The 72,089-nt window shown below is 40.5% G+C and overlaps 1 protein-coding gene across 2 annotated transcripts; it reads left to right on the top strand.

The window, feature by feature from the left end:
* Positions 1–26,040: 26,040 nt before the first annotated feature.
* Positions 26,041–71,186, top strand: CLRN1 (clarin 1). 2 transcript variants are annotated; one of them, XM_054480269.1, is made up of 4 exons: positions 54,163–54,578; positions 56,629–56,808; positions 69,119–69,255; positions 70,478–71,186. In XM_054480269.1, exons 1-4 carry the CDS (start codon positions 54,554–54,556, stop codon positions 70,496–70,498), a joined length of 363 nt encoding a protein of 120 aa, XP_054336244.1. In that variant the 5' UTR covers positions 54,163–54,553; the 3' UTR covers positions 70,499–71,186. The 2 variants fall into 2 exon arrangements, with proteins under 2 accessions (XP_054336243.1, XP_054336244.1); XM_054480268.1 differs by lacking the exons at positions 54,163–54,578; positions 70,478–71,186 and adding an exon at positions 26,041–26,471 and having other exon boundaries at positions 69,119–69,746.
* Positions 71,187–72,089: the final 903 nt, after the last annotated feature.

Raw genomic sequence — 72,089 nt, 5'->3', positions numbered from 1 at the left:
AACTGGAGCAGAGAAAATCAGGAAGACACCTTAGGCCCCAAAGTGAAAGCTATGAAGGTAGGCTTCAATAGAATGCTTTTACTAGACCTGGTCATCGTCTCAAACCATTGGACCTAGAGCATACAAGAAAGTTTCTGATACTGGTGACTAAGTGTTCATTGATTCTCGACAGGGCTGGAGAGGATAAACTTGAGCATCAGGGGTTAACTCTTTTGATAGCTGCAGTTGGTGAGGGTATGGAAACATCAAGGGTGGGTTTTCAGAATCAAAAAGACAAAAATACTAGAAGAGGTAGTGGACCAAAAAAAAAAAAAAAAAATACTCCCCAGCATTCATTCTACTTCTAATAACCAGCTCTGGTTCCTGTTTGTAGAGCTAATCTTTCCTCATCTGCTGCCCAAGTAGCTCTGATGGAATCGCCTCCAGCCTCTGTACCGAGGGTGGCATGAGACTGAGGAATGGCTCATCAGAGCTTGTGTTTCCCTTGGCCACAGTAATTTCTTCAGAGGTAGGCACATGGCTCCTTCAGAGCCACTGGGACACGAGGGAGCTTTTTCTTCAGATATCTGAAGCAAAGGCAGACTCTCTCTGAGCCTTGAACCTGAGGGGGTGAAGAGTCTGAAGCTACTGTCACCATCAAGCCATGAAGTTTGAGGTAGAGATGAACACAGTGAAAGGCTGAGAAAAGGTGGAGTAATACTGAACCTGGATGACTTCTTTTGAACCCTGACACCAGCACTACCCCTGATCTTTTCAGTTATATAAGCGTGAACAATTCCCTTCATGCCTAAGTCAGTTTAGGTTGGCGTTTCTGTTACTTGCAACCAAAAATCCTAGCTGACTGAGAAAATACGACAGATATAAAAAGAAAATAAGAGTAAATGGTCAGACAGCCAGAACCCAGGCCAGCAGTCCTGGGCATGAGCTTTCAGCAACCAGAGCATGGCCCCTTGATATTGCAGCAATGCTGCCCTTGAACAGAACCTAATCCCTGGCTGGGGTCAGCCAGCAACTGAAAAAGTTGGCCCACTCTGCTGACCTTGCAAGAATTGCTGCAGTCCCCACACCCTTCACACCTGACAGTCTTGCAGATTACTCTTCCTTGCTTTTCCACCACCCCTCAGGCTCTTAGCACCAACTCTTTTCCTCTCATCAACACCGCTTTGAGGAAAAGAACTAGTTAATTCGTTCACTCTGAGGTTTATATGACTCATATGTTTCTATTTGTTAAAATATCTACATTTCCAAAGGGCGCAAAGTATCCTTTAAATTGCCTTCGTTCATTGCACAGTCTTTGAAGTCTAATTCATTGCAAACAAATGAATTTGTCCATGCCTATATAGCTCTATATGACACAATGATACAGTACTTTATTAATCATTAGAGAATACAGGAAGCCTCAGAGTTTACTTTCCTCCTATGCAGAAAAGTGCCCTAAAAAACATCAAGGAAACATCATCACCATCATCAATATTTATTAAACATTTATTATGTGTTTAGTATCGTAGGCATTGTTCTAAGCACTTTACATACATTATCTGATCGAATCCTCACTGCTACTCTATGAAGTAGCCACATCATGAATCTCATGTTGCAGCTGAAGAAATTAAGGTGTAGAGAAGTTAAGCAACTTGTTCAAGGTGACACAGATGCTAAGTTGAAGAAAACGATGGAGCAAAAAAAACTATTAGAGGAACCAAGGTGAAGCTGGCCTCTAGGGCTCTTCATAGGTCTTCAGGAGTTACAGCCAGGTATCTAATGAAATCATTGGCTGAAAATTTATTATATTTAAGTCATATAATTTAAGAGCCAACTGGAATGTCCAGTGTTCAATTAAGATGAGAGAAAAAAGAGAACCAGTCAGAGTATCAGAAATAAAACTAGATCACATATCTGCTACTTTCCAGTCTGAGCTCTTTGCATTCATTTATTAATTCATTCTATCATTCATTTGTCATAAGCATTCATGAACATAGAGAATGTTCTTTTACTACATATGGAAAATGTTGGGGCTGCCTACATTAAAAAAAAGTACAGGCGTGCCTCATTTTATTGTGCTTTGCTTTGTTGTGCTTCACTGATATTTCGTTGTTTACAAATTGAAGGTTTGTGGCAACCTTGCCTTGAGAAAGCCTGTTGGTGCCATTTTTCCAACAACATATGCTCACACACAAATGATAAGAAAGTGAAACAGTCTTATTGCTGTTTAGTGGTCTGGATAGAAGATCAAACCAGCCACAACATTCCCTTTAAGCCAAAACCTAATCCAGAGCAAAATCCTAACTCTATTTAATTCTATAAAAGCTGAGAGAAGTAAGGAAGTTGCAGAAGAAAAGCTGAAAGCTAGCAGAGGCTGGTTCATGAGGTTTAAGGAAAGAAGCCATTTCCAGAACATAAAAGTGCAATGTGAAGCAGGAAGTGCTAATGTGGAAGCTACAGCAAGTTATCCAGAAGATCTAGCTACAATCATTGATGAAGGTAACTACACTAAATAACAGATTTTTAGTGAAAATGAAGCAGCCTTCTGTTGGAAAAAAAAAAAAATGCCGTGTAGGGCTTTCATAGCTAGAGAGGAGAAATCAAGGCCTGCCTTCAAAGCTTCAAAGGGCAGGCCAGGGATGGTAGCTCACACCTGTAATCCCAACACTTTGGGAGGCTAAGGCAGGTGGACCACTTGAGGTCAGGAGCTTGAGACAAGCCTGGCCAATGTGGTGAAACCCCATCTCTCCTAAAAATACAAAAAATTAGCTGGGCATGGTGGCATGCACCTGTAATCCCAGCTACTTGGGGAGGGTGAGGCAGGAGAATCACTTGAACCTGGAAGGCAGAGGTTGCAGTGAAATGAGATCACAACACTGCACTCCAGCCTGAGCAAGAGTGAGACTCCATCCAAAAAAAAAAAAAAAGCTTCTCTTCAAAGGGCAGGCCGACTCTTTTGTAAAGGGCTAATGTAGCTGGTGACTTTAAGTTGAAGCTTGTGCTCATTTACCATTTTGAAAATCCTAAGGCCCTTAAGAATTATGCAAAATCCAGTCTGCCTGTGCTCTATAAATGGAACAACAAAGCCAGGATGACAGCACATCTGCTTACTGCATGGTTTACTGAATATTTTAAGCCCACTGTTCAGACCTACTGCTCAGAAAAAAAGCTTTCAAAATACTACTGCTCATTTGTAATGGACCTAGTCATCCAAGAGCTCTGATAGAGATGTAGAGGAGATGAATGTTCTCATGCCTGCTAACACAGTATCCATTCTGCCACCCATAGATCAAGGAGTAATTTTGACTTTCAAGTCATACTACTTAAGAAAAATATTTCATAAGGCTATAGCTGCCACAGTGATTTCCCTGATGGATGTGGGCAAAGAAAATTGAAACCCTTCTGGAAAGGAATTGCCATTCTAGATTCCATTAAAAACATTCATGATTCATGGGAGGGGGTCAAAATATTAATATAGAAGTTTGGAAGAAGTTGATTCCCAACCTCATGGATGACTTTGAGAGGTTCAAGACTTTCATGGAGGCAATAACTGCAGATGTGATGAAAACAGCAAGAAAGCTAGAATTAGAAGTAGAGCCTGAAGATGCAGCTGAATTGCTGCAATCTCCTGATAAAACTTTAAGGATGGGATGAGTAGTTGCTTCTTATGAATGGGCAAGGAAAGTGGTTTCTTGAGGTGGAATCTACTCCTCGTGAAGATGCTGCAAACATTGTTGAAATGACAACAAAGGATTTAGAATATTCCGTAACCTTAGTTCATAAAGCAGTGGCAGGATTTGAGAGGACTGATGGCAGTTTTGAAGGAGAGTAAAATGCTGTCATACAACATTGCATGCTACAGAGAAATCTTTTGTAAAAGGAAGAGTCAATGGATGTGGCAAATTTCATTACTGTCTTATTTTAAGAAATTGCCGCAGCCACCCCACTTTCAGCAACACCACCCTGATCAATCAGCAGCCACCAACATTGAAGAAAGCCCCGCTACCAGCAAAAAGATTATGACTTGCTGAAGGCTGTAATGATTGTTACCATTTTTTTTTTAGCAATAAAGTGTTTTTATTTATGGTTTGAACTTTTTTTAGACATAATGCTATTGCATACTTTATAGACTACAATATAGTATAAACATAACTGTTATATGCACTGGGAAGCCAAAAAATTTGTATGACCTGCTGTATTGTGATATTTGCTTTATTGTGGTGTTCTGGAATCAAATTTGCAATATCTCCAAGGTATGCCTCTATAAATATATAGGCAAAATAAATAAAGCTCTTTGTTCTCGAAAAACAATAGTGTAGGAAGAAAGGAGTTAAATCATTACCATAATGCATGATAATGGGCTAATCAGCCATTTAGAAAGGGTGGAACCATCTCTGTCTAGAGGTGCCAGGAAGACTTCAAAGAGAAGAAAGAGCAAAAGCTTTCAAAGGAAACCAAAGCAGGGAGGGGTAAATCCGGGAAGAAGAAACCACACAGGTGAGGACACAGGGGTATGAGAAGGTGAAGCTAGGAAGACGGGCAGTTTTGATCATGAGGATTTTTTATGCCAGGCTGAGGAATGATTCTTTCTATGGGTCTTGGGTATTCTTGGTCAGATTTGCAATTATAAACAAATCAAAATTTTTAAAGTCTGTAGAGAAGAGGTTAGAGCTGGGTAGGAGTGCTAGGTGGGGTATTTTTCTTAATAGACTTTATTTTTTAAGAGCAATTTTAGGTTCACAGCAAAACTCAGAGGAAGGTACAGAGATTCCCCACCTACCCTCCTTCCCAACACATGTATAGCCTCCCCAATTATCAGTATCTGGGTGGGGGATTTTCAGCATGGCAGTGACCAGGTCAGGTTTGCTCTGGGTCAGAGTAGGAGTTGCAGTGGGTAAGGTGCGGGAGTGAGGGGAGGTGGTGGTGGTGGTGCCTCTCAGAAGCTAAGGGGAGATGGGTGGAGTTGCAGGGAGTCAGGTTCAGAGGCTCTTTTTGTTAGTCAGAGGAGTGCTCCTGAGTGCCTGAGCTGAGGCACAGCTGTGAAGATGGGGAACAGGGATGCATTTCAGAGATATTTAGGAAGAAAACTCACAGAGCTCAATTACTGATCAGGCATGAGGAGTGAAGGAAAAAGAAATGGCGTGTCTACTTTCCTGGTTTCTGAGCTGGGAGACCAGGTGGCTGGTAAAGGCTGCTGCCTTTTTTCTGCAATTAATACATTCAGGTTATAAACAGTTCAATAATACAGAAGCAGATGAAATAATAAGCAAAAGTTCCCTTCTGGTTTTTCTCCTTCACATTCAATGCCATTCCCCAAGGCATAGCCACTGTTAATATTTTGGCATATTCCTCCAAATGTCTTTCCATGCCTATACTGAACTCAATTAGTTTCTCAAACTCAAAGAGTACTTCTACTGCAAAGACATCCTGCCAAATCTTTGAAATTTCTAAAGAAGGTGTTTGCACTTGACCATGTGTATTACAATGTTGGGCAAAGTTTCGGGCAAGGGAATAGTTTCAGCAATGAGACTTCTTCCAGGAACCACACCTCTGAGAGTTCATTGTGGGCTACATCATAGATTCATCCCTGTTCAGTACAGTTATTCGTAGGACCAAAAAATTGCTGCACGGTGCCCAAGTGTAACACACCAGTAATTAAATTGATAAATCTTCTTTATTACCAATTCTCCTATAATATAGGTACATTCATGTCCCAAAGATAATCATAAGATGTATTTTCTTTGGTATTCAATGCCCTGGAAATGCCAACAGAATTGTGTCTGTATGTACAACAGCTTTTAGTTGGAAAATTAGCTATGGAAAATTTACTCTCTCCTCTGACCTGGAAATATTACTCCTACAAATTAAAAATAAGGCAAATGTCATAAGGATGTGAGGAGATAACTTTGATGAGATAAGAAACTACAGTTGAATGAGATCCTACATGCATACTCACAATACATTAAAGCCGCTCAAATTTTCAAAGAAAAAATGTCTGCCTTTTTCCTGGAGCTAAAATTAATCATATTGCGTACACTAAATTGTGAGTATTCCTACAGGGAATTCATTGGTTGGAAGTTACTACCAAGGACTAAAATGGAATAAAATAGCCCCACTTAAGAACTATAAATCTTTCTAAAGTTAAGTATTTCAGAGAGAACCTGTGTGAAAAGATATATTAGAATGGTAACTAAGCATACTAGGATATTGAGCAAGAAGTTGTCAAAAATTTAAGTCTTCTGTTTAATGTTTTAAAATTTGGTATAAAAATAGGAACCAATATGTAGCAAGTGTTAATTCTTGGTCCAGCAGTTTTCTTAAAACATCCTTGATATTTTAACTGTTTCTGGTGAGGCATCTCCCCAGTTCAGAAAGTAATTATAATTTAAATAAAAATTATTATAATAAAGAATAGCTAACATTTATTAAGCATTTATTATATGCTAAGCACTATTTCAAGGTATTTATATTATTCCATTTCATCCTCACAGCATATTATTATCACTCATTTTAAACATATGACTAGTCCTGACTTTTAGAATTATTGGAGACTAAAGATCTGCTTATTTAGGGTGTTGTTTGGAGGTGACAAAAGATTCAATGGTTTCAAAAACTTTTGTGCAAGGAGGGAATTCTGGGAAGATGACAAAGTAGGAAGCAACAGCAATTTGTCTGCCCACCTAGAAACAATTTCACTGGCAAAATCTGTCGGATGTAGCTATTTAGGAACTCCAGAGTCTGTTGAAAATTTGCAATGTCTAGGGAAGGCTTAGTAAATTGTGGTTAACTGTGGTCAATTTCAGCTCTTAGTGCAGTAGCAGCTATCCATCCTTTACCCCCAGCCCCATGGTATGCAGGTATGTACTTGTTCCCGAAGCAGCTTTTACACAGTTTGTGGGAGCCGGGGGACCCTGACCTCCAAATGCTGGGGATTTGTGCATTTGTGCTCTGCTCACTGATTGCAGCTTCTTCTTCTGTTTTTTTGTTTGTTTTGTTTTGTTTTGAATAACCTGTGTGTGGATTTTTTTTTTTTAAACCAGGTCTTGCTCCATCACCCAGGCTGGAGTGCACTCGTGTGATCATAACTCACTGCAGCCTGGAACTTGTGGGCTCAGGAAATTCTCCCACTTCAGCCTCCCAAGTAGCTAGGACTACAAGCATGTACCAACACACCCAGCTAATTTTTAAAATTCTTTTAGAGACAAGGTCTCACTATGTTGCCTAGGCTGGTCTTGAACTACTGGCCCCAGTGGATCCTCCCATCTCAGCTTCCCAAAGTACTCAGATTACAGGTATGAGCCACTGTGCCCAGCCATCACTGATTGCAGCTTCTGATCACAGAGGTGCAGACAAATACATAATTGGCCATTGTTGCTGCACCTCTCCCACTGTGGCAAGCCCCTCCCTGTCCGGTTGAAGTGACTTCCAAAGGAGTAAATGGCTGGCACCACTCTCCGCATCCTTAGTTTTCTCTTTTTTCCCTTTTGGGAGGCAGACATTGAAGACTAGGACATTCAAAAGCAACTGCATATACATTAGCAATTAGAACAACTGTTCATGCCCAGAGAAAGACAGGCTCAGAAAAGACCTGAGAAGACCTTAATTTTACACCTCAGACATATCCTTGGCACAGAAACAACCTACCTAAAACAATTTTTTAAAAAATAAAAAAAAAATGAAAATAGTATAACCTGGGAAAGGGAAAGAATATGATTTCCAGAGTTACTGCATTATTAGATTCAAATGTCTGGTTTTTGATTAAAAAAAAATTATAAGGCATACACAAAGAAACAGGAAAATATAGTCCATTCAAAGGAAAAAATAAATAAACAAAACAGCCCCTGAAAAAGATCTGATGGTGTCTGGGCACAGTGCCTCATGCCTGCAATCCCAGCACTCTGGGAGGCCGAGGCAGGCAGATCACTTGAGGCCAGGAGTTCGAGATCAGCCTGGTCAACATGGTGAAACCCCATGTCTACTAAAAATACAAAACAGCCAGGTGCGCTGGTGCACACCTCTAGTCCCAGCTACTTGGGAGGCTGAAACACGAGAATCCCTTGAACCCAGGAGGTGGAGGTTGCAGTGAGCCAAGATCATGCCACTGTACTCCAGCCTGGGTGACAGAGTGAGACTCTGTCTCTAAATAAATAAATAAATAAATAAATAAACCTGATGGTAGATCTAGTTGACAAAAACCTTTAAAATTACTGTCTTAAAGATGCCCAAATAACTAAAGGGAGATATGGAGAAAGTCAAGAAGACAATATTTGAACAAAGTGGAAATAGCCATAAAGAAATAGAAAACCTACAAAGAAACCAGTAAGAAATTCTGGAGCTGAAATGTACAATAAGTGAAATAAAAAATTCACTAGAAGGATTCAAAGGCAGATTTGAGCACGTTAAAGAAAGAGTCTATGAACCTGAACATAGAACAATGGAAATGATCATGTCTGAGAAACAGAAAGAAAAAAGATTAACAAAAAGTGAGCAGAGCCTAAGGGGCCTGTTGAACACCACCAACATACATACTGTGAGAAAAGGAGAAGGGGGTAGAGGAAACAGTTAAATAAATAATGGTGGAAACTTCACAAATATGATGAAGAATATAAATATAAATGCCAAGGAGTTCAAATAACTCCAAGTAAAATAAACTGAAAGAGACTCACACAGAGACAGATTATAATCAAACTTTCAAAAGACAAAGAGGGACTCATGAAAGCAGAAAGAGAGAAATAATTCATCATATGCAAGAAATCTTCAATAAGATTATCAGCAGATTTCTCATCAAAAGCTTTGGAGGCTAAAAGGCTGATATATCCAAAGTTCTAAAAGAAAAGAAAAAAAAATTGTCAACCAAGATTCCTATATCTGGCAAAACTGTCCTTCAAAGTGAAGGAGAAATTAAGATATTCCCAGATAAAACAAAAGCTGAGGGAGTTTGTCATCACTAGCCCTGCCCTGTAGGACATGTTCAAGGGAGTAAGTCACGGTAAAATAAAAGGACACTAGACAGTAACTCACAATCTTATAAATAAATAAGAATCTCAATAAAGGTACACACACATGCAATTATAAAAGTCAATATTATCATAACAACAGTTTGTAACACTACCTTTTGTTTTCTACATGGTTTAAGAGACTAACACCTTGAAAAAAAACAATTAGTTTAAAAGCGAGGATTTTTGTAACTTTTGTTTGTAACTCCACATTCTATTTTCTATGTAATTTAAGAAACTAATGTATTTAAAATGTTACTAGCATATATTTTGGCATATGCAATAGAAAAAGATGTAATTTTTTGACATCAGCAGCTAAAAGAGGTAGGGATGAGGCTGTAAAAAAGTAGATTTTTTCTTTATTATTCAAGTTAAGCTGGTATAAGTTCAAATTAGAGTATTATAACTTTACTGTGTTAAATGTAATTCCTATAGTAACTACAAAGAATATCGTTATAGAATATACACAAAAGAAAATGAGAAAATAATTTAAACATATAACTACAAAAAAAAACAATGAAACATAACAGAAGACAATAATGCAGGAAATGAGGGACAAAAATCTTACAAGGTATGTTGAAAACAAACAGTCAAATGACACAACTAAGTTCTTTCTTAGCAGTGATTAATATAAATATAAATAAACTCTCCAATCAAAAGAAAGATTGGCAGACTAGATTAAAAAACACATAATTAAACTATATGCTGTTTACAAGAGACTCACTTTAGATCAAATAGATTGAAAAAGACATGGATTGAAAGTGAACAGATGGAAAAAGATATTTCATGCAAATAGTAACCAAAAGAAAGCAGAAGCAGTGATAGTAATATCAGACAGAATAGGCTTTAAATACAAAAACGTTACAAGGGTCAAAGAAGGACATAACATTTTAATAAAAGGTTCAATACAGCAAGGAAAGATAACAATTATAAACCTTTATACATATCTAATAATAGACTGTCAAAATATATGAAGCAAAAACTAACCCAACTGAATGGAGAAATAGACAGTTCTACAATAATAGTCAGAGACTTCAATATCCCACTCTCAGTAATGGATAGAACAACCAGGCAGAAAATAAGTAAGGAAGTAGAGGACTTAAACAACACAATACACCAACTAGATGAAACAGACATATATAGAACACTTTACCCCCAAATACGAGCATACATATTCTTCTCAAGTGCACATGTGACATTTTCCAGGATAGAATATAGAATGCGCCACAAGTTAAGTCTCGAGTCTCAATAGAATTAAACAGGTAGATGTCATGCAAAGTATCTTCATTGACTACAAGGGATAAAGTTAGAAATCAATAATTTAAAAAAGGTGGAAACTTCAAATATTTGTGGAAATTAAACACAATACTCTTAATCAATAGATCAAAGATGAAATCACAAGGGAAATTAGAAAGTACTTAGAGACAAATGAAAATAAAATACAACATATCAAAACTTACGGGACACATTGAAAAGAGGAAAATTTATAGCTAAAAATTAGTCTCCGCTTATTCATGGAGGGTACATCCCAAGGTCCCCAGTGAATGCCTGAAACCTCAGCTAGTATCCTATATACATAACATTTTTTCCTATACATATATAGCTATGATACTTTAATTTGTAAATTAGGCATAGTAAGAGATAAACAATAATAATATAGAACAATTAAGCAATATATTGCAATAAAAGTTATGCAAATGTGTCTGTCTCTCAAAATATCTTATTGTACTATACTCACCTATTTTTAGACCACAGTTGACTGTGGGTAATTGAAATTAAAGAAAGTAAAACCACAGATGAGAGGGCACTACCATAAATGCTTATATTAAAAACAAAAAACAATCTCAAATCAGCAATCTCACTTTACAAGTTAAGGAACTAGTAAAAGAGGAAGGAACTAAACCCAAAGCTAGCAGAAGGATGGTAATAATAAAGATTAGAGCAGAGATAAATGAAAAAGAATAGAAAACAATAGAGAAAATCAGTAAAACCTATGTTGGTTCTTTGAAGAGATCAACAAAATTGACAAATCTTTAGTCAGATGAACTAAGAAAAAAATGAGAAGACTTAAATTACTAAAATCAGAAATGAAAATGGGGACATTACTACCGATTCTACAGAAATAAAAAGGATTATGAATATAGTGCTATGAATTAGTGTGTGCCAACAAATTAGATAACCTAGAAGAAAGAAATAGATAAGCTCCTAGAAACACAAAAACCTACTGTATTTGTCAAGATTATCTAGAGGGACAGGACTAATAGAATAGATGTATATATAAAGGGGAGTTTATTTTTTATTTTTATTTATTTATTTTTTAAACATATTTGATGCATTTTATTTATTTTATTTTTTATCATAATTTAAGTTCTAGGGACATGTGCACAACTGCAGGTTTGTTACATAGCTATACATGTGCCATGTTGGTTTGCTGCACCCATCAGTTTGTCATTTACATTAGGTATTTCTCCTAACGCTATCCCTCCCCCAGCCCCCCACCCCCCAACAGGCCCAGTGTGTGATATTGCCCTCCCTGTGTCCATGTGTTCTCATTGTTCAACTCCCACTTATGACTGAGAACATGCAGTGTTTGGTTTTCTGTCATAAAGGGGAGTTTATTAAGGATCATTGACTCACACAATCACAAGGTGAAGTCCCACAATAGGCCGCCTGCAAGCTGAGGAGCAAGGAAGCCAGTCTGAGAACTAAAACCTCAAAACCAGGGAAGGTGACAGTGCAGCCTTCAGTTTGTGGCTGAAGGCTTGACAGCTCCTGGCAAACTACTGGTGTAAGTCCAAGAATCTAAAAGCTGAAGAACTTGGAGTCTGATGTTTGAGGGCAGGAAGCATCCAGCAAGGGAGAAAGATAAAAGCTGGAAGACTTAGCCAGTCTAGTTCTTCCATGTTCCTCTGCCTGCTTTTATCCCAGTCGTGGTGGCAGCTGATTAGATGGTGCCCATCCACATTGAGAGTGGGTCTGCCACTCCCAGTCCACTGACTCAAGTGTTAATCTCCTTTGGCAACATCCTCACAGACACACCCAGGAATAGTACTTTGCATCCTTCAATCCAATCAAGTTGATACTCAATATTAACCATCATGCCTACCAAGACTAAATCATAAAAAAATAGGGAAAATTTGAATAGACTTATGACCAGTAAGGAGATTAAATCGGTAATCAAAAATCTCCTGACAAAGAAAAGTCCTGGACCTGATGGTTTCACTGCTAAATTCTACCAAACATTTAGAGAACTAGTATTCTTCTCAAACTTTTTCCAAAAAATGGAGAGGAAGGAACACATCCTAACTCATTCTATGAAGCCAGCAAGTACCCTGTTACAAAAGCCAGGCAAAGACACTGCAAGAAATTACAGACCAATATCCCTTATGAATACTGATGCAAAATTTCTTAACAAATAGTAGAAGACTGAATTCAGCAGCATATTAAAAGGATTATACATCATGACCAAATGAGATTTATTCCTGGAATGCAAGGATGATTCAATGTATGAAAATTACCAAATGCAATACACCCTATTAACATAATGAAAGAAAAACCTACATGATCATCTCAATTGATGCAGAAAAAGCATTTGACAAAATTCAACATCCTTTCATAAAAAAAAAAACCTCAATAAACTAGGAAGAAAAAGCAACCACTTCAACATAATAAAAGCCATATTTTAAAATCACAGCAAACATCATATTCAATGGTGAAAATTTGAAAGTCTTTCCTTTAATGAAGCAGGATGCCAGCTTTCACCACTTACATTTAACATAGTACTGCAAGTTCTAGCAAGAGCAATTAGGCAAGAAAAAGAAATAAAAGGCATCCATATTGGGAAGAAAGAAGAAAAAAAGTATGTATAAGGAGACCCTGTCCAAATCAAATATTTGGAACTGTTCCCTGGCTGAGAGTAAATTGCCCAGGTTGGGTACCGTATAAAATCGAACTTTAGCATTTGGTTCCACCCCTGACACACAGAGAATCTAAACTCAGAAACATTACCCTGGCACATCTTGGACTAGTCATTTCTAGCATAGGGTGGGAAATGTGGATGCCGCTGAGAATTGCTTCCAGATCTCAAATTAAGGAAAGGGTGTGTATTAATATTTCCCGGGGAGTTGCAGTGAGTGGCTGTGGATGCATGCATGAGCAACAGCACATGTATCTTCAGTGACCTCCTACCCAATAGTTATTAAAAGTTGAATTTGTTGCTGTCAAAACAATCAGACAGACTAAACAACCAAAACAACCATGTATGTGTATCCATTGGAATCCTCACAAAGACATTTTATTAAGTGAAAAATCCTAGATGCAGAAGGGTTTGCATGGCATATTGCCGTTGGCTTAGAATGCAAGTGGTAGAAGGAGGATGTATTTACATCTATGCTAAAATGATCAGAGAATATAACAGGAAAGTTTCATAAGAAATTATCTTGGCAGAAGAGTGCCTGGGAGACTGAAGTTCAGAGATAAAAGAAGAATTTGTTTTCACTGTTTACTCTTTTACAATTTTTGAATTTCTAAAACCATGTGTATGTATTAACTATTTCAGATAGATAGGTGACAGATAGATGGATAAATAGCAATAGCTAGTAGGATTTCTTACATCTGCCCCCTCCATATCTATTTTGTTAACCTTGCTTATGCCTTGAGAGGCTGACCTTTGGTTTCCTGTTGGGTTTGGTCAATGGGAGCACCAGCGGCAGATCAGAGGAGAGGAAAGGAAAAGAGTCAGGTCGAGCTGTCTATTCTGTCATCTTCCTCCCTGTGGGGTTATGGTGCACTCCAGAAGTCAACAGAAGGGCATAGTTCTTATCAGGTGGCCCTCTCCACACAGGCTTCTCTATCTATAGGTTCAAGGACTATGCCCTCCCCAGCCCCCTTCAGTTCTGATAGGGACCCTATCATCCCTTGTAGTTTCCCTAAACCCCTCCCACATCTTTGTAAATTGTCCCTTTATTAAACTGTCCTTTTCAGATTATATTTGAGTGAGCCAAAGGTTCCTACTGGGATCCTAAGAGACAAACAAACAGAGAAATGAGAGAGATGAGGGGTGGGGAAGTGGGAAAGAGGTAACAAAAAGAAAAGAAACTTGAAGGGGATAGTGTAGAAGTGTTGCTTGACCAGAGGCACCACATTCCAGAGTCGAGCCCTCAGCATTACAAGTTCATTGACTTGTTTTTGCTAGGGCTCTGAAAATGGGTCTCTTCCTGCTAAGGTCACAAGAGACTGAAGAATTATGATGATGATGATGATGATGATTATAATTATTATTTTAGAGATGAGGTCACACTATGTTGCCCAAACCTCAAATTATCCTCCTGCCTCAGCCTCTTATGTTGCTGGGATACCAGGCAAGAGCCACCGTGCCCGACTGAAGAATTAATCAGAATACCAGTTTACTTATTTAAAGCAAAAACTAGCACTTCCAAAGGGAGTATTATTAGAGTGTCTTCTGAATCATCACAAAAATAAAAACTTACGTGTGGCATGAAATTAGTAGTAGGTAGACATTGCCTTATACATGTTATGACCTCGGCAGAACCCCGGAATGCACCAAGTTGCCTTGTGGACATTATTTAATCTAATAATTTTTCAAACAAGTAGGGGATAACTCCCCCCAAGAATTTCAGACATGTGAAGGCTTTAAAAATATCTCTACATCCCCGAAAGATATTAAAATAATCCCTTAGGAGTTATTTCCTCCCTTGGCTGCTTTCCTTAACCCACTGAAAATCACCGTCCGTGATAAGAACTGTTCCTGGTGACAGTGTTCCTTATCTGTACCTGTATAGGCAGAGAAAAGGTCCAGAAGCACAAATCATGTCAACCTACTCATCTGAAGAACGAAAAAAATGAAAGCCAAGGAGGAAAGTTAACTTGAATGTGGTCATAGTAAGTTAGCACTAGGAAGTACCTCTATTGAACCCAGGTATCTTGAAGAAGCTGCTTCTTCCAAAACATATTGAATGTTTACAATAGAACAATTTTTGAAGGAAGCATTTCTTAAATTATAATTCTTTTACAAACAATGCTCCCTGTACATAATAGTATATATAACAACTATGTTAAACAAAATATTAAATTGAATATCCTGTTTTTCTATTCTAAGAAAGAGGTTAATTCATATTGAAAGAGGTTATTCATTTGCATGAGAAAATAACTAGAGAGTTATATGCTGAGTGGTGACATTTAAAGATATTCTAATTGTTTTATTTAGATATAAGTCACATATAGTAAAATTCTCCTTTTTTAGGTGTATAGTTCCAGAATTTTTGACAAATGTTTTCAGGTACATAATCCTGCCACAGTCATCGCTGAACAAAATTTCCTCCTGCCCCTTGGTAGGCAATACCCTCCCCCAACTTTCAGCCCTTGCCAACCTTTGATCTAATTTTTGTCCTTGATCTAAGCTTTGCCTTTTTCAGATGTCATATAAATGAAATCACTTATGAACTTCTGAGTCTGGCTTATTCCACTTGGCAAAAGCCATTTAAGATTTATTCATTTTGGAGCATGTGTTAGTTTGTTCCTTTTTTCTCCTGAATAGTGTGCCATTGTATAGATGTACCACTGTTTGTTTATCCATTCACCAGTTGATGAACATTTGGGTTGTTTGCATTTTGGGGTATTTATGAATAAAACCACTATAAACATTTATGTACAAATATTTATGTGGACTTTGCTTTCATTTCTCTTGGATAAATATCTGGAGTAGGATTACTAGGTCATATTTAAGTATGTGTTTAACTTTTATTTATTTATTTATTTATTTATTTTTTATTAAGTATTTATTGATCATTCTTGGGTGTTTCTCGGAGAGGGGGATATGGCAGGGTCATAGGATAATAGTGGAGAGAAGGTCAGCAGATAAACACATGAACAAAGGTCTCTGGTTTTCCTAGGCAGAGGTCCCTGCGGCCTTCTGCAGTGTTTGTGTCCCTGGGTACTTGAGATTAGGGAGTGGTGATGACTCTTAAAGAGCATGCTGCCTTCAAGCATCTGTTTAACAAAGCACATCTTGCACCACCCTTAATCCATTTAACCCTGAGTTGACACAGCACATGTTTCAGAGAGCAGGGGGCTGGGGGCAAGGCCATAGATCAACAGCATCCCAAGGCAGAAGAATTTCTCCTAGTACAGAACAAAATGGAGTCTCCTATGCCTACTTCTTCCTACACAGACACAGTAACAATCTGATCTCTCTTTCTTTTCCCCACAATTCCCCCTTTTCTTTTCAACAAAACCGCCATCGTCCTCATGGCCCGTTCTTGATGGTCGCTGTCTCTTCGGAGGTGTTGGGTACACCTCCCAGACAGGGCGGCAGGGCAGAGGCGCTCCTCACTTCCCAGACTGGGTGGCCGGGCAGAGGCGCTCCTCACTTCCCAGATGGGGCGGCTGGGCAGAGGCGCTCCTCACTTCTTCTCAGACAGGGTGGCAGCCAGGCAGAGGCGCTCCTCACTTCCCAGACGGGGCGGCCGGGCAGAGGCACTCCTCACTTCCCAGACGGGGCGGCCAGGTAGAGGCTCTCCTCACTTCCTCCCAGATGAGGTGGCGGCCGGGCAGAGGTGCTCTTCACTTCCCAGACGGGGCGGCCAGGCAGAGGTGCTCACCTCCCAGATGGGGCGGCCGGGCAGAGGCGCTCCTCACTTCCCAGACGGGGCGGCTGGGCAGAGGTGCTCCTCACTTCCTCCCAGACTAGGTGGCGGCCAGGCAGAGGCGCTCCTCACCTCTCAGACGGGGCGGCTGGGCAGAGGCGCTCCTCACCTCCCAGACAGGGCGGCCAGGCAGAGGTGCTCCTCATCTCCCAGACGGGGCGGGCGGGCAGAGGCACTCCTCACTTCCTGCCAGACGGGGTGGCGGCCGGGCAGAGGCGCTCCTCATCTCCCAGACGGGGCGGGCGGGCAGAGGCGCTCCTCACTTCCTCCCAGACGGGGTGGAGGCCGGGCAGAGGCGCTCCTCACCTCCCAGACGGGGCGGCCAGGCAGAGGCCCTCCTCACCTCCCAGATGGGGCGGCCGGGCAGAGGTGCTCCTCATCTCCCAGACGGGGCGGCCGGGCAGAGGCGCTCCTCACTTTCTCCCAGACAGGGTGGCGGCCGGGCAGAGGCGCTCCTCACCTCCCAGACGGGGCGGCTGGGCAGAGGCACTCCTCACTTTCTCCCAGACAGGGTGGCGGCCGGGCAGAGGCGCTCCTCACCTCCCAGACGGGGCGGCCGGGCAGAGGCGATCCTCACCTCCCAGAGGGGGCGGCCTGGCAGAGGCGCTCCTCACTTTCCAGACGTTAGGCGGCCGGGCAGAGGGCTCCTCACTTCCCAGACGTTGGGTGGCCGGGCAGAGGGCTCCTCACTTCCCAGACGTTGGGTGGCCGGGCAGAGGGCTCCTCACTTCCCAGACGTTGGGTGGCCGGGCAGAGGCGCTTCTCACCTCCCAGACGGGGCGGCCGGGCAGAGGCGCTCCTCACATCCCAGACAATGGGAGGCCAGGCAGAGACGCTCCTCACTTCCTAGACGGGGTGGCGGTGGGGCACAGGCTGTAATCTTAGCACTTTGGGAGGCCAAGGCAGGCGGCTGGGAGGTGGAGGTTGTAGCCAGCCGAGATCACGCCACTGCACTCCAGCCTGGGCAACATTGAGCGTTGAGTGAGCGAGACTCCGTCTGCAATCCCAGCACCTCGGGAGGCCGAGGCGGGCAGATCACTCGGGGCCAGGAGCTGGAGACCAGCCGGGTCAACAGGGCGAAACCCCGTCTCCACCAAAAATACAAAAACCAGTCAGGCGTGGCATCGCGCGCCTGCAATCCCGGGCACTCGGCAGGCCGAGGCAGGAGAATCACAGAAGCCCGAGGCAGGGAGGTCGCAGCGAGCTGAGATCACGGCAGTACAGTCCAGCTTCGGCAACAGAGGGAGACCAAAGAAAGAAGGAGCGGGAGACAGAAACAGGAAGACAGAAAGGGGAGGAGGAGGGGGAGGGGGAGGGGAGGGGGAGGGGAGGGGGAGGGGAGGGGGAGGGGAGGGGGAGGGGAGGGGGAGGGGGAGGGGGAGGGGTGGGAGAGGGATTAACTTTTAAAGAAACTGTTAAACTGTATCCCAAAGTGGCTGTGCCATCTGGCATTCCCACCAATATTCTAAAGGGTTCCAGTTGCTCTGCATCCTCGCCAGAATTTGGTGTTGTCAGTTGTTTATTTGTTTTCTAAATTTTAGTCATTTTAATAAGTAGGCTGTGATATCCCATTGCAGTTCTGACTAATGATACGGAGCATCCTTTCATGGGCTTCTTTGCTACCCATGTCTCTTCTTTGAAGAAGTATCTTTCAAATATTTTGCCCATTTTAAATTGGGGTATTCATTTTCTTATTGTTAAATTTAGAGATTTCTTTATATAATCTGTATACAAGTCCTTTATCATGTATATATTTTTCGCATACTTTTGCCCAGTCTGTGGCTTGTTTTTTTCATTATTTAGTGTTTTTCAAAGAACAGAAAATTTTAATTTATCAACTTGTTTTTAATTTTATGGTTCATACTCTTTTTATCTATGAAATCTGTACTAGAAGAAACAAAGACCTTAGTCTATGTTTTCTTCTAGAAGCTTTGTATTTTAGGCTTTACTCTTAGATCTATAATACATATCTAATAAATTTTGCATATGATATGGTTTTCCTTTTAAAATCTTTAAAATAATCTTTTTCATAATGATAAAATATTTCTTGTATAATTAATGTGACAATGTCATCAGCTAGCTTAGCTTTCATTCCAGTAGAAGTGAAGGCACAGAGTAAAGCTTCGTTCTCCTCCATAAGGACTTCAGGTTTGTTGAATTTACATCTATTCTCAGCAGTGCCCATGGCTCAGTGCCCAGGCATTATACATCATTTAAAGACACAATGCCATGTCTGATCTAGCTTGCTGGTGATTTTCAGTACATGACAAGTCAAAGAGTTTTGGCTCCCAACTATGGTAATTGCATAGACAGTTTCCACTCCAGCCTAGGGTTCCCAGTGCTCACCACCTCCTTACCTAGCTATGGCTGCTTATCTTGGAAAGAAACCTTATAGGTAAGGCATTCATAATACCCTCTGGGGTTTCTTTAACTACAATCTGCCTTCACATAATTTTTTCAAATAAGGACTGTGCATATCAAATATACACAGAGAAGTAAAAATTAATAATGATCTTATATTCCTTTCAATCTGAATTTCCTGGAAAAGGACTCAACCCAGAAATTTTGTCTGGCTTTATTAGTGCTTAATAAAACTGTCTTGGCCATCAGGTTTAAAATATTTAGTTTTAATAGTTCACTGCCCTAGTGACTGGCCTATATTTTACCAAAGGAACAGTATTGTTTTTCGAAGGTACACAGATATGCACTTCATTAAGGATTTTCATCTTCTCAGAGATGAGCAAAGTATTTATTCTTGATAATCAAACTAAAGGAGGAGAAAGCGTGTACATCTAGAACAGTTATGGTAGAAGATATTTGAAATATTAATTCATGTGTGTTCTCCCTTCTTTACATGTCTGATTCCTTTATATCTCCCCTGGGGGTTGGAGGCAGAAAGAGTCAGATCTAAGCAGGACACACATCGCTGCCTGCCAATTTGCTAAAGGTCATTGTAGTCTAGGAAAGTAAAAAGGAGGAAGGCACCCAGTAGTCAGAAGGGAGTGTATTGGGAAACTAAGCTGGAGCTAGAGTGGAAGTCAAGTGTCAGATGATTTTACCCAGTTGTGCTGCTATCCAGTCCTTCTCGTGGCCAGCTAGTGAGGCCCGCCACCAGACAGCAGCCTTGACCAACAGCATCCCAGCTTGTCTGTGCTCCAGGACCCAGTTCAGCCCTCCCTACTCCTTCTGCTTCTCTCCATGAAGTCAATCCCAGGAAGTTCAGCAGCCCGGGACTCTCATGGTTCCTCCAGGATAAGAGGGTGGGGCCCTGAACACCTTTAGTGACAGTACGAAAGGGCAGTACTCATCCCTGATGAAGGAAGGACCAGACAAGGCCAGCTTGATTGAAAGCTCCCACTAAGCTAGGGCAGCATTGGCCACAGAGACCTTGTGACTGTGGACGGTTGATACCAACACATATATGTACCTCACATAGGGTCTGAGTAGCTACCACCTGTCCCTTCACTAGGCAGCCGTCACAGTCGGTTTCACCTAGTGCCCTGGACCAAGAACCAGATGGTGGGGAGAGCTGAAAATCAGTGCCTCCCAGAAGCTTTCTTTAGAATGCACACAAATAGGAAAAAGACAAAACAAGTAAAAGACAAAGAGAACTTTGAAAACAGAGAACTGCACTTGACTGCCGGGAAGGAGAATGGTGACAGCTGGAGAAAAATTGAACAATAAATTTGGGCACTATAGGGCAATGCAAGGCTTTATTGGTGGGGAAAAAGAATTGCTTCCTTCTCAATTTTTGCAGACTGGCTTCCAGTGATTTGACTTGCGTCTCTCAATATTACTTTTACATTTTCAGGAGACACAATCTGGTTGATTTAGTTGTCTAATCCTAATCAAAGTAGGCTAGAGAGGGTGGATCACATTGTTCAAATGTGGCTGCCACAGAGTTTATATCTGTGGGGTGTGCCTGTAGTCCCAGCTACTTGAGAGGCTGAGGCAGGAGAATCACTTAAGCCCAGGAGTTCAAGACTAGCCTGAAAATGTAGTGAGACCCTGTCTTAAAACAAACAAACAAAAGTTGGTAATCACCAAATCAAACTACCCCAAAATGTACTATTTTAGCACATCTATCCTAAGTTATATCAATGAGGAAAATTATTATCTGTTTCCCTGTGCTAGGAATGTGCTTTGCCTATTATCGTTAAAGGACGTGTCTTAAACTATGCTTTCTTTCTTCACCTCTTTAGGTTAAGTAACTTTTTCCTCTTTTCTGTAATAGCTCAGACATTCTGCTGGGTGAAGGTTAAGTATCAACATAGCCTTAATGTGAGATACCAACAAGAAACCCAGACAAATCCGAAGGTGTCACACGAGATCTTTTTTTTTTTTGAGACGGAGTCTTGCTCTGTTGCCCAGGCTGGAGTGCAGTGCCGCGATCTCGGCTCACTATAAACTTCGCCTCCCGGGTTCACACCGTTCTCCTGCCTCAGCCTTTCAAGTAGCTGGGACTACAGGCGCCCACCACCATGCCTGGCTAATTTTTTTTTTTTTTTTTTGTATTTTTAGTAGAGACGGGGTTTCACCATGTAGCCAGGATGGTCTTGATCTCCTGACCTCTTGATCCACCCACCTCGGCCTCCCAAAGTGCTAGGATTACAGGCGTGAGCCACCATGCCCGGCCACGAGATCTTATTTAACAGACAGCATGGGCAGCAACTTTCCTCCACTCCCTGGTTCCTCTCTGTGGCTTTTGTGTCAGAAGCATAATTCTTCCACTTATTCTAAATGTTTCCACAACCATCATCAGCCCCAAAAATCCCTGTACTGAATTCTCCCTCTCTGTCCAAATCCACTGCAGGTTCATCTGTATTCCACGAGAACTTTGTTTTCTTTTTCTTCCTTTCCCTCAATCCTTTTAATCCTCTAGTTCAAGCAATTAGCTCTACAAATATTAGCTGCAATCAAGGTCTAGCACATGTGGTAATTTTCTCTCTAATAAATCAATCAGTTCTTTCCATGGAGTGTTTTTTTCCCTTACAGTCATTAGAAAATTACAATGCTACTTGAGGATCACCAGCAACTTGAATTAGTCAAGGCACGTCAATCAAATTTGCCAGATTTTGCTTTAAAGATGAGAAAAACGGGGTAGATTTACAAAGGCCTCTTGTCTTAGAATAGGAAGCTTGATAGACCCTTGTTGAATCTCTCTTAGAGAGGCCTTGGAGTATAATGATCCATTTGGAGGAAAATCAAAATCAGTACTACCAGTGACAAATCAGACAAAACATAGAACCTCTCATTAAATAATCTAAAAATTAATAATTGGAATAATCAGCCATGCAGTGTCCCTGGGCAATGCAATATTCTGTAATAGCTAACAGGTTAGCACAGCAAAGAAAAAAGAGACATAATCTAGCAAATGGCCAAACTGTAGTTCTATGGCTTATTAAATTTTTCTTTCTTTAGTTAAATGGGAACTAAAGGAGCCAAACTGTGCTTCTTGAAGCTGTCTTTCGTGTTGGGGATAGGACACTGTAGGGAGTAGGGAGCTGGGGAGCCCAGTGACAACTCCTTGACCACCCACCCTCCCAGTATACCAGCTCAATTTTCATCTTATTTCACACGAGTTGTGTTAAGGCAATGGTTTTTCTTCTTAAAAATGATTTGAGAATCACCTATGCAGCCCAGACCACTCTTTTCATGAATATGTAAAATTAATAAATGCCAGAGAAGGAATTCTTAATTTAGCCATACAGCTGGAAATAGACCCTGGACAGGCTCTTCCCATGCCATGCCATACTGTCTCTTGTACTTGGGGAGCAAATCAGTTGAGAATTTGCATGCCTTTGGAATGGGGCTTCTTTTTTTTTTTCTTTTGTTTTCAAATGGTTGTTAAGGAAAAACTGATGCAGCCAAGTTAGTGTGAGAAGAGGCACAAATGCTACACTGGAAGCGAAAACAAAGTCTGCAATTGTGCTCCTTTCTGTACAGACTCTAGTCACTCTGAAGAATTATATCATTATCCAGCACCTGAAAGGGGTCAGAGGAGGGGGAGGCCTAGTTCCATTTTCTTATGTCACCAAATGTATTCCTATTAAGATTGAGAGAAGTAAAGATTTCAGCAGGATACTTGGTGAAAACTTGCTGACATTAATGACTCAAATTCTCAGAGAGACTGCAAAGAAAATGGTGTCATCACTGTCATTCAAGACATTTAAGATGAAATTTCAAAAGAAGGCTGTCAGGCATAATGACTGCCAGGTTCCATTATATCATTCTCAGAGGGTGGATCACACACACTACTACGCAGCCTGTGGGTGGCTGATGCTGAAGTTTGAAAGGAAGCTGCATGGAGAAGAGGTGAGGGGGAGCTGCCTCACATGAACAGGATACAGCACCATTGATATTCACATGGTGATTTGGGGGTAAATCTATGAATCAGGGCCTGGTCTTTAGTTGTGGATATGCTGAAACCTAGTGCTGAAAAAATGTAGGAATGTTTGAGCTGTAAATGGTAGTGCCTATTTATTAATTTGCTATGAGCATATTCCTCTCTAGCGACCCAGATGCTCATGTCTGTGTGCATTCCAGCACTGAGATGCCTGCAAAGCCTAGTTTGTAATCAGTAGATAGCTATGTGAAAAGGAGATAAGGGCAGTGGCTTCCAACCTTGGCTGCACAATGCAATCACCTGGGGTGATTCGATGCTAAGGCCGTACTCTAAAATCAAATAAATCTGAATCTCAGGGATGAGGACACAGACATCAGTACTTTTAAAATCTTCTCAAGTGATTCTAATGAGCAGCAAAACTGAGAACCACTGTGTCAGAGCAAAGGGTGAGGTTTTAGGCCTCAAAGGGTGAGTCTCACCCTTTCCACTCAGGGATCTTTTATGTCATAGACCAGTGGGTTTGATTTGGTTTTGTTTTAAATCAGGAGTAGACATAGGTTTGCCAGTTTCTAAATTTGTCAAATAAAATCATTAAAAATTCAACTACCATTATCTCATTAAAGAAAGAAAATTTCAACAATAAAAATTAGGAAGGGCCTAACTTCAGGATATAAGAGTAACTCAGTATGTTGTATTTATTTTTCCCATGTCTCTACAGACGAGTGAACATGTCACTACAGACTGATGCAAACTGATGCAACTGATGTGATCTAATTGCTCTCTACACCCACAATCAAGGCTTTCCTCCTTGGACAGCTTTAGATATACTTGGCTGAGTTTGGGTTAATTAAACCACTGTCCTATGCTAACTATCCTTCTCTTGCCATATCCTTTAGTAGAGGTTATTAATAGTATTGATTAAGTTGTATGTGATTTCTTCTCCCAGGCTTTGGAAATGTTCTGTCTCTTCCAATTACAGAATATGTTGATTTAGTAAGCTCAGCTCTGCTTAGACATCTTAAACTAAGTTTTCTAGGGTGACTGTGGCACATATATGCCCAAATAACCACTTATTGGGGGCACTGGCACCCACTTGTTTTGCTAGTGGACCATGATAGCAATTATTCTAAATCCAGTGGTGAATTCATTGGAGGGCCAAATAAACTGAGATGGGTTGCTTATTGTGTTAAGTTATACAAAATAAAAAAGACTTACTAATATTGTAAACTTTATTTTAAGTGCCTCTTTGGAATCTTCTATATGCCCAGTTCTTCTGTGGCCATGTTTTATATTGCCCCTCTTCTCCCTGAAGGTACATTGGCATTCTAGAATGAGTTCTATACTTAGTTGTCTGTCCTTAACGAGACTGGCTGTTGCGACTCCTAGGAGAGGCGAGCTGTGAGAGAAGTTTACCAGTACTCCGAGTCTATACCTCAAAGTTCCCTTCAAAGTGTGCATAACGTAGAGACTCATTTGTGCTGAAAATGGTGTGAAATAAGTCTTCATTTATTAATTTCCTCTAAGCTGTCATGCTTAAAGGTGGATCAAAAGAATAGAAGCTAGCATACACATGTGCTTTTGGCCAACTGAAAAAGTTCTATTTACTGATGTCTGTGTTCTTCAAACACTCAAGATGTGTAACTAATAATGGGCTAGTCTGCTCCTGTTACTCCCAGACGAACCCAACCCAAACTGAAATGTTTGCCATCTTTTCAAGGTCAGGGGCTTTGCTTGGAATAGAACATCAACCTCAGAAGTAGAAGACCTGGATTTGAATCCCAGCTCCACTACTCTCTTCAGCAAGTTGCTTAAACTCTCTGAACCTCAATTTCCTTATATATAAGATAGGAATAATTTCTTTTTCTTCTTCTTTCTTCTTTCTTATTCTTCTTCCTTCTTCCCTCCTCCTCCTCCCTCCTCTTCTTCTTCCTCTTCTTCATTACTTTATATGCTAATTATGAGAATTACATATGATAATTTAGGTAGAATTCTTCACAAGTTGCCAGACATAAGTTCTTACTAAACATTAACTTTGTAGGTCAGAGCTCAGGACAATAACATGGCATATAATAAACATTCACTAGACACTTACACACACACACACACACACACACAGTCCTGTGTCTGTAGAAGGAGGAATCTCTTTGGAAATGCAAAGTTAAAAAGCTGTTACTGAATTCTGAACTTTAGTTTCCAGGTCTTGACCATTTAACCAGACCTACCTGCTGCTTAATCTTTGCTCATAACTGTCTCTAGTCTCCCAAATAGTTTACCTTTGCTGAGACCTGTGCATTTTTATGATGAACCCATAGAGTCACCTATCTGACCACCATCCCTCTTTCCATCAATATGCCCTTATCTTTACAGATCCTGGTATTCCTTGGACCCAGAAACACATTCCCTTGCTATTATCCTAAAGCAGCTAAGCCTGTTAAAAGAAAGCATTTAGAAATCTAGATATTTGCTCCTGCATTTTCATATTTCTGTATGCCAAGAAAAATTTGAATCAAATTCTCTGTTGATACCTTAGGTATAAACCATGGATCTGGGAGAAATTAAGTTGGAAGGACAAGGACCCATGGTTAATCTAGAGCACTTAATATTCATGTAGGACCAAATTCTGTTTAATATTTGGTCCTGTTAATATTTTTATCCTGCTGTACTTAAAAATTTTTGACATCAACTATCAATACATATGTTCTCCCTACCTCTGCTAAAGCTCCTTCCCCTACCACCAAAAACAATAACAAACAAAAAACAAAAATAAAAACATCGATAAATGAACTTTTCAAGTTGCTGAAAATTTACCATCAGATTCAAGCCTGTTTCTGAAAGTTTCAACTCACCCAATCAGACAAAAGGCTGAGGAAGGGAAACATTTATCAAGTTACACTGAGGACTCCATCTGTTATCTTAGACCTTTGTTACCAAGTGACACAGAGGAGATACTTGAAGGCAGTTTGAAAGACTTTTATTTTACAGATTCTTAGTCCAAAGATTTCCAATTAGGGAGAAGCAGCAGCAGAAAAGGAGAAAAGCTAAGTATGAGTGATGATGAGGCCTTCATCTACTGACATTTAACCTAGTGAGAACCGTCGATGGTGAAGTTGTCTTTTCAGCTGGGAGCTGTCCGTTCAGCTTCTGTAATAAATGCAGTCAAAGGGGCTGTCTCTTCCCATTGCTCACAAAGGTCTTGTTTTTGAACCTCGCCCTCACAGAGGCTGTTTCTCATCATGCCAAGCCAACAGAAGAAAATCATTTTTTGCATGGCTGGAGTGTTAAGTTTTGCATGTGCCTTCGGAGTTGTGACAGCCTTGGGGACACCATTGTGGATCAAAGCCACTATCCTCTGCAAAACGGGAGCTCTGCTCGTCAATGCCTCAGGGCAGGAGCTGGACAAGTTTATGGGTGAAATGCAGTACGGGCTTTTCCACGGAGAGGGTGTGAGGCAGTGTGGGTTAGGAGCAAGGCCCTTTCGGTTCTCATGTAAGTAGCAATTGCATTTGAATTATTTAATACTTCAGGCAGACTTTTCCCAGTGTTGCGAGGAATTATATTTGAGAATTTTGCCGTGTTTACGGCAGGACTTTTTAAATCGGTGTGAACCATATGAAAAACCTTTGACTGTGAGCAATTTCTTCTTCCTAGTTTTTATTATTTTATACTTACTCTTTTTATTATAGTATAGAGTTAATTCATTGTTACATAATTAAGTTTTTTGGAAATATTAGCAATTAAGATGCTTAAGTATTAATATTTATGTAAAAAATTATGGAGTCTTTTTAAAAAAGTAAACTTGGGGAAATAGGAAAGCTGTAAAGAATGATCTTTATGCCTTTTGTTCTTTATAAAAAGAACTAAGGTCATGGGCTCCTTATTTAACCCTACCTGCTTTGCCACCTTTTTCATGATTTTGTTTCCTGCTCCCCACTCCCTCTCGTTATTCCTGCTAAGACCTTTCCTGCTGCTAAATATTCAGTTTTCATTTTTAACTAATTTGGAATCATTTGGCTGTAGGAATTTAAAATGATCTGCTGTGCTAACTGGGAAATAAATGGATGCCTATTTAGTATAGAACATTTTAAACTGATTGACCTGCAAATCATGTAGAGAATATGAGAGAGATTTTCTTGTTGTGATTTTTGTGAAATGGGAGTGTAATCCACAGTATTTATAACCTGTTTATCTTAAGAAGAGAATTTTTAAAAATTACCATGTGAATAGGCAACTCATTAAATGAAAATTAATGGGAAGTCATTTGTTATATCTCTTACAACACACATTCAGAAGTTATTATTATTTCAGAAGGGCTGGTTTGGAACAATCTTATGAAGACACAGTCAGTAAATTACTGCATAAATCACTCTTCAGGAAAGGTGGTTACCAATTGAAGCATTTAAAATGAACTATTATTTTGCCCAGGTTTTTTTTTTCTTTCTAATATAGGTAGAAGGATAAATTAATTGAATTTATTATTAACATATGCAGTGCCTAATTAAATTTCAGTGCTGGTCTATTTATATTTCTGCAACATTCCTTATATCTTCTCAGCAGTCATTGGACACCAACCTTCAGCTCACATAGGTTACTAAGTGATATGAATTTTCACAGGGCTCCAGAAAATTTCCAAGAATTAGTTGCTAGCTTTTTAATTGATGAAGTGGATACCAGTTCTTTTCACTGAATGGCTTTTATTCATTAAGGTAATGGGGCTGTTAGAGTTGCTTAGTTTTCCTGGGGAAGGGGAAGGAAGAAAACAAAGCAGAATGTCATATGATATGCAACTGTACTAAAAAACCGAAAAGGAAAAAAAGATGAGAGAGATGATTTAACCGTGAGTCACCGGCAGCCAAAGCATGAGTAAAGCTTCTCACAAATGAATTTAGACAAAAGCGGAGAGGGTACTGGTGAATTTTCTGGAGGCTTTACATTTTCTACAGTGAAGTGGAGATAAACTTTACTCATGCCATAGGACATGTTTCAAAACAATAATAAGATGTTTTCTGAACACTTACTACATACTAAGCACTTTATATGCTTTGTCTCATTTAATCCTTACACAGCCACATTCTTCTGGGGTTCAGCGAATGATTTTTGTGGTTGTGTCCTATGCTGGTCCTGTCTAAGGATGAAGTTGTTCTAATTGGGCGTCCCTCCTTTTGCTTTCTGTGAGGACTCGCAGAACTGGTGGGGTTTAGACAGTACCCTCACTTATCTCACAGAATTGCATTAGTTCCCAGATACCCCTAACATTCTCCCCCTAGCCTAGTGAAGAAAATCTTCCATTTACTTGTTTGTTCTGCAGTGACAGCTCCATCTATATACAATAGACTATACATATTAAGTGTACTGTATATACTATACATGTTAAAATCTCATTCATTTTGGTGAGGCCCAGCAAAGAATACTTACAGTAGAGCTTTTTTTTTTTTTTTTTTTTTTCTAAGCACAAAAGTATCTTTTTCAATGCAGCATGAGAGAGAGTTGGGAAAACCAAAATAAATAGATCCAATGGACTCCCCAAAGAGGATAATATTCATTTAAATAAACACCCCTCTCAGTGTTAAAACTTTCTAATCAACATGCCTTTGGGACACATTGCACCCTCAAAGTTTACACTCCCATTGCAACGCAGCTTTGTGGTTCACATTTTTTCCATTCAAAATGTCATTACCCTGTCAATGATGTTTCATCAACGTTTGCTTGGATGAGAATCCTCTGATATTCTTCCTGATAGAAATGTATAAGCCCTGTTCATATAAATGAATAAAAGGTCTAACCTTACTTTCTCAGTAGTGGCTTCCTTGGAGCAAAAAGCAGGGACCTCCAGAGAGCTCAGGTGGATGACTCTTTTCTGTTTCTTCCAGAGCTCAACTTATAATTAGTGCACAATTCATTTCCCATAATCTCTTCTTTCTTATTATGCCTTTAGAAAGTTATTAAGCAAACATTTGAATTCACAGAATCTTACCAGTGTAAGAGGAATGGAAAAGGTAACTTATCAAGGTAACAATCACTTCATGGCCAGTTTTCTCGGCTCACTGCAACCTACCCCTCCTGGGTTCCAGCAATTCTCCTGCCTCAGCCTCCCAAGTAGCTGGGACTACAGGCATGCACCACCATGCCCGGCTAATTTTTTTTTTGTATTTTTAGTAGAGACAGGGTTTCACTATGTGGGCCAGGCTGGTCTCATGGCAAGTTTTCTTTGTGTTGTCATGTTATCATCAATTAATAGGATTTATATTTCAGTTCTGTTAGGTGGATAAATACTATTATGCATACCTAAATGTTTCATTTATATCAGCACTGGCCAATAAAAATATACTATAAGCAGGCCGGGTGCAGTGGCTCACGCCTGTTATCCCAACACTTTGGGAGGCCGAGATGGGCGGATCACAAGGTCAGGAGATCGAGACCATCCTGGCTAACCTGGTGAAATCCCATCTCTACTAAAAATACAAAAAATTAGCCGGGTGTGGTGGCAGGCGCCTGTAGTGCCAGCTACTTGGGAGGCTGAGGCAGAAGAATGACGTGAACCCAGAAGGTGGAGCTTGCAGTGAGCCGAGATCTCGCCACTGCACTCCAGCCTGGGTGACAGAGCGAGACCCTGTCTCAAAAAAAAAAAAAAAAAAAAAAAAAAAAAAAAAATATATATATATATATATATATATATATATACTGCAAGCCACAAGCCATATATGTACTTTTAAATGTCCTAGTAGCCACATTAGAAAACAAAAGTAAAAAGGAACAGATGAAATTAATTTTAATGATTTTTTTAAACCCAAGATATCCAAAATATTATCATTTGTACATATAATTAAAAATTTATTGAGATGTTTTACATTGTTTTTTTTTTTCTTGACGCTGTCTTGGAAATCTAGAGTGTATTTTACATTTACATTACATCTAATTCAGTCTAGCCACATTTCACATGCTCATTTTTTTGTGTGTGGTTTTAAGGAGCAGAGAGTTTAATAGGTAAGAAAAAAAAGAGAAGGCAGAAGGAAATGGCTCCCCTGTACAGAGACAGAGGGAGCGGGGGGGGCTCCAAAGCCAAAAGAGGGGGTCCCTAAGTGCGGTAGGCAACAGCCAGGAATATATGCAGTGTCTGGAGGAGGGGATGTCTGATTTGCATAGGGTCACATGCTCATTTTTATGGCTACTGTATTGGTCAGTACAGATTTAGATGGGGATTTGCTCTGAAAAAGTTGGTCATTGATGGTGTTCATATTTTAATTGAATTTTTCCTGGGTTCTGCTGTACAAGTCCATGTGTGTTATTTTCATGTGCAATGCTTGTGTCACTTTTAAAACCCAGATATATGGCATAACATGAGAATGAAAAATGGACCAGAAAAATAGTTTGGCAATGTAGTCATGTTTGTTCCTATTAAATGTTCCCTATTGACCACTCTATCTCTTTTAATTATAACAAGAATCTGCCCTGCCAGCATGCACAGTTATGCTGGGAAAACTTCTGCCTCATTTACTCTGGCTGATTCTCATCCACTTATGGGTCAGTGGTTCATTTTCTAGAGGTCACCAGCATTCATACCTAGCATACAATTTCATTCATTATAATGAAGGAATGTTTTCCCTTCAAAGAGACACAACTAGTGGGCTTAATTTTTCTTGATATGTCACCTGTAAAATTTTAATGATGATGTTTAAACTCTAAATGTAGCCATCAAGACAAAAATTGCAAATTTTGAGCCTCAGTGTGTGTGGGTGGGTTTCTGTTTCGGTAATTTGAAACATTGCAGAATATCATCAAAATATGATACCCAAGAATCATATGGTATCAATCATTCCTAGATATACTGATCTATTCATTGCCAAGATAGTTGAATGAGCTGGCAAAAACATATGGAATTATTTTCTTAAAATGTGAAAAATAAAATTTAACCAATCATGTATCACAGCTTGCAACTTTAGTCATACTTTGAAAAGGATTTTAATTTGGACCTCATGATTGAAAATTTATAAAAAGCTGAACAGAAATTAGTTCACTTCATATTTTAGAAAAGCAGAGTTTCTTTACTAAATGAGGCATTTGACCCAAATTGGAGAGAAAATGTTGAAACTACTTCTGTGAGCAAGCAGGTGGCTTCTCAAACACATGTTGGGATGAAATGGTTGGGCCTCAGGGTCTCAGTGTCTGTCACTGAGAGTTGGCACTCTCTATCTCCATGGTCTCCTCCAAGTGTGACTCTTGTCTCTTGCTGACCTGACCTGCCCCAAGTGACTCACTGGTCATGACCCTGCACACCTTGCATCTCTCCTATCACCCTGCCGATGGCAGAGCTACAAAGGTCTTTGATGTAGCTCTGTCTGATATCCTGTGTTTCCTCCTATGGTCTGTGTGGAAGCAGGTATGGGGGTATGTAGAGGGGAAGCCTATGAAGTTCATCTGCGAAGACTCCCTGGTTAGGGGAAGAGAAGAAGAAGCTATATGCACCATTTCACCAGCAAGCATGGGCTCTTCTGCCTTTTAGCTTAGGGGTCCTGTTGTCTAGTCTCACTCACCTATTAAAACAGTCCAGCAAATAGAGGTTTTGTTTACCTCTCATTAAAAAAAAGCAATTAATGGAATAGAAGATAATAATGTATGAGAAGCACTATTGTGAAAGAAAAACCTTCAACTTCTCTCAGCCAAATAATTGCTTCCTCCTCTGTCCTTCCCAGACCTTGATGTTTGCTCTATTATTTCAAAACAACTATATTATAAATATTTGAGAATGTGTATTTCTCTGCGAGGAGATCTTAATCCCCAAGAAGGCAGGAGCTGTGTATTATTCATCCCAATGCTCTTTCAAACCAGGGCCTCAGACAGTGCATGGCCCAAAGAGGTACTTCATAAATGTTTGGTAAAATGACACTATTGAAATTAAGCAACCTGGATTTGAGGTGGGTCTCTGCCACTCACAAGAGATTATGCTTTGAGAAAATTCCATCACTTCATTGATCTTCAGTTCTTGCATCTGTATATGGGAGATGATACTAGGTGATTTCTGACATCTCTTACCATTTAAACGCTCTGTGATCTATATAATGAGGGGCTGGCTGTTCTAGACAAGTTCCTTCCAGCTTTACAGTTGCCTAACCCTTCTAATCTTAGTCACGTGATGACCCCACTGACAGATTTTTGGCCACCATCATTAGACATGCTGAGTTACGTGTGCTTTTGCTCTGATCCTCAAAACTCATGATTTTTAAAGTTTTCTGAAATATCTACCATTTATCAGGATCCAGATGGATTTCATGACCAAAGTGAATGTTTCTTTTCTCTCCCATTACAATCTTTTACTTTTTGTGTGGGAAATTGCATGTTAAAGAAAGGGAAATTGAAGAATGGGATGCTTTGGAATTCTGGCAAGATGGATTAGTGGGTTCCAGAAGTAGGGGCAGCCACAAATACCGAAACAAATGAGATGGTATTATTGAGAAAGCACAAATGGAAGAAGGTCAAAAGCAAGAAGAAACTGACATCCTGCTTCCTCCAATTTTTGCTTTCTCTGTTTTTCCAAGAAACTCCTCTTCCAGCCTCGCTGAAAAACTCCACTTTCCTAAATCTAATTTCTTAAACTGATAATGGCAAGAAGTTAGGAATGACCAATACGTTTAACCCTCCAACAGTATTTGTTTTGTTTTGTTTTGAGACTGGGTCTCACTCTGTTGTCCAGCCTGGAGTGCAGTGGTGCGATCACAGCTCACTGCAGCCTTGACCTCTCCTGCCCAAGAGATCCTCCCATCTCAGCCTCCTGAGTAGATGGGACCACAGGCATGTGCCACTATACCTGGCTAACTTTTAAAAAATTTTTTTGTAGAGATGGGGTTGCCCAGGCAGGTCTCAAACTGCTGGGCTCAAGCAATCCTCCTGCGTTGGCCTCCCAAAGTGCTAGGATTATGGGCATAAGCCACTACGCCTGACCTCTCCAAGGGCATTCTTTACCCAGAAGAGGAACTTGGCAGAAATTATCCTCCAATTGGTGAGGAATTTGGAGAAAATGACTTTGAGCAAAGGAACTTCTGGTTCTGCCTACCTAATCCAGAAAAAGAAGTTTTATTTCTCCCTTCCCCTAGTAACTATCTTCCCATATTCATATAAAAAAAGTGCAGAATCAACATTGTTCAAGAATTATAATTTTACTTGTAAGCATGTGTGCACATGCACACCCATATACCTTCCTTCCCTTTAAATCATCCCTCACCCTAATAGTAGTAAAATCATTGACCCGAGCATACCTGGGAAAGGAAGAGGAGTCTGACAGAGGCAGGTCCTAAGTGGCACTCCTGGAACTTAACCCTGGTGTATATGAACTTTACCTATTGAAGGATGACTCCTCAACTGTTCTCACAATTTGCTGCTCTGCTTTCTTTTCTAATTTCTGAAGGTGACTCATCTTCCCCAAGGACTTTCAGACTTCTCAGAAGAAAAAAATATTGGGTGGGTCTCTGCCACTCGCACTGATATAATGAGTATATCAGTATATACTCATTAATATTGAATGACTTTAATTAATATTATGATATTGATATAATGATAGAATGATATTGATAAAAGCAATATTCAATAATGAATATTATTTCAGCTGCCCATTTATTGGGTGCCTCATAGGTTCCAGGCATTTTGTATGTATTATCTACAGCCCTTTCATGGGACACGTTATGATGCTGCTTCTCTTGAAGAAATATGGAAACTGGAAACAGAGAGGTCACCACAATTTTCCAAAGTCACATAGCTAATAGGTAGCAGACTTGGGATTCAAATTTATATGCATATGGTAGATCATGCTCTTCCTCTGCTACATTTTGCCCCCTTAGAATATGAAAAAGGGATACAAAGAGATACAGAAAATACGTAAGATTATCCTTCAATTTCACTACCTTTTTTTAAAGTTTTTTTTATTATACTTTAAATTCTGAAATACATGTGCAGAACATGTAGGTTTGTTACATAGGTATACACGTGCCATGACGGTTTGTTGCACCCATCAACCCGTCATCTACATTAGGTATTTTTCCTAATGCTATCCCTCCCCTAGCCCCTACCCACCGACAAGCCCCAGTGTGTGATATTCCCCTCCCTGTGTCCGTGTGTTCTCATTGTTCAACTCCCACTTATAAGTGAGAACATGCGGTGTTTGGTTTTCTCTTCCTGTGTTAGTTTGCTGAGAATGATGGTTTCCAGCTTCATTCATGTTCCTGCAAAACATATGAACTCATCCTTTTTTGGCTGCATACCATTGTATGGTATACATGTGCCACATTTTCTTAATCTAGTCTATCTTTGATGGGCATTTGGCTTAGTTCCAAGTCTTTGCTATTGTGAACAGTGCTGCAATAAACATATGTGGGCATATGTCTTTATAGTAGAATGATTTATAATCCTTTGGGTATAGACCCAGTAATGGGATTGCTGGGTCAAATGGTATTTCTGGTTCTAGGTCCTTCAGGAATTGTCACACTGCCTTCCACAATAGCTGAACTAGTTTACACTCCCACCAACAGTGTAAAAGCGTTCCTATTTCTCCACATCCTCTCCAACATCTGTTGCTTCCTGACTTTTTAATGATTGCCATTGTAATTGGAGTGAGATGGTATCTCAGTGTGGTTTTGATTTGCATTTCTTTAATGACAAGTGATGATGAGCTTTTTTTCATATGTTTGTTGGCCACGTAAATGTCTTCTTTTGAGAAGTGTCTGTTCATATCCTTTGCCCACTTTTTGATGGAGTGTTTTCTTGTAAATTTGTTTAACTTCCTTGTAGATTCTGGATATTAGTCCTTTGTCAGATGGGTAGATTGCAAAAATTTTCTTCCATTCTGCAGGTTGCCTGTTCACTCTGAGAATAGTTTCTTTTGCTGTGCAGAAGTTTTTTTAATTTAATTAGATCCCATTCGTCAATTTTGGCTTTTGTTGCCATTGCTTTTGGTGTTTAGTCACGAAGTCTTTGCCCATGCCCATGTCCTGAATGGTACTGCCTAGGTTTTCTTCTAGGATTTTTATGGTTTTAGGTCTTATGTTTAAATCTTTAATCCATCTTGCATTAATTTTTGTATAAGGTGTAAGGAAGGGGTCCAGTTTAGTTTTCTGCATATGGCTAGCCAGTTTTCCCAACACCATTTATTAAATAGGGAATCCTTTCCCCGTTGCTTGTTTTTGTCAGCTTTGTCAAAGATCAGATGGTTGTAGATGTGTGGCATTATTTCTGAGGCCTCTGTTCTGTTTCATTGGTCTCTATATCTGTTTTGATAAAAGTACCATGCTGTTTTTGTTACTGTAGACTTGTAGTATAGTTTGAAGTCAGGTAGCATAATACCTCCAGTTTTGTTCTTTTTGCTTAGGATTGTCTTGGCTATTCAGGCTCTTTTTTGGTTCCATATGAAATTTAAAGTAGTTTTTTCTAATTCCGTGAAGAAAGTCAATGGTAGCTTGATGGGAATAGCATTGAATCTATAAGTTACTTTGGGCAGTATGGCCATTTTCATGATATTAATTCTTCTTATCCATGAGCATGGAATGTTTTTCCATTTGTTTGTGTCCTTTCTTATTTCCTTGAGCAGCAGTTTGTAGTTCTCCTTGAAGAGGTCCATCACATCTCTTGTAAGTTGTATTCCTAGGTATTTTATTCTCTTTATAGCAATTGTGAATGGAAGTTCACTCGTAATTTTGCTTTCTCTTTGTCTGTTATGGTTGTGTAGGAATGCTTGTGATTTTTGCACATTGATTTTGTATCCTGAGACTTTGCTGAAGTTGCTTATCAGCTTAAGGAGATTTTGGGCTGAGACGATGGGGTTTTCTAAATATACAATCATCTCATCTGCAAACAGAGACAATTTGACTTCCTCTCTTGCTATTTGAATACCCTTTATTTCTTTCTCTTGCCTGATTGCCCTGGCCAGAACTTCCAATACTGTGTTGAATAGGAGTGTTCACCATCTATTTTAAGAATAGTATTGAAGCCTCACAAAAGCTGGTTCTCATGTAACCATCTGAGAGTATTTGGCCTTATGACTTGAATTCATTCATTGCCTTTTTATTTCACATTTTAGTGATCCTGATGTCTAAATCTTAATCTTTGATCCTTGCAAGGTAAAATAGCCAAGTCAAGCCTGTTTAATAATATTGGTTGAGGAAGTCACATGCTTGTGATCAATCTTTGGGTTATGTAATTATATTACCTTAATGTTGGCAGTTTAGGTGTAAGGCAGAGATATCTGATCACATGTGTGGTTAGCTAATTTAACATCACTGCCAACTAAAATCTTCATGGTGTGATCTTCAAAGTTAGCTGCTTTGACCACAGCAACGATTTCACCACAGCAATTAACAAAATGGCAGACTCTTTCCTGAGGTGGCATGAACAGTTTTAAAACAAAGCCAAGGACCAAAAGAAAAGCATTGGCATAGCATTCGATTCATTTCAAAAACTAGTATTGTATTAACAGCCAAGGTGATAGAATTCTAGCATCAATTAAAATCGTTTGAAAAAAATAAAAAACAAACGTCCATTTTTATCTCTCAAATATATTAGGGGTTTCATAAAGTTATAGGTGTATTTTTAAAAAAACAAAACTCATATAAACTGACAAATTTGCCTGTCACCTCATCATGCAGCTAAATGCAATTGTCTATGGTGAGATACACTCTTATCAGAGGTATGATAGAACTGACTAATAGCAAACTTTGTACCTGGTAGTCTAATTTATGCAGGGCTCATATTTCGCTCCCTCTCAGCATGTTATAACTGTGGCAAAGCCATTCCCAGGAGTTATTACCCCAACATAATCATACCCCTGTGGATTAGGAGCAGTTAAATGGGTCCTGTTGTCAGAGACACATATGTGCCACAGCAGCTGTCATCCCTAAGCCACCATGGGTGATTAAGACTCACTGATGGGGCTGCCTCTGAATAGGCTTGAGTGAGGTGGATACACTTCAGCTGAGAGAAATTCAGGTAAGAGGCTGAGAAAATCAGATTTTGAATGGTTTTATCATACCATCAGGTCTCCTTTTAAGTGCTGGGGTCATGGATTTCATTCAACCTGACCACATAGCCTTTGGAAGCTTGGCTCAATACCTGAGTGTGAGATTATGGGTGATATTAAAGAAGATGAATGCATTGAGCTGATGTCAGAGAATGTCTTTTACTGGATTTTCATAATGACTGGCTGCAGATGGGCTGAGGGGAAAGTCAGATCAAGAGCATTTCTGTAAGAAGAAAGAAATCTTCCCTCTTATTCTCTTTCAAGAAAATGAATAGCTGAGCACCAAGAGGCCAAATACTTTTTTAAAAAACACATCCTTTTATGTAGAGAAGGACAAGTTGAGACAAAAAACAGGACCTCTGAAACTGCCTTTATAGCTTTAATCTAGGAAGAAATTGCTGCACCATTGCTGACATCATTATCAGAGGCTGCCTTAGTTCTGAGAGCTTCACAGATGGCCTTTTCTGCATTTTACATCTGGCCAGATGAAGGCGAAAAGGTTGATGAAACCAAAACTATTAGATCAGTGGTCCATAACTCTGGCTGCACTTTAGAATCATCTGGGGAGTCCTTAAAACTACTGATTCTGAGGCTCCATCCCAGACCAATTGAATCAGGATCTCTGGGGGTGGGACCTGAGCATTGGAATGCTTCAAAAGTTCCTCAGGGACTCTAATGTGCAGCCAAGGCTGAGAATGACTGAGGTGGATGGTGGCTAAGACAAGTGAGGCCAAGAATTAGAAGCCCTTACTGTTAGGGAAGGCGGAAGCCACAAGGAGGAGGGGAGGGGGAAGGAGCAGTATTTAGCATTTCTTCCACACAGTTGGGGGGTTTTCTGATCAAAATTAAGCTGGGATCTTTCGCTTCCATTTTCATGAAGGTCTTATGCTTTTTCCACAGCCACCTGGCCTCAGGGCAATAAGCAATCTCATTGCAGCAATCTCTTACTGCAAATTGATGAATTTGCAGTAAGAAACTGAGCATACTTGGCTGTCAGCCCCAGCGGCTTCCCCTGTTTCCAAATCTGCCCACCAGTTACAGGAGCCTGCTCACCAACTGGTTGGGTTAAAGGAGTCGGCTCTGTCCTTGGCAGGGAGGCCTTCAGCTGTCTGGCCCTGTCTGTGACTGCGTGGGTGAAGCTGCCTAATTTGGGGAACTTGATGGAAGATCTAAGCTATGTTCTCTAACAGTTTTATCAGAAATAAAGTTAACTTTTGACCTCCATCTGCCTATCTCCTGTGGAAGGGCTCTGCTCCTTCCAAAGAGACTCTCAGGGGTTCTCCTTAGAGGTGTGTTATCAGTCCAAAGATCATTTTAGACCAGCCATTACAGAGGATGTCCAAGAAATTGCACAAGGGAAATAGAAGCAAGAATGAGAGCAATATATCAGACAGTAAGGAAAGTATGTGACTGGTTTCAAATAAGTAATTAACCATAAATCCAAAGTTCCTGTATTATTTATAGCAATAGTCACCCACCTGGTCAGGAAAAAAAAGTAAAAGACTAAGTTGCAAGATAGAAAGTTTGCCTGAATTCCATGTACTTCAAGGACTACTACGGAGGATTCCTTGGTCCCAATGCAGAGACATGTACTCTGACCACCCATGGGCCAAATCTCTCTTACCCACCCTCAGTGATTCCTCCTGGGACCCTCACTACATTGAGTTCTTACATTCCCCACTCTTTTCAGGGGAAATACAATGCTTCTGCTCTTCTCATGATGTTAAAAATATTTAGACAATTACTTAAAATTTACAGCAATCTTCCACACAAATGATCTCACTTACGTTTCTTGTAAGCTCTGTGATTTATTTCTATTATCATCTATGCTGATAGTTAAGGAAACTGAGATATAGAGACCAACATGCATAGTAAATGGCAAAACCAGATGAATTTTAAACTTTCCTAACTCCAAAAGCCACATTCTGCCCAACCCGCCATGCTGCCGCTCAGTTAATGCCTGGCTGTTTGTCTCCCCACCGGCCCCTCTACCCATTGTGCTTTGGTGGCACATTGTATTCCAACTGCCTGAGACTCCTGGTTAATGCCATTACATATAGACTTAGGTTGAATTTACTAGGATTTTTAAGATTTGTAGGATAAGAGATATGACTGTTAGACTGGAATCAGTAATAGATAAAGGGTTAACAAAGTTTCAGAATAAAATATAATAGAAAACCCCAGCAGATAGAAGTAAAATGAATGGTAAGGCAACTGAAATGAAAGCCATACATTTAGAAATATCAAATAAAACACAGATTAATGGCAGACAATAAAGGAACATACTTAGCAGTTAGTAAAAACACTTTTGATCTTATTCTTATTACCCTCCAGTAAACTTTTTTTTTTTTTTTTGAGACAAAGTCTCGCTGTGTCATCTAGGATGGAGGGTAGTGATGTGATCTCGGCTCACTGCAACTTCTGCCTCTTGGGCTGCAGAGATTCTCCTGCCCCAGCCTCCTAAGTAGCTGGGACTATAGGGGCCCATCACTGCACCTGGCTAATTTTTGTATTTTTAGTAGAGACGGGGTTCCACCATGTTGGCCAGGCTGGTCTTGAACTCCTGGCCTCAGGTGATCCACCCGCCTCAGCCTCCCAAAGTGCTGAGATTACAAGCGTGAGCCACCAAGCCTGGCTGTAACCTATTGAAAATAACATTACTTGACATGTGAGACAAATTATTTGTAAGTTAAAGAGTTTATGTGCCTTCAATGCTCCCACCCCTCCCTCCCCTAAAAAGATTATTGAGTGCCCATGATGTGCCTAAGCCTTCTGGTAGACTCTGAGAATGTGAAAGGAATTAGAGGATACTTGTTCAACAACCCAGAATCTAGCAGAAGTGTTTTGAAATGACCAGCCACTTGGGAGAGCTATACTAGCATATCATTCAGGATGGGCTGGGTCATGTTTTAATAACAAGTAAGTTTGAACTTTATAGGTTTGAAACAACAAAGATGTGTTTCTTGCCCACAGTTCATATTTTTTGGAGATTGGCTGGAGCTTCATTCCAGGATACGGCCACCATCTGGAATGTTGACAGTTACTCTAACAGAGAAAGAGTTGTGGAGGCTCTCACGCTGGCAATTAAATTCGCTGACCTGGAACTGACACATGCCACCTCCACTTATATTTTATTGGCCAAGGCTTGTTACACAGCCACATCTAACTTCAGAGAGGTCAAGATGATCAAATCCTACCACAAGCTATAGATAGTTGAGTAGCACTCATTATTATCACAATTATTTTATTTGTTATAAAAACTCCAAGAAGGAGAGGTACTCTATGTGAGGAATAGGCATAGGAAAATCAGAGGAAAGTTCTCAAAGATGAGCTAGATTTCACTAGATGGCATTGAAGAAACATTCCAAGTAAATGAACAGCATAAGCAAATGCGTGAAGAACTTAATGTGGCCCTAGTACAGTCGATGCGTGAGAGTGTGGAGGAGGGAAAAGGTAAGACTGGAGAGGAAGACAGGAACCAGAACAGGACATATTGTGTTCACTGTCAGGCAGTTAAGTTTATCTTGTAGGCAACATGAAGCCTTTTAAGGAAGGCAAGCAGCTATGTCACAGGACAGAAGATGGATTGGAAGAAAATCAAAAGAGAAGTGGGGACCAGTCATAAGGCTCCTCCAATATTTGGGGATCCAAACCAAAGCACTGGCAGAGAAATAGAAAGGAAGGGAAATATTTCCAAAATATTCAAAACAGAAACCAAGAGAACTTGATGACAGAAGATGAGCCCAGGTTTCTGCTGAATGGACAGTTGTTACAGTCTCTGAGATAAGGAATACAGAAGGAAAAAGTTGAGAGGGAATATGAAATTATTTTTAATCATGTTTAATTTGATCATTTGTGGAACATCAACCAGAGATGTCTATCAGTTACACCAATTTGTCGGTTTTGAGAGAGGCCTGGGGTAGAGGCAGAGAAGTGGGAATCAGCAGATTAGAGGCAGTAGTTGGAACCGTAACTGAAGATGAGATTTCCCAGGGAGGGGAGTTGAACAGGAAGGTAGACAAAGGCCGGGTGCAGTGGCTCATGCCTGTAATCCCAGCACTGTGGGAGGCTGAGGTGGGTAGATCACAAGATCAGGAGTTCAAGACCAGCCTGGCCAACATGGTGAAACCCCGTCTGTACTAAAAAAACACAAAAATTAGCCGGGCGTGGTGGCACACACTTGTAATCCCAGCCTCAGGAGGCTGAGGCAGGAGAATTGCTTGAACCCGGGAGGCAGAGGTTGCAGTGAGCCAAGATCATGCCATTGCACTCCAGCCTGGGCGACAGAGCGAGACTCTTTCCCCCCGCCAGCCCCCCCAAAAAAAGAAGGTAGACAAAGATGTGTCCTAGAAAACACTAATATGAATGGGTAGAGAGGGGAGACTTGTCAAGGAGATTGAGGGGAGAGTCAGCGAGGTGAAACCTTGGAGGACAGACCTTCACCAAGGAAGTAACAGTCAACAGGCCTAAATGCCGCAGAGATGTCAAATGAGAGACACTGGAAATGTTTCTTTGAATGTTACAGCCAGAACATCACAGGGGACCTTTTCCAAAGCAGTCTTGATGAAGTTGTGGGGAAGGGAGGTCCCTGAAGGAGCTAAGGAGGGACTGGGAGATCATGACCCAGAGATAAGTGTTGCAGGTATAAAAGGGAAAGACTGAGGTCAGGAAATAGCCAGAGGATCCCTAAGGCCAGGCTGCAGGTGGGGTGGTGTGTGTGTGTGTGTGTGTGTGTGTGTGTGTGCGTGTGTGTATACAATGGGAAGACCTTGAGTATAATTCTGTACTAAGAAGATAGAGCAGTAGAGAGGAAAACTCCGAAGACAGATGGGAGGGTAAATAATGAATTAGAAAGGTCCCTGCAAAGATGAGAAAGGATGAGTCTGAAAGCACAGGGAGAAGGGCCAGCCTTGGCTTGGACAGGAGAAAACATTTCTTTCACTAAGAATAAAGGGAAGTTTGGGTATACACCACGAAGAAGGTGTAGATGGGTGGCAATGGAGTTCTGTCAAGTTGAGGGCATTCCATGATAGCCTCACCTTTCTCTGTGAAATGAGAGAGTTTAGTTTACAAGATATTTTTGAGCACTTCGTAAGCCAGGTTCATAGACTTAAAGAAATGGAGGTGGAGTGTGATAGGTCCTTAAGAATAGGGGAGGTTTGGAATATCTGACAAGGGACAGAGAGGAAAAAAACTACAAAGGCCTTGCAGAATGGGGGCCCACAGACCAGAGGCTAAGGGGTCCCCATTTGAGCAGGAGAGTAAGGGCAGGGAGGCAAGGGTCGCAGCCCAAAATATACAGCCCCCCACCAAATGACTGCAGGAGGGCATCTTTCCTATGAGAGCATCCCTATCACTGTTTTCACTCCAAGTCATTAACTTACGACTTACTCAGCTCTGTTTCGTAATAGCAGACTCGAGTAATGAGGGTATGACAGCCTCTCTCTGCATGCCAAGGTATGCAGCATGGATTTCCTTTTTTGCTTTCTCTCTCCTGTGGCTTAGGTGCCTTCTGTTCTGCTACTAGGATAGAGAACCCAGTGACTAGTTTCTTCTAGCTCTCTTTTTCTGACTAGGTATCTTGTCAGAAATTTCTGCTTACCAGACTTCATGGAGAGGGAATCAAGCTTTGAATCAGGGTTGAAAAAGTAGAGCTTAATATATATGTTACAAAATGCCACTCACGTTCTTGAGGTTACCTTGTATCTATACCACAACTAGCATTCTTTTAGAAAGCACCATTACCGAAGTAATCCCTTTCCTGGGAATTCACCCAAAAAGGTTATTCCCACTTATCCCCCATCTCCAAAATAAAAAAGAAAAAGGTATGTGCTTAGAGATGTTCCTGGAAGCATGAGCTATAATACTGAACCAATAGAAGACGACCTAACAGATTGCAGGGCATCCGTTTGGCAAAAAACTTACACAGTTATCTAAATGATAGTTATGAAGACAATATGTATAACACAGAAAATGCTTATATTCTGAGTGAAAAGAACAGAAGGTGATTTCAAAACTGCACTGGGATAATAATAATACAGGAAATAGTAAGATGAACAAAGATTTCAAAGGAAAAAAATAAAGAAAAATTTTGCTTTTTATATTGGTAGGCGTATGGGTGAAATTCCAATTTTAATTTTAATTTCATAGTTATAAAATTGTTCATAAAAAAAGGTCCTCCATAGACAGTTGGGCTTTGGAACAAACTAACAGAAACAGGGTAGGAAGAAAATTCATCTTCCTTCAATCCTCTTTCTCTGCTTAAAACAAAACAAAAAAGAGCTTTGTCATGTTCAGGTGTGCAATGAATTCTTTTTCCAAATCTGGAAATTTAAACCTACTATTAAACAGGAGTCAGTTTCCATGTAACATGTTGACAATCCCCCAAGTGTGTTGGAATAATTTTTTTTAATAAGGGGATTTGAAATTCCATTTCAATTGCAAACCTGCCTCTTTCAACTTCTAAAAACAAAGTAAAACAAAACAAAAACACACTGGGTCTTATCACCCCCTCTTGCTACTACTATTTTATCTCCATTGCCCTGAATTCTTTCCAAACCTCTTTCCACCCAGCTTTGATTTGTTTTCAGTAGGGTTTATTGAGGCATAATTTACATACAGTAAAATTCATCCTTCTTAGATTTAGAGGTCTATGCATTTTGACTAATGCATATTGGCTTATAATGACTACCACAACCAAGATATAGAACACACCCATCACTCCCGGGTTTCCCCTGTCCCTTTTTTGGTCCATCTCCTCTCCTACCCCCAACCCCTTGGCAACCACTGATCTGTTTTCTGTCCTTATCATTTTGCTTTTTCCAGAATGTCATATGTCAGGAATCATGCAGCATGCAGCCTCTCGAGTCTGACTTCTTCCAGTTAGCACAGTTATTTAAGATCTATCCGAGTTATTGTGAGTAGCAGCATCTTTTTATTGCTGACTAGTATTTCATCACATGGATGGGCCACAACTTGTTTATCTGTTCACCTGTCAATGGATACTAAGTTGTTTCCAGTTTTTGGCAAATATGAATAAAGTAAACATTTGCATACAGATTTCTGTGTGGACACATGTTTTCAATTCTCTTAGGTAAATACCGAGCAATGGGATTGCTGGGTTATATGTTAAGTCTATGTTCAGTTTTCTAAGTTCTGAAACAATTGGATATCTATATGCAAAAATACAAAATTAACCTTGACTCAAACTTGTACCATATACAAAAAATAACCTGAAAGAGATCACAGATGTAAATGTAAACCTAGAACTAAAAACTTCAAGGAGAGAAACATAGCGGAAAATATTTGTGACCTTGCATTAGGCAAAGACTTCTTATATTTGACATTTGAAACATGATACATAAAAAATCTTGATAAATTGGAGTTCATAAAAATAAGAACTACTCTTCAAAAGACACTGATAAGAGAATGAAAATACAAGCCACAGACAGAGAAAATATTTGTGAATTTCTTATCTGATAAAGGGTTTGTATCTAGCATGCATAAAGACTTTTCAAAACTCAATAATAAACAATCCAATAAGAAATGCACAAAAGATACAAACACATCATCGAAAATGACCTATGAAAGGCAAATAAGCTCACAAAAAATTCTTAACATCATTAGACACTTGGGAAATGTAAATTAAAACAACACTGAGATAAACTATATATCTATTGAATGGCTACCACTTTAAAAAACCTGCCAAGTGCCAGCCAGAATGTGGAACAAGTAGGACTCTCGTACATTGCTAGTGGGAAGGTGAATGGTACAGCCACTTTGGAAAACACTCGGCAGCTTCTTACAGTTACACATATGGACCTTGGGGTAGAGGATGGGTTGACTGCAAAGGGGCAAAACTTCCTGGTAGGGGTGGGGAGAGTTTTTAGAATGGTGAAATTGTTCTATATCTTGATTATTGTGGTGGTTAGACAACTGTATGCATTTGTCAAAACTCACAGAACTGTACACTAAAAAGGGATATTTTTATGCTCTGCTAATTTTACTTTAATCTTAAAAATAGGAAGGAAATAAAATCAATGCCACTGTGTGACTTTAGGCAAGTTACTTCACTTCTCTGTGCCTTGGTTTTTTGAAATCTAAACATTAAGGATAAAATAATACCTTCCTTATATTGTTAGAATTAAATGTGCTAATTTATGTTTTATATATTTAAAGTACTTGGCCGGGTGTGGTGATTCACACCTACGATCCCAGCACTGTGGGAGGCCGAGGTGGGCGGATCACTTGAGGCCAGGAGTTCAAGACTAGCCTGGTCAACATGGTGAAACCTGTCTCTACTAAAAATACAAAAATTAGCTGGGCTTGGTGGTGCATACTTATAATCCCAGCTACCTGAGAGGCTGAGGTGGGAGGATCACTTGAACTCCAGAGGTGGAGGCTGCAGTGGGCTCCACCCACTGCCTGGGTGACAGAGCGAGACTCCATCTCAAAGAAAAAATAAGTACTTGAAACATAGCAAATGTTTCATAATTATTGGCTTTTTTTTTCTTATTGTTATTACTTGCGTTATTGCTGTTTGAAGAAGTTTGGTGATAAGGGAGAGAAAAGGGCAATTAGGGGTCTGGGATGGTTTAAGGATGAGGAGACCTAGACACATTGACTCATAGAGTGAAGAAATCAAAGATAAGAGAATGAAAGAAAGGGAGGGTAATTCTGAACGCACAAAGTTATGTTACTAATGTGGCATTGGTTGTGTGGTGTAATAAATAACTCCCTTTCACTTGTCAATAGCTAATCAAATACTTTCTGGAGACCAGAAGTGACTTGCTGGATCAATGACAACTCCTCCACAGATCAAAATGTTCAAATCCTTCTTCTGTGTTGTAATGCTAAATCTAAAAGAACAGCGAGACCAAGCAAATCTACCTCCCAACATCATTAAAGTGACAACTCTCAATATTTATTTGAATGTTCTGCTCTCAGCTTCAACCAAGGAAAAGTCATATTAGTATTGGTCAGAAAACAGAAGGGTGTTACAAGAGTTCTGGCTGGTCATTACAGACTCGGGGATTTTTGATTAAAAGAAGAAGAAGAAGAAGAAGAAAAAGAAGGAGAAACCTGATAAAGTGTAAATATAGCATGCAGGGATTAGTGTCCTGCTGGGTCATGTTCTCACAACAGTGAGAATTTCAGAGATTTCATAAGAATTAAACTGCTCCACATGACAATTTATTTTACCTTCTGGCTTTTCCAGGAGGCAAATCAGTGCAACTTCTTTCTGCATTTGTTTCAATTTGGTAACAACCCTCAATATTAGGACAGGCTAAACCTAGCCACCCTATCAGAGATGATGAAGTAGCCATCTTTTTAACAGGTGGGGAGATGAATGGAATCAGGGTTTGTTTGTTTAATAACTGCTAGTAAAAACCAAGTCAATAGCTGACTGAGTGTAAGGGAGGCTCCAGAAGGCAGGTTATTGTAGTATAGATGTGACTCGACTTATGATGTTACTTCCCAATAAACCCGTCATAAGTTGAATATCGTTAAATTGAAAATGCTTTTAATACACCTAATCTACCGAACATCATAGCTTAGCTCAGCCTACGTTAAATGTGCTCAGGACACACATTGCCTACAGCTGAGCCAAATCACCTGGCAACACAGGACACTGTAGAGTATAGGTTGCTGGCCCTGTGATGCTGTGACTGACTGGGAGCTGCGCTTGGTGCCACTACCCGGCATTGAGAGTTTCTTATTGCATATTACTAGCCTGGGAAAAGATCAAAATTCAAAACTCACAGTGTGGTTTCTACTGAATGCTTATAACTTTCAGACCATCATGATGTTGAAAAATCGAACCATCGTAGGTTGGGATCCATCCTATAAGATGAACTACACTGCCGGAAGTATAAGACAGCTATGCTGCCAGAAGATGGGGCATAGTGGACAACTGCAAGTACTGACAACAGGAGGTCAGCATCTGTGACCTTTAACATCCACATTGACACTACCGCAGTCTTCCAAACAGAGCTGATGACATAGTTTGTATGTCGTCCCTGCCCAAATCTCATGTCGAACTGTAATCCCCAGTGTTGGAGGTGGGGCCTGGTGGGAGGTGATTGGATCATGGGGGCAGAGTTCTTATGAATGGTTTAGCACTGTTCCCCCTTGGTACTGTACAGTGAGTGAGTTCTCATGCAATCTGGTTGTTTAAAAGTGTGTGGCACCTCCCCTCTCTCTCTTTCTCCTGCTCTGGCCATGTGAAGTGTTGGCTCCTGCTTTGCCTTCCACCATGATTGTTAAATTCCCAGAGGCCTCTCTAGAAGCCAGTGTTGCCATGTACAGCCTGGAGAACTGTGAGCCAATTAAACCTCATCTCTTTTTAAATTACCCAGTCTCAGGCCAGGCGCGGTGACCGACACCTGTAATCTCAGCACTTTGGGAGGCTCAGGTAGGCAGATGATTTGGGGTCAGGAGTTCAAGACCAGCCTGGCCAACATGGTGAAACCCCATCTCTACTGCAAATGTAAAAATTAGCCAGGCATGGTGGTGGGTGCCTGTAATCCCAGCTACTTGGGAGGCCAAGGCAGGAGAATCGCTTGAATCTGGGAGTCAGAGGTTGCAGAGAGCCAAAATGGAGCCACTGTACTCCAGCCTGGGCAATGGAGTGACACTCTGTCTCAAAAAAAAAAAAAAAAAAAAATTACCCAGTCTCAGGTACTTCTTTACCTGAGACTATGAGAGAATGGACTAATATAGCTGAAGAATTTTATTTTTAGAAAACTTTTAAGTTTGGGGGTACCTGTAAAAGTTTGTTACATAGGTAAACTCCTGTCATGAGGGTTTGTTGTACAGATTCTTTTATGCTTCTCTCCCTCTTCCCACCCTCCATCCTCAAGAAGACCCCAGTGTCTGTTGTTTCCTTCTTTGTGTTCATAAGTTCTCATCATGTAGCTCTCACTTATAAGTGAGAACATGCAGTATTTGGTTTTCTGTCCCTGTGTTAGTTTGCTAAGGATGATAGCCTCCAACTCCATCTATCTTCCTGCAAAAGACATGATCTCATTCATTTTTATTGCTGCATAGTATTCCATGGTGTATATATACCACATTTTCTTTATCCAGTCTGTCATTGATGGGCATTTAGGTTGATTCTGTGTCTTCAGAATTGTGAATAGTGCTGCAATGAACATTCATGTGCATGTGTCTTTATAGTAGAATGATTTCTATTCTTCTGGTAGTAATGGGATTGCTGGGTCAAACGGTCGTTCTGCTTTTAGCTCTTTGCAGAATCACCATACTGCTTTCCACAGTGGTTGAACTAATTTACACTCCCACTAAGTGTATAAGTGTTCCCTTTTCTCTGCAACCTTGCCAGCCTCTGTTATCTTTTGACTTTTTAATAAAAACCATTCTAATTAGTGTGATGGTATTTCATTGTTGTTTTGATTTGCATTTCTCTAATGATCAGTGATGTTGAGCTTTTTTTCATATGTTTGTTGGCTGCAGGTACATCTTCTTTTGCAAAGTGTCTGCTCATGTCCTTTGCCCACTTTTTAATGGGATTGTTTGTTTTTCTCTTGTAAATTTGTTTAAGCTCCTCATAGATGCTTGGTATTAGACCTTTGTCAGATGTATAGCTTGCAAATATTTTCTCCCATTCTGTAGGTTGTCTGCTTACTCTTTTGATAGTTTCTTTTACCATGCAGAAGCTCCTAAATTTAATTAGATCTCATTGGTCAATTTTTGCTTTTGTTGCAATTGCTTTTGGTGTCTTTGTCATGAAATCTTTGCCAGGTCCTATGTCCAGAATGATATCGCCTCGGTTGTCTTCTAGGGTTTTTATAGTTTTGGGTTTTACATTTAATCTTTAATCCATCTTGAGTTGATTTTTGTATATGGTGTAAGGAAGGGGTCCAGTTTCAATATTCTGCATATGGCTAGCCAGTTATCGCAGCATTATTTATTGAGTAGGGAGTATCTCCTCTGTTGTTTGTTTTTGTCAGGTTTGTTGAAGATCAGATGGTTGTAGTTGTGTGACCTTATTTTGGGGCTCTCTATCCTGTTCATTTGGTCTATGTGCCTGTTTTTGTACCAATACCATTCTGTTTTGGTTACTGTAGCCCTATAGCATATTTCAAAGTTGGGTAACATGATGCCTCCAGCTTTGTTCTTTTTGCTTAGAATTACCTTGGCCATTTGGGCTCTTTTTGGTTCCATATGAAGTTTAAAATAGTTTTTTTTCTAGTTATGTGAAGAATGTCATTGCTAATTTGATAGGAATAACATATAATGATATTGATTCTTCCTATCCATGAGCATGGGATGTTTTTCCATTTGTTTGTGTCTTCTCTGATTTCTTCAAAGAGTGTTTTGTAACTCTTATTGTAGAGATTATTCACCTCCTTGCTTAGCTGTATTCCTAGGTATTGTATTCTTTCTGTAGTAATTGTGAATGGGATTGCTTTTCTGATTTGGCTCTCAGCTTGGTGGTGTTGGTGTATAGAATGCTAGTGATTTTTTGTATCCTGAAACTTTGCTGAAGTTGTTTATCAGCTGAAGGAGATTTTGGGCTGAGACTATGGGGTTTTTTAGATATAGAATCACGTTCTCTGCAAAAAGATTTATTTTGACTTCCTCTCCTCCTACTTGGATGCCCTTTATTTCTTTCTCTTGCCTGATTTCCCTGGCCAGGACTTCCAGTACCATGTGGAATAGGCATGGTGAGAGAGGGCATTCTTGTCTTGTGCCAGTTTTCAAGGAGAATGCTTCCACATTTTGCCCATTCAGTATGATGTTTGTGGTGGTTTGTCATATATGGCTCTTATTATTTTGAGGTATGTTCCTTTAATACCTAGTTTATTGACAGTTTTTAACATGAAGCAGTGTTTAATTTTATCAAAAGTCTTTTCTGCCTCTGTTGAGATAGTCATGTGGCTTTTGTCTTTAGTTCTGTTTATGTGATGAATCACATTCATTGATTTCCTTATGTTGAACCAACCTTGCAACCCAGGGATGAGGCCTACTTGATTGTGGTATTTTAGCTTTTTGATGTACTACTGGATTCAGTCTGCAAGTATTTTGTTGAGGATTTTTGCATTGATGTTCATCATGGATATTGGCCTGAAGTTTCTTTTTTTGTTGTGTCTCTGCCAGGTTTTGGTATCAGAATGATGCTGGCCTCCCAGAATGAGTTGGGGAGGAGTTCCTCCTCCTCAATTTTTTTGGAATAGGTTCTGTAGGAATGGTACCAGCTCTTCTTTATACATCTGGTAGAGTTTGACCGTGAAACCATCAGGTCCTGGGATTTTTTAGTTGGTAGGGTATTTATTACTGATTCCCTAAATAGACCAATAATGATTTTAGAAGTGGAGTCAATTTTTTCCTGGTCCAGTCTTGGGAAGGGGTATGTATCCAGGAATTTATTTAGCTCTTCTAGGTTTTCTAGTTTTTGTGCATATGGGTGTTCGTAGTAGTTTCTGATGGTTGTTTTTATTTCCGTGGGGTCAGTGGTAACATTCTCTTCATCATTTCTAGTTGTGTTTATTTGAATCCTCTCTCTTCTCTTCTTTATTAGGCTAGGTAGTGGCCTATCTATCTTATTAATTTTTTCAAAAAACCAGCTCCTGGATTTGTTGATCTTTTGAATGGTTTTTTGTGTATCAGTCCTCCAGTTCAGCTCTGATTTTGGGTTATTTCTTGTCTTGTGCTAGCTTTGGGGTTGACTTGTTCTTGCTTCTCTAATTCTTTCAGTTCTGATGTTAGTTAATTTGAGATCTAACTTTTTGATGTGGACATTTAGTGCTATAAATTTAAATCTTAACACTGCCTTAGCTGTGTCCCAGAGTCTAGTATGTTGTATCTTTGTTCTCATTAGTTTGAAAAAACTTCTTGATTTCTGTCCTAATTTCATTATTTATCCAAAGTCATTCAGGAACATGTTGCTTAATTTCCACATAATTGCATGTTTTTGAGCAATTTTCTTAGTCTTGACTTCTATTTTTATTGTACTGTGGTCTGAGGGTGTTTGATATGATTTTGGTTCTTTTGCATTTGCTGAGGATTGTTTTATGTCCAATTATGTGGTTGATTTTAGAGTATGTGCCATGTGGTGATGAGAAGGATGTATATGCTGTTGGTTTTGGGTAGAGAGTTCTGTAGAGGTCTATTAGATCCATTTTGTCCAATGTTGAGTTCAGATCCTGAATACCTTTGCTAATTTTCTGCCTCAGTAATCTAATACTGTCAGTGAAGCACTGAAGTCTCCTACTACTATTGTGTGGGAGTCTATGTCTCTTTATAGGTCTCTAAGAACTTGCTTTATGAATCTGGGGGCTTCTGTGTTGGATGCATATATATTTAGGATAGTTAGATCTTCTTGTTGAGTTGAACCCTTTACTATTATGTAATGCCCTTCTTTGTCTTTTTTTATCTTTGCTGTTTGAAGTCTTTTTTGTCTGAAATTAGGATTGCAACCCCTGCTTTTTTCTGTTTTCTGTCTGCTTGGTAGATTTTCCTCCATCCCCTTATTTTGTACCTATGGGTGTCCTTACATATTTTATCTTTATCTATCCATCCAGCCATCCAGGCATCCATTCATCCGTATCATTTTTAACCAATAAGGACTTTTAAAAGCCCAACCACAACACCATTAACATAACCAATAAAATCTATAACAATGATAAAATATCATCTAATACCCAGTCCATGTCCAATTTTCCCTCGCTATCTCAAAATCGTCTTCTTAGAAATGGTCTGTTCAAATCACAAACCAGATTCAGAAACAATAGCCATACATTACATTTTATTAATATGTCTCTTAAATTTCTTTTAATCTGTTACTGTCATAGGAATTTTTATGTCTTCATTTATCCTTCCAATTATTAAAAAAGTATTTTTGTATTCATTGAATAGACAATGCTTGCAGAAAAGTAAAAAAAAAAAAAATTTTAGTACAAAAAGGTACATAGTGAACTGTTCCTCAGTCTCCCTTCCCAGAATCAATGTTACCACTTTTGTACAAATAGTCTCTGCCTAGACACACATGCCAGTCCCTAAGGTGGCTGTAACAAGGTGGTTAAGAGTGAGAACATGAATTCAAATTCCTATTTTGCCACTCACTAAGTATAAATCTTGGGCATGGTACATGGCCTCTGTGCCTCAGTTTTTAATAATGGTATCTATCTCATAGGCCTGTTGAGAGAATTAAATCAGATAAGTGCTTAAATAATTATTAATATTTATTATTATTCACATTCCCTTTTGGCTTTTTTCCCAAATAGCAGAATGGTGCACATATGTCTTCATTTATTTGGCTTGTTTTTTCACCTCACATCACATTTTGATGAATAATTCCATACATGTTGTTATAGATTTGCTTCATTCTTTGTAATCATTGACTAATATTCCATTGTATGAATATGCTACTGCTAAACATGTACGTTATTTCCAACCTCTTCTTATTATCAAGAAATGCTGCAATGAATATCCTTGTAATACTTTAGTAGATTCATGTGCAAAAATATTCATAGGATAAAATCCTGAAAGGTAAATTGCTGAGCTAAAGGGTATGTGCATTTTAATGCTTTATAGATACCGCCCAGCTGCCTCAAAGCAGGTTATAACAATTTACACTCCCAAGAAAAATGCACAAGGGTCCCCATTTCCTTGTACCCTAGCTAACACAGGATACTGCTAGATGTTTTCATCTTTGTAAACATGATGTGTTGAAAATGGTATCTCATGGTTTTAATGTGCATTTCTCTGATTGTGAGAAGATAAAGGAAATGTAGTGCAACTAAACCTCAGCAGTCAAATGACCTGGCCATGACTCCTGAGTGAGGACTCTGGTAAACACCATCAGGATCCAAACACCTCTGTATTTACGAAGAGGATGCTCCCTATTGGATAGCACTAAGCTTATTTCATGTATGTACATGTGTGGTTAGTTAGTTACATCCAGCAGTGGCAAAGGGCTTGTTCCGACCCAATCAAACTTTCTCTCCTGGCCCCCTTCCAGCATGGGTCAGGAATAGAGTGTTGTGGCCATGAGGCATGCATTTATACAGATGACTACTTACTCCTCCTTGAAACATTTTTTTTCCATTTGCTTCCCTGCTGTCTCACTCATGGGTCTGCTCCTAATTCACAAATTATTCTTTTCCCAGTCTTCTTGGTTGGGTTTTCTCCTCTTCTGTGCTTATAGACATAGGGGAGCCCCAGGGCTTCTCTCTTGAACTACAGCTTCTCCCTGGGTTCGTCTCCTTGGGATGTCTATTCCAATGGGTTTAAATACCAGGGCTAGGACTAGGGAGAGGTCATTGAGGCACCTAGCACATAAAGTTTAAGGAAACATTCTTTATCGGGCCCATGCAAGTGCAGGACTGGCCGTGGAGGGTGACTACCATCTTACCTTTTCCAACCTAGGCACGTTGTTTGCCTTACCCTAGCCCCAGTCCTCTTTAACACCCCAGTCTTCTCCCTGGACCTCCAGAAACATAAATCCTATTTGACATTTCTACTTGGAGGTTTTAAGGTAACTCAAATGTAAAATATCTAAGACAGAACTCTTGCATCACTTCCCATCCTGGGGCCCAAGCCCGTCTCTTCTACTAGTCTATCTCAGTTAACAGCATCACCATTTATTCAGTTGCTCAGAACAAAAATTTTGAAGTAATCCTTGACTCTTCTTTTTTTTTTTTTTTTTGAGATGGATTCTCACTCTGTTGCCCAGGCTGGAGTGCGGTGGTGGGACCTTGGCTCACTGCAACCTCTGCCTCCTGGGTTCAAGAAATTCTCCTGCTTCAGCCTTCTCACCTCGTGATCTGCTCACCTTGGCCTCTCAAAGTGCTGGGATTACAGGCGTGAGCCACCGTGCCCGGCCTGGATTCTTTTTTTTTTTAACAAGTCCTATCTTCCATCTCCAAAATGTATCCCAAATCTGACAATCTCTCCCACTGTAGGCCAGCCCCCATCTCTCACCTCTGAAAATAGCCTCCCTTAGATCTCTGGACATTTGTCCTTCCCCACCCCCTTGTGATCACTAGTCAGCATTCAGAATGACCTTTTAATATCATGAAGGAGACTGTGTCCCTCTCCTACTTAAAACTCTCTAATGGCTTCCTAATAAATTTAGAATAAAAAGCCAACTCCTTGCCATGGTCAACAGGCCAGGATCCAGTGGGTACAACAATCTGATCCCAGCACAATAATCCCACTTCCGCCTCCCCACCATTCACCAGGCTCCACTGCACTGGCTCATTCCTGCCTCAGTTGTGCTTCTTTTCCCTGGAAAATTCTTCCTGTAGATCTTTAAAGGGTGATTTCCTTCTCAACATTCAGGTGTCAGCTCGTGTCACTTTCCTGACCATGCCCATCCACTCAGAGATCACTGAAAATCCCATTACCCTATTTTATTTCTCCATCATATATATCATTATCTGAAACTATCTTGTTGTTGATGCAGGCTATTTTCTTGACCCCTTCATGGGACTCCCAGCAGGAGTACCCCATTTACTCAGCCTGCCCTGCTCAACCTCTTGCAGGAGGGAGCACATGAGTGAACGGGTGCAGGAACCAGCTGGCTACTTTAGTGCTGTCAGGAGCAAACTCCATGCAGGCCCTGCAGCAGCAACCAGGTGGGGGTGCCTGCAACCCCAGGGCCCCAGAGGGTGTGTTACAATGCTCTCATAGCTCCGCCATCTGTGGACAGAAGTGTGTTGTCAGCTCAGTGGGCCCTTTGCTTCATCATGTAGGGTGGCTGCCCTCTGCCGGTGAGGGCAAAGGACCAGGGTGACAGTCTTTTTGGGTACCCACAATTTGTGCATCCTGAATTCTTGTTTGGTGCCCAAGAGGAATGAGGTCACACAGATTTACTGAAGGATGGTGAATGCAGAGAATTTTACTGAGCAATGAAAGTGGCTCTCAGCAGAGAGAGAAGCTGAAAAGGGAATGGGAAGGGCAGGTCACTCTCCCTTGAAGTCAAGTCACATCTCTCCAATGTCCAGCCACCATCTCTGAAGTCCAGTTGCCTCTCTCTGATGCCCAGCCACTTCTCCTCTCTACCAGCTGAGTCTGGGGTGTTTATAGGCAGAGGATAGGGGGTGGGGCGGGCCATACATAATTTTGGAAAAGGCAACATTCTATTGGTAAAAAGACATTATTCAGAAAGAACCAATTGAGAAAGAGCGGGCACACAGGGATGGAAGTTCTCACTTTGGGCTGCGGGTTTCAGGCTTTTCAGCTCAAAAGTGAGGTTTTTCCAGGGACCTGCCCCTGTCTGCCTAAAATTTCTACACCTCTATCATTGTTACCACTGGATAACAGTTCTCCTATAAAGTTCAGGGGCTTAAAACAAAAATTTACTAATTCACCTGGACAGTTCTTGATAGGGCCTCTCCTAACCGTTGCAGTTACATAGCAGCTGGGTTGGAGTGATCATTTCTGGGCTTGACATCCAGGACAGCTTCTTCCCTTGTGTGTCTGGTGCCTCAGTGCTCCGCCAGGCAGCCTTTCTCTCAGAAGAGTAGCCTGGACTTCTTGGCAACTCAAACTTCCAAAAGAAAAAAAAGCAGACACTGCTGGTTCTCTTATCAAACAGGCCTGGAACTGGCACAATGTACTTCTGCTGCCATATTCAGGAGGTCAAAGCAATCAAACGCCAATCCAAGTTCAAAGGCATTGGGGAAAAAATTCTACCTCTTAAATGAGAAGGGACACGTGTGTAAAAGGGGGAAAAGCATTGATTGTGGCCATCTTTGGAGATAAGCTATCACGTTTATTTGTTTGTTTACTTTCTAATGGTCTGTCTTCTCCCATTAGGTTATAAGCTCTGTGAGACAACAGGAATCTTGTCCATCTTGTTTTATGGCTCTACTTCCAACATCTAGAATAATGCCTGGCACATAGTAGGTGCTCAGTAAATAACTTAAGCACTTGACACATGTTTGGGGAACTAAAATGAACTGAATTAAACTTCTCCAGATTGGTCCTGCCAGATTTGCTGATGCCAAGCATGCTGATGCCTCACCAGATGAAAGAAGCCCTAAATGTAGGGTTTCGCTTTCTCTGCAAACAAGAAAAACTTGCCCTGAACACAAAATCTAGAAATAGATTTGGCGTGCTTTCTACATGGAAATATTTCCCATAGTACCAGAAATTATTTTCCCACAGCTTTGTGCTACATTAAAATATTGAAGTTGACTGAAAATATCTCCATTCTTTAATCTTGGTGTAGACTAGAAACAAATGTTTTGTAACAAAGTAAATACGAAAACTTCCTGATGTTTGAACTCCCCAGATATCTCCAAACTTAAAATATCATTGCAAGTTAAGATAGATTTTTTTAAGTGACTACCGAGAAAGGTCATTAAAAGCTTGGTTATTAAAATGTACAGATTTGGGTTATAAAGCCAGCACTTATTTGTTTAAATCATTACATATGACCAAGCACAGAAAATAAATTACCTCAAATCTCCTCTTTGCTAATTTTTACTGGTAAACTCTATAAAATGATCCTATCTTTAAACCTTTTTGTAAACCCCTTATAAATTAGTAAGTGAGAATGTATTCATCAGAAGGATTTTAGTGATGTTTGAAATTAAAAAAGAGAGATTTGATTTTTAAAATTATACTTGCAGACTACTGCTAATGAAACTTCTTCTAACCCTAGTTTTGTCTTATCTTCAGTTTTTCCAGATTTGCTCAAAGCAATCCCAGTGAGCATCCACGTCAATGTCATTCTCTTCTCTGCCATCCTTATTGTGTTAACCATGGTGGGGACAGCCTTCTTCATGTACAATGCTTTTGGAAAACCCTTTGAAACCCTGCATGGTCCCCTAGGGTTGTACCTTTTGAGCTTCATTTCAGGTAAGTACAAAATTCTACCTCTGAAGACAAATGTGCTTTTCAATATGCCAAAAAAATGGTCTATCTAAATATAAAGTTATAATCTTAACATATATACATGGATGCACACTGTAGTATTATATATAATAACAAAAAGTGTGGAAATACCACACTTGCTCAACAGTAGGGAATTCAATAAACACTTTATGGACACCTATATGAATAACTATGATGCTGACATTAAATTATATTTTTGAAGATGTAATCAAGAGGATGAACGCTTGTCTCAAAAAGTTGCATGGAATAAGCAGTATGTAAACTTATATAAACATTGTGAACCTAATTTGATTATATATATAAAATATAGAGAATATATATATAAAATGCATATATGTATATATGGGGGCTATATATATATGAAAGAGATAGATACATGATAGATAGATAGATAGATAGATAGATAGACAGACAGACAGACAGACAGACAGACAGATAGATAGACAGACAGACAACAGAGACTCCAGTCTGTTGGTCGTGGTTGTCTCTGACCCATGACACTATGGGGGACTTTTATTTTTGCTCATACTTTTCAATATTTCTCAGTGTTCAATAATACATAATAATAAAAATAAATAAATGGCATCAAAAAAGAGTAAAGGGCCAGTGTTCCACCCACATATGAGCAGCCATATTCAAGCCTGCAGACACTTTGTGTAGCCTAATGCTAGGTGTATCTGGGCAAGGATAAACTCTAAAGCCAGAAATTAGTTCATCAATAAACATGTTCTACTCAATAGCCAGGGCTAATGGAAAAGAATATAAAACCCAGTCCGTGCCAAATGGTGCTTACTATCTACAAGTGGGAGAAGGAGAAAGACGAGAAAATGAAAAATGTGTGTATAATTTATATGTAGCTGTTCTGTAGGAGATCTCTGACTTCACCCCATTCTAAATTTGCAAAAAGATCCAACACTTTGTCAGATTCCGGGAGGCAAGTAATTTTATTGATGGTTTCATGGAGGGATACAGAAAGATAACAACTCACACAAAGCAAACAATGTAATGAAAATCTCTATTCAACTGTTTCTTTTTCTCCTGAAGTTGCCCTTTAGCTGCCAGCCACCAGGCACCAAGCTCAAGGTACTTGCTTGCTCTTGACACTACTTCCTTCTCTCACACAATTCAACCCCAGCCACAAATGTGTATAGATCTCTCTCTCTATAAAACAAAGCCCTGTAGTTAACAGAAGGTCACTCGCAGTGTAGCCTCTGTTCACTGTTACTTGTGTACACTGCTTAGGGTCTCACCCCATCCACATCCTGCTAATCACATTATTCACCCAACCAATGTAGATCTCTCCAGTGGAGATTCTGCTAATATTTTCTTTAGATTTGTCACAAGTATATAATACAGTTTTAAATTGTACAGATGATTATAAGGGAAGAGTCTAAGCCTTTTACATCTTTGTATCTCTAACAAAAGCATTCAGCATGAAGCTCTGTACACAGTGGACAATTCAATATGAATTTGCTGACTTGAAATAGCAAGCCTAGAAAGGAGATATTAACTTGGTCACTTAGACAGAACAGGTTTCAGCAATCAGAATTCAGATGAGATGGAACTGGTAGAACAGGCGCTTTGAAGCAATAGGACATGAGCCAGTGAGGAGAGGGATGGAATATCATAAACAAAGGCCAAGGGCTTTGCAATCAGAGCAGAAGAGCCAAGAGCACAGGCTCAGGGTGTGGGCAGACCGAACGAGAAAGTGATTCAATCACATGTGAAAGTCCAGATAAGAAAAGAGAGTTGGGATTACTTCTGCTCACCAAACATCCAAAACCAAACGGGTGGATCCGGGTGGTGTGCTGTTTTACTGATGACCATTACACACAATTTTAACAGAAGGAATGTAAAGCAGTGGTTCTCAAACTGGAGTTCCCAGATGAGCAGCATCTGCATCATCTGGAAACTTGATAAAGCAGCAAATTCTCAGGCCCTACCCCAGACCCACTGAATCAGAAACTTGGGGGTCTGGGGGAGGATGGCCATCTGTATTTTAACAAGCCATTCAGGAGATTCTGAGGCTGGCTCAAGTTTGAACTACGGGGAGTTGGTCCAACAGGTGTTGGTGGACTGAAAAACAAAAAGGAGACTCCGAGGTAACACCAAGATGGTAATGTCAGAAAGCAGCTACCACCCCTAGGGCTTGGGGGAACCAACAAAAGATTGTGGCATTGCCAGAACCTAGAAGCTTGAGGAGAGGCCCCAGAGCATTGTGTCTCAGACCTTGAGGACTTGGCACTGGGACACCATGAGGGGTTTCTGGGAGTGTGGGAAAGGGCTGGAAACTCCCCAGTTGCTGCCACCAGGGAGAACTACAAGTGAAGTGGAAGGTGTGGGCCTTTTTCCCTTTTCTTTTCTTGTCTTCTCTCTCCCCCTGGTGCTCGTGTTTGACAGAAAACAGCTGAAAAGGCAGAACTAGTTTGGGGAGTCTTGACCTGGCATCATAAAGCAGAGAAAAGCAAAGCTGGAGTGAAGGTGAGACGCAACAGCTTATTAGCACAGCCGTCTAGCGCTCCAGCTTCTGAATGAAATTCTGAAGAACAGCACATTTGGAAGACAAATTATTTGACAGTTCTGACAGACGACCAAACTAACAGCATTTGAAAAGCAAGATGACTCAGAGAATACAAAATTTAATCCAAATCCCAGATCCTATCTCTGCCTTTGGCCAGGCTGAATGCAAGGAGAACCTGAGCACACAAATATATGCGGGAATGATCAGGACCTGTGCCTGCATTCTATTCTGTCTCACCCACCTTCAAATTTGTTGTAAAAGCATGGGCTCAATAAAGGTTTGTGAATCAGGGGAAGGAAGAGAAGGGGAGAAAGGAAGAGAAGGGGAGAAAGGAAGGGAAGGAGCCAGCTCCAGATCTGTGTCTTGCAGAGGATAAAGGCCAGTGTTTTTAGATCACCCAGTGTTTTTCTAAGCCCCCAATACTTATTTTTAAATATCAAAATGTTCAATAACTCAAAAAAAAAAAAACCTGTTACGACAACAAAACATGTTTGAGGGTCAGATGGACTGACAGTTTGTGACCTCTGAGGATAAACAGGTCACTTTGGAATCACAGACTTCCTCATTCCCCTTAAATCTCATATGGTACCCAGAAGCCCTTGGAACTTTGGAAGGTGTTTAGTCACAGTTGTAATGTCCATGCAGACCCTGGCCCTAAGCCCCAATTGTGTAAGGGTAGGTTTGTAGCCCTTATCCCAAACATTCTAAATGTGAGCCAATGCGTCACACACTCAGAGGCCAGAGACTGTATTAGGGGTCCTTTATTTCAAGTACGAGTCACATTCCATTAAGAGACCCCAGAGGTCAGCTCTTATCCACTGACTGGTTCATCTCTCTTGTTTCTCTTGCCAGTGTGTGCTGCCCAGGTGGCAGTGCTCACCATCAGCAGAGAAGAAAAATGCTTTCCTCCTTGGGCCTCTTTTCTCTTTTTCTCCTCCCTACTCACATTCAGGTTCCCTAAGCTTCCCCGCTCCTTGTGCTGAAGTCATTCTATGGTCATTTCTTCAACTGTCTACTTCCCTGCTGGATAGGCACCCAAGACTTGGCATCCTGGGGCATGTAGAAAGGGGAAAGGGAAGGGAAGGGAAAAGAAGTCCTCCCAATTGTCTATCTGGACCTTTCCACACTGCCCAGAGTACTGCTATGGGCATCTCCTTATATCTCCCAATGTGATGCATGCCAGACCCCGCAGGTAGAAAAGGAAAGAAAGCAACCCGTTGGACCAGGCCAGCAATGGCTTCAGTCACACAGCTCACTCATACTTATGGCTTCATATTCTGTTGCCTCCTGAACCAGACATTTCTTCCACTTTCATAATCTCCAGTTTAGCTCGTATTCCTCAGCATTCTCCATGTAATATTGTTGCATGAAACCCATGCAAATCAGCCAATTTGCTCTTTCTCATCTTGTCATTTATAAATTGATGCTGAGAAGTCTTTTTCCCAAGGTAGGATTTTAGTAATACCTTCATCATCCCCCATAGTTCATTTTGGGCAGTGATTCTCTTCTTCGACTGTACATTAGAATCATCTGAAGAACTTTCTAAAACTACTGATCTCGGGTCTCACACAACACTAATTAAATATAGTCTCTGGGGGTAGGGCTTGGGCACTGCTATTTGACCTTAAGCTCTCTGGAGTCATTCTAATTTGTAGCCAGTACTGAGGGTTGCAACATAGGTGAATATATTTCACGTATTTGTCAAACATTGACTAAGTGCCCACTATGTGCCAGTCATTATAATAGGCACTGGTGATCCCACAGTGAATCAGGCACACAATGCTGTCTTCATGGAGCTTGTAGTCTAGTGGGAGAGTCAAACAAAAGTGTATATCAATAATTAAGTGATTACAGATTGCAATAATTACAATAAGGGTGATAAACAGGTTGCTATAATACACAATAGTATTGCCTTTCACCAGACATTTCTTAAAGAGGTAAATCATCTATCAGACACCTTTTAAAAATTTCATCTAATTTCAAAAGTGTACATAAATAATTAAGTGATTACAGTTTGCAATAATTACAATGAGCGTGATAAACAAGTTGCTATGAAAGAGAAAGATAGCAGAGATCTGGCTTTGAGATGGTGGTCAGGGAAGACTGCTCCAATAGCTGAGTTCTAAAGCTAAGAAGGAACTCAGAACCTTCACAGAACATCCCAAGTAGAAGAGAAAGAACACTGAAGACTCTAGGGAAAGAGGTCTGCTTGTTGTAGGAACCGAAAGAAGGCCAATGTGGCTAGGGGCTGGGTAGTGAGGGGAAATGGCACAAGGAAAAAATGAGGTTAGAGAGATCAGTTGATACCAGTTAATGCTGGACCTTAAACATTAACCATGGTAAGTCTTTTAGAATTGATTCTAATTGCAATGAAAAGCTTTTGAAAGATTTTAAAAAGATGTCTGATAGCTGATTTACCTCTTTAAGAAATGTCTGGTGAAAGACAATACCATCGCATTGGAGATGGAAAAAGATGAATGGATTCTAAAAACATTCTGAAAGTATATTAAAAATGTTTTTTTAGGTAGCTTATGCAACTAATAAATAGTGGTGGCATTATGGATAAGACAAGGGAGGAGCAGGCTTGCAGTTTAGGGCAAGAAAGAGGTGGGGAGAAGAGCTCAGCACTAAAAATCATGTGTTCCATTTGGGGCACATCGAGTCTGAGATGCTATGAGACCACCAAGTGGAGATGTCAAGTAAATAGTCAGTTACATGAATCTGGAGTTCAGTGAAGAGGTCTAGAAGAAAGACGTACATTTGGGCATTATTCGGATATAGATATTATGTAAAGCAATAAAATTGGATGAGATCACCTATGGAGAGAAGGCACATAGATAAAAACTGACCTAGGACCAATTCCTGAAGAACACTGACAGTTAATTTTTTGGTTTAGGAGGAGGAGAAGCCAGTAAAAGACACTGAGTAGCAATATCCAAAGAGAAAGAGGAAAAAGGAAAACTGGGAAATTATGGGTGTCCCAGAGGGAATGTTTCAAGATTACCGTCAGCAGTGAGCTTTGTGTAAAGGTGGCCACCTGTAATACAGGTGCGGGCAGGAGAAAGCAGAATAGGGAAAAGGGAGTGAAAAAACTTCCCTCAAGATTTATAATACAGTGGAAGAGAGAGAGAGAGAGAAAGAGAAAGAGAGAGAGAGAACTTAAGGAGGTAGAAGAAGAGAGAGAACCAAAAAAGAGGGAGCTGAGTATAGAAGCAATTAGATTCATAGTTTTTAGTTGCAGCAGTGATATGTGAGTGGGGGCCTTTTATATATTGCATTCTAGATGTTTCCCAGTTGATGGGAGAGAGTCTTACCTAGATCTGCATGTAAAAGACAGTAGGCCAGCTGGCAGACTTCACATGGATCAGTGGTAGAACATCCTAGTAGGTCTGTGAATACTCTCTGAGAATGACATGAAAGGTATTGGTTCAGGCCTTTTGGAGGTGATAAAAACCACCAAAATGTGGACTTATTGCAAATTGTGTTTGTTACCATTTGCAATGATTATAATTATTCTCTTATATATAGGCTTTCTTACATATAGCTTCTCTTACACACAGCATCATGAGTTATGCCTTCTCTTACATATAGTGTCTGCTATGAGTTATGCCAAGCAGGGCAAACAAAATTGCTGCCTTTCTTTAAAAAGAGGATGCTCCTAGTATGGGCCTAATTAATTATGATAATTACAGCTATGGCATGGAACATAAGCACATTCATATACACAAAGACAAGAAAATAAAGAACAGTTCAAAAACAGAACACTTACATTATATATCAGTTTCACTATGAATAATACCCTGGACTCTGAAATATGTCTGGGGCACATTATTCTGCAATTGGTGGTGAAAATAAATCTGCATCTTATCTCCACGCCAATCCTTATGAAGGAGCTGTTTTTCAGGAGTTCAAGAAAGAGACACAGGGTTGTCCAGTCATCAAAGCCGCAGAGCCTGAGGAAGGATAAAGGATTTGTGGCAGGAAAACCCAGTAATGAAAATATTCTGCTAGTTTCTCAGCATAGAACTTAGAAAAGAGACCACAGAAGGAAAAGAGAAGTAATGTTAGACAGCTGATGTTGGCAATGGGCAAAGAATTTCATTCCCATATGCAGGGCAGTGGCTAAAGGGGCAGTTTTGTGAGGAATCACATTGCAGGTCATTCATGTCCAGGGTGTGGTAGGAGGACTGTGTTTCATTTATTTTGTACATGGCCCAGCCATGACCTTGTGCAAGGAAATGCTTAATCATTTTCTAGCACAGTTGCAACGAGATTCTTACCCTACTCAGAATGTATGTCTTCTCTTCTGTTTCATTTAGAGTCACAACCCAAGTCCTTGCTTTGACCTCCAAAGCACCACTTGATGTATCCACTTCAGAAACACACACAGACAGCTCACCTATTTCTATCCCTTACCTTCCTCCCCTCTTCACTCAAACCACCTACTTTCTTTGCATTCACTCTTCCTTCAGCCTGAAATAATCTTCCTCCAAATATCTACCTTCTCACGCCCTCACTTCTCTCAAGATACACTTAAATGTTATGTTCCCTACGAGGCCTCCCCTGGCCATCCCTCCCCAGCCTTCCTATCCCCGCTCTCTGCTTTATTTTATTCTCCTTAATATATATCACACTCTGAAAAACCATTGAATGTACTTATCAAGTTATTGCCTCGCTCTCCCTTTCCATTGTCTCCATCACTGAGAGCTCTGTGAAGAAAGGGATTTGTACCTGTTTCATTTAGTGCTGTACCCCCAGTTCCCACAACAGTGCAACAGGCACTCAATAAATAGTTGTTGAATAAGTGAATAAAACAGAGGTAGCTGCGTATTTTCTGGTAACAAATGACATTCTTCTGAAAATGTCATATTTTCAGATATATTTCTGAAAATAAATTCAAATTAGATAAATATTGTATTTTTAGACCATTTCTTCTTTGCATTAATCATCCTTCTCAATAACATAACATTTGTAAAACTTAGGTTAGATATGGGCTCTTCAACTTTCCATTACAGAAGATAAAGTGAAAAGGCTAGACTCAATGATGATATTCCTTCATCTACATCTATCCTTTGGAAACACATGAGCAAATTGCTTGCCATCACAATCTCAAAATCTACTCTTTGGTATTAACTCACTTCACTTGTCCCTCTGTCCCTTTCTAGATGGTAGCCATCAGTCTCTGGAGCAGTGTAGAGTCAGAACAACTTCTATTTGGGGAAGAAATCATTGCTGGTGACCTTACTTTCAATTACTAACTTTCTAGTGACATTTACATAATTTTAGAGAAAATTAACACCTACACTTGTAAAGTTATGGCTTTCCCACACCTATTTATCATCTCTCAATATTCCTTGAAAAGGAAATTATCAATTTATCATTCTATATTGGCAATGAAATGCCCCTAATATCTGTCACCTATAAGACAATTGAAGATGATGTGTTGAAAGCTTTCTGAAAATGTTGATCATTACTTTAAATTGAATTGAAATTCCAAGTTGTTGTTTCCCAAAATATGATCTTACTGATCATAGAATAACATTTCAGAGATTTCTTCCCCTTCGAGGACCCAAACCTCTGGACTCCCACAGATCCTGGCAGGGTGTTCCCACTCATAAAAGCATAGGTGCCCTCAGGGTCATGCAGGGTTGAAGAAGCAACTCTCATTGGCCATGTCCTACATTCCCCATATAGTAAGGACTGGAGGAGACCAGTGCTCAATTCTGCAGTCTCAGACAGCTGTCAGAGGAGAGTCATGAATGTGCAGTGTCTAGCACATTACAAACGTTTGTTAATTGACTGATCATTCATGGTGTGACAGCCCTATAACTCAGCTATCCTATTCAGTCAGAAATTAACTCAGTAATCAAAGTCATTAAAAGGAAGAAAAAAAAAAACCTACAGTACCAGCCAGATGGTGGGGAAATCAGACAGATGAAAGGAAAAATGGCTGTAGGTCATTGAGTAAGACACTGGGTAGCAAAACCTGGGCCTTGTGCCTGGTTATACTCCAAATTATAGCTCCAGCAAGGTTTGGCAGGATTTCCAAAGTCCTGGTTTATTCTAACCTTTCTTGGGAGCAGGAGCAGTGTTGGTCAGACGGACAGACACATAAGGAATCTGTCCAACTGGCATCACGTGAATTTGGGCTCTTGGTGTACATGGATAACTGGGAAAAAGAGGAGAGAGACATGTAGGACTGATCCTACCATTTGTGAAGTCTTGGGCAAGAGTGTGAATGAAAACCCACTTCTCTTCCCCTGCCTGGCTCCACTGCACATGGTAAAGAGCCTCAAGCATAGGCGTGTGGACATTGCACCATGTATCCAAGCTCTGACCATGCCCCTTGAAACAGCTATTCCTCAGCCACCCTCTGACCCTGGGAGGACTGACCCAGGAGAAATGACCACATAGGTCTTGAAAATGGGCTCAGGGCTATTTACGAAGTCAATTCTGGAGTCCCAGGAGTATGGACTAAAATGTGAGTCAGGCACGCCAGACGGGTATGTTCTATTGACTTCAAGGATTCCTCATGCTGTGGGAAGGAACCTCTCCAGAAGACAGAGCAGAACCCTCTAAATGTGGGGCACAAAGCAGGAGCCCCTCTTGCTGGATTCTAAGGATCATACTGGAAGAGTGTAGGTTGAGTCCTATTCTCACATCACTTATATCCCTTACACACTTCTTTTATAGCCTTAGCAGCCACGCCACAAAGAGAAACTCTTCATGTGTATCTTTTGGTCCGTAAGTCATAAATAGTTATCCTTGATCCCATGTCTTTTTTAGAGCCATGGACAGAGAGAAGCAAAAATATCCCAAGTTCACACTGAGTTGTCTCCCTTCATATCTCTTAGCAGTCATTGAAAGGTTATGAGACTCAGGCTGGGTTTCTATCCTCTGTCCCTGAAACGACAACGTTGACCTCATGATCAACTCTAGAATCCAGAGCAAGATCTCAGACTGTCCTCTCTACTACTAGATGGCACACTTTGTTTTGGGGGCTGTGTGCTTGAAATATTAGCTATGGCAAAAGGCTTTGAGTCTTATGACACCCCAAGTAACTTTTACTTTAAGAATTTGAAATACAGCCTTGCTGTAATGCTGTCTTCTTAACAAAGTAGTACCTTTAAAATATTTAACAACTTGAAAAGGAAACCGAGCTTGAATTTTCCTTTCAGGTGCTCAGGAAATAGTGTTTCACTTCTGTCTGAAATTCACCATCTCCTCAGACAAAGAAGGCTCTTATGGTAAAAGGAATGGCATTTTCTCCACAATTTTCGAATAAAAGATAAAGAGAAAACAGCACTGCAGCCTTTTTGTTAGGATCTAACAATAAAGAAATAATACAGTTTTGCCAGGGGAGAGCTCTGGTTTTAAGCTCAGAATACAAAAATAGGCTGACAAAATTTTACAAAGGAATATTCTCAGCTACCACTCTGAGGATGGTAGAAAGTGAAGTTTCAAGAAAATTATATTATTTGATTATTTGATGATGATTAAGCTGATGGGCCAGTCCTATGTGAAATTCTAAAGTAGAAGAAATGTGATGTCGCCTTTTCTGCTCACCTCTCCCGTCATTCCTACCCCCAAATCTCTACCTCTACCCCAAACCTAGCCTGACCTTTGGGAAAGGAATGGGGGCTGTCACTTGCACCGTAGCTCCTCCTGCCTGCAATGCTCTCCCCGCACAGTCCAGCCTCCCTCTGCTCAGCTAACTTTTCCTATTGCTCCTTCTGGCTACTTCTAAGGAATCTTCCATAATGCTGCCCATCCTCTCAGTAACAGCCCCTCTACTATCCCTTGATTACCTGCACTGTAATTGGTTAGTAATTGATTTTATGTCCTCTGCCAAATTATACTCCATGAGAGCAGAAATCATGGGTATTTTCTTTAATGTTTAAATCTCCACAACTATCCCCCATATAAGTCTAAAGAATAAATGAATGAGTGAATTAATGAATAGAAACTCAAGCCATTATGTTGCCACTCCCAGGATATTTGGATTAACTTTAACTGAAGAGTAAAAAGCATTTACCTGTCCTAAAGGAGACATAAAATTAGTGGGACAGTATTTGGAGAAAAAAAAAGACACTGTAATACGTTCTTTTGTGTTGCCTACCCTGATGTAGTCAGGTGTTTCTGATATGGGGTGGGCTGAGGATTTGAAATAAAATTGCCTAATTTGACATAGTAAGTGGAGGAATCAGGATTTGAAACCAAATTGGTTTGACCTAAATCAAGCTATTATGATAAGGACTTGCAAGAAAAAAGGAATCCATAAAAACCATATGAATAGCTACCAATTAGTAAGCAGTTATATGTGTCAATTACAACGCCAAATGCAAATCATGCTTTATTTATATTAACCGCCTTTTATAGATGAAGAAATTGAGACCTGAATATTAAAATTGCCTACTTTTACATAGTAAGTAAAGGAATCAGGGTTTGAACCCAAATTGGTTTCACCTAAGGCAGAAAACCATCTCAGCAAGTCTCCTATTAACTGGAACCCTATTGTGGTGGCCTGGGGTATAACAGTAGCTGTGGAAGTGCTGTAGAGTTCTGGTCATCCCATGTGCTCCTGATCTGGTCCCTCCTGCCACCTGCTTCTGCTCCCTGTGCCATCCACCCGTCTGGAAGTCTCCCATTGTCCATCTTCAGGGGAGATACTCACCAGAGTTTCCAGCTTCCAGCCAGTATGGAGTGCCCCTGTCTCACAGCAATCTCACCGAAATCACAGCTACATCTGTTAAAATTAGGCTACCAATGAGTGATAGATGAGGGGGAAAAATAACAATAGTGTACTAAACAAAACAAATGTTTATTTTTCTCACACATAAAAATCTAGAGGTTGAAGTCCAGGGCTGGTCCAGAGGCTCCAAGGATCTGGGATTTAGACTCCTTCTTTCTTGTTTTTCCACAGCATATGGCTTCCATTTCTGGGGCCACATTGGTCCAAAATGTATGCTGGGGCTCCAGCCATTGCATCCATATTTCAGCCACAGGAAGGAGGAAGTGGGGAAGAAAGGACAGGCCCCTAACACCTGTATAGTTCAAGAAGACTTTCCCACCTATACACCCCAACCACCCTTAGTTGAACAATGCTGCCTTAATTCAAGACACTCACATGTCTAGCTAAAAATCTGAATTCTGTTACAAACAAGGAGAATAGAGATGTGCGCCACCTCAACACCTTATCCATAGCTATCTTTGCTCAGGTTTTCCTTTGTGCAGCTGTGGCCAAGTGAAAGCTGAAGGAGCCGTGGTAACCCTTCTGAAGGGAGGCCTGGGGCCTTTCACAAGAGGCCGCATGATTGGCATTTATCCTGCATGGCCTGTGAAGTACAGAGAAATATTTTCTCTTGAAGCCACATCATAGCAGTGGCTGCTTTGTAGCCTGATTCCACCATTATGCCTTTAAAGTGCCTAGCAATTCAGCTTTCACATCATGCAAAGAGGAATATCTCCCAGTCTTTGTAAGATCAGCTTAATTCTAACCACCTCCTTACCCCCCACTGCACTCCTACACACACACACAAATCTTCTTCACTCAGAGCAGAACCATAACCCAAGCACTACCACCTAGAGATTGAAGAATCAGGCTCATGATTACAAATACGCAATAATTTTTTTGCGTGGAGAATGTAAATGGGGATGATGGTAAGAGAATTCCTTGGTTTACACATTGACCCTCTTCCCTGTCCCTTACAATCAGGAAATATTTGTCCCAACACATTGTTTCTTCTGTTGCAGGCTCCTGTGGCTGTCTTGTCATGATGTTGTTTGCCTCTGAAGTGAAAATCCACCACCTCTCAGAAAAAATTGCAAATTATAAAGAAGGGACTTATGTCTACAAAATGCAAAGTGAAAAATATACCACCTCATTCTGGGTCATTTTCATTTGCTTTTTTGTTCATTTTCTGAATGGGCTCCTAATACGACTTGCTGGATTTCAGTTCCCTTTTGCAAAATCTAAAGATGCAGAAACAACTAATGTAGCTGCAGATCTAATGTACTGAAAGGCAAACTTTTCTATAATTTTACAAGGGAGTAGACTTGCTTTGGTCACTTTTAGATGTGGTTAATTTTGTATATCCTTTTAGTCTGCATATATTAAAGCATCAGGACCCTTCATGACAATGTTTACAAATTATGTACTAAGGATACAGGCTGGAAAGTAAGGGAAGCAGAAGGAAGGCTTTGAAAAGTTGTTTTATCTGGTGGGAAATTGCTTGACCCAGGTAGTCAAAGGCAGTTGACTAGAATCGACAAATTGTTACTCCATATATATATATATATATATATGTGTGTGTATATATATATGTATATATATATGTACATATACATATAAAAGTGTAAGATGCCTTTCCATCAAAAAGAAATCAAAGGCACATGGAATATATTTTAATAAAAACAAATAATATTTCAAATATATCCACACATTTGTTGCCAGATTTCAGAAAACTGAGCTGCAATCACTTTCCTAAAATAGTAGTGTATTAAATGAACATCTATGAAATGTATCAACACACATTTTAAAAAGTTTGTTTAAAGTATAATCTTTGGCCGGGGTGGTGACTCACACCTGTAATTCCAGCACTTTGGGAGGCCAAGGTGGGAAGATCATTTGAATTCAGGAGTTCGAGTTACAGCCTGGGCAATAAAGTGAGACCCTGTCACTAACAAAATTAAAAAACAAAATAAATATAAAATATAGGCTTTAAAAAAGCATAGTCTTATTAACCATGTCTGTTGGTCAAAATTTGCAAACTCTCAAAGAAGAAAAGAAGAAAAAACCAAGCTTAGGGTGTTTTTCCTCCTGTGCCTGAGTCCCAATTACATTCACGACAGTACTTTCAATGAACATAATTGTTAGGACCACTGAGGAATCATGAAAAATGATCTCTACTAGTACATTTGATGCAAAATGACTCATTGGGGGCTGTTTTTCTAGCTATAGTGTCTCGAGTACTAATATGCAATTATGAAAATCATATTAAATCTGGGATTATGACGGTATCACTGTGTCATCTTGGTCTTGGTCTGGCTGTCACCAAGCATGACCCAGATCAACTTTTTTTTCCCTGAATTACCCATCAAATTGATCTGCAGCTGACTAAAGGCCACAGCTGAGCCTGGAACTGACCCTTCCTTCATCCTCAACCTGCTGTCCTCCAGAAAGCACCAAGGAAAAGGCAGAGAATGACAGCAAACAGATCACCAGGCCTCTGACCACAGGTGCTGGGTACTCAGCAGCTCTCATATAACAGGTTTGAAAGTACTCCTTAAAATAAAACACTGTTTCCCTTTGGAACTATTTACAAGGATGAAACAACCGTATACCTGAGAAATAACTTGCTCTGGTGTCAATTCGCTATTTGCCAGCAGACATCAGAACACAACGAGTTTCCAGATGCTGGTTTTTCCCCTTAAATCAGGAAATACACATGGAGAATTTCTAGAAGACTACAATTCGGTCTAGCCAGAAAGGGGATTTTTTTTGGTAACAGGCTAGAGCCCAGTTCTGTAAGTCTTCAGCTGAAATGGTCCAGTATAAAAGCACCGGAAATGAGGAGTGGGCTAGGAGGACAAGGACTGTCTCCTACGTGAGGAGTTGGTTGGAGGTCCCCAAGGCCAGGTATCCCCTGCACTCTCATTGGATTCCTCTCTGTCTTCTTGGAGTTTTGAAAAACTCCTTCGAACACCAGACTTTTTTCTTTAGAAAACAAGTCTCCAATTGTTCTCTTTTCCGTAGAAAGAGAAAGAAAACCTGGAGCAGCTGCTGAAGAATCTAATGAGGAACTAAGAGGCAAACCCACCATGTTCCCTGGCTGGACAGGAGAAGCAGGGCTGTGACAGACACTCAAAAGGTCCCTGCAGAGCACACCGCACACAAAATAAAGCAGGAAACAACTTGGCACCAGCAGCGCACCAGTCTCCCTCTCTTCTTGCAGATGAAACGCAAAGTCCCCAGGCCTATGGGGAGCCCTTAGAGGAAGGGTCTGGCCAGGACGCTCATTGGCGGTTCCCACTCGGTGGGAATCAAAGGCCCCGGGAATGATGTTCATTTTGCTGGGACCCGCCCTCCCTCCCCAGGTGGCAGCCAGCCTTCTCACAAGGTCGCGGGGCCCCCTGCTGGCCCTGGGGAGGAGAACACCATGCCAGGTGGGGAGCCTGTTTCATTGTCTCAGACACCTTCATGTCATCAGTGAGAACATCAGTGCTGATGATGCTGCCAGAAAGAATGGCAAGAAGAATGTATGAACATCATCCTAGGTTTGTCCAGGTGGACCCAGCCAAGGCAAGACGTGTTCACCGGAACAGGAGCAAGCTTCAGAATGAAGCGAAAACAGACCCAGATGGTGCATTAGAATGAAGAGGAGGAGCACTCCTTACATCTGGGCGTCTTACAGTTTGCAGAGGTCTTTTGCTCTTGTGGTCCCGTCTGCTCCTTCAGGAAGCTGCTTCCATGTCACATTCCAGGTATTCCGGGCCCCTCAATGAGGCCAGAGCATCATACATTTACACAATCAAGGCACGGGACAGTGCTATTATTCTCCTGTCCCTCTGCCCCTTTACCTGGTAAGAGGCTAGGAGAGGGAGACCACCACCCCTTCTTAACCCTGGTGGAGACAGAGGGTGCACTCTGGCAGCGGTAGGGTGCACCAGCTCCAAGGTAAGCATGGCTTGCCGCTAGAATGGATATTTGTCCCAACCATTTACC

The sequence above is a fragment of the Pongo pygmaeus genome, chromosome 2 (genome assembly GCF_028885625.2).
Source record: "Pongo pygmaeus isolate AG05252 chromosome 2, NHGRI_mPonPyg2-v2.0_pri, whole genome shotgun sequence".
NCBI lineage: Eukaryota > Metazoa > Chordata > Mammalia > Primates > Hominidae > Pongo > Pongo pygmaeus.
Note: the sequence above shows the minus strand (reverse complement) of the source record. Positions and strands in the feature narration are given on the sequence as shown.

What these genes read in the sequence shown, in the direction of transcription:
- CLRN1 (XM_054480268.1), top strand. Translation starts at nt 26,219, where the DNA reads ATGCCAAGCCAACAGAAGAAAATCATTTTTTGCATGGCTGGAGTGTTA. An exon ending in AAGGCCCTTTCGGTTCTCAT is followed by an intron (nt 26,472 to 56,628) that starts GTAAGTAGCAAT and finishes TCTTATCTTCAG; the next exon opens with TTTTTCCAGATTTGCTCAAA. An exon ending in CCTTTTGAGCTTCATTTCAG is followed by an intron (nt 56,809 to 69,118) that starts GTAAGTACAAAA and finishes CTTCTGTTGCAG; the next exon opens with GCTCCTGTGGCTGTCTTGTC.